At 35.7% G+C, this 72,089-nt stretch overlaps 1 protein-coding gene across 2 annotated transcripts; it reads right to left on the reverse strand.

Moving 5' to 3' along the window:
• Nucleotides 1-5,582: 5,582 nt before the first annotated feature.
• Nucleotides 5,583-39,251, reverse strand: LOC131167777 (probable methyltransferase PMT7). 2 transcript variants are annotated; one of them, XM_058126658.1, is made up of 7 exons: nt 38,858-39,251; nt 38,078-38,489; nt 31,802-32,091; nt 26,800-27,183; nt 23,912-24,158; nt 23,666-23,804; nt 5,583-6,068 (listed from the first exon to the last, which is right to left on the reverse strand). In XM_058126658.1, exons 1-7 carry the CDS (start codon nt 39,015-39,017, stop codon nt 5,910-5,912), a joined length of 1,791 nt encoding a protein of 596 aa, XP_057982641.1. In that variant the 5' UTR covers nt 39,018-39,251; the 3' UTR covers nt 5,583-5,909. The 2 variants fall into 2 exon arrangements, with proteins under 2 accessions (XP_057982641.1, XP_057982642.1); XM_058126659.1 differs by lacking the exon at nt 38,858-39,251 and adding an exon at nt 38,561-38,623 and having other exon boundaries at nt 38,078-38,449.
• Nucleotides 39,252-72,089: the final 32,838 nt, after the last annotated feature.

Here is a 72,089-nt window from a genome sequence, read left to right on the forward strand (position 1 = left end):
TATTAGAGAGAGTCCTTAAGATTTTTGAAATGTTAGGGGTGTCTTTTTATCAAACCTCAAGCAAGTTAATATCCTTTGCTTTAATTTTTTTTTAGAATGTATTTTATATCATTTGATATCACTATTAATATTAGGCAAATGGAGGAAAAAGTACTTTAATGCCTATATATAAAAACAAACGAGATATTTAAAATTATAATAACTATGGCGAAATTAAATTTATGAGTCCTACAATAGAACTATGAAAAGGGTATTTGAACAAAGGTTAATGCTAGAAACGAGTGTCTCAAAAAATTAGTTTGGTATTATGCCTAAAAGATCAATGGAAAAACTTAGGAAAAAAAAAAAAGATAGACTTACGTATATTTTTGTTGACTTAAAGAAGTGTATGATAAGGTATCTAAGGGAGTTTTATGGTGGGTCTTAGGAAAAAAAAATACGTATGTAGTAGGTATGTTGTCATTAAGGATATGTATGATGGAATAACGACTAGTGTTAGAATTACAAGTAAAGAGATTAGGGAATTTCCAATTACAACAGGTGTACATCAAGCATTTGCTTTCAGCCCTTATATTTTTGCTCTAATGATAAATGAACTTATTAAGAATATCTAAAATGAGGTTCCATAGTCTATGTTATTCGCAGATAATATTATCTTGATTGATGAAATTAAGGGTGGAGTAGAATTTGAGTAAAATTATGGACAAAACCTTTAGAATCTAAAGATTTTAGAATTAGTAGAAATAAGACAGAATATATTAACTGTATTTCCTTCATAGTAGGAGGAAAATTAGAAAAATAAAAAATAAAGTTAAACTTGATAGTCAAGAAATCAATAACACTAATAGATTTTGATACCTTGGATCTATTATGCAAACTGAAGAAAAAATTGAAGAAAATGTAATGCATAGATTTAAAGCATATTATGTAAAATAGAAAAGGTACTTCAAGTTCTTTTTGTGTAGTACTCTTAAATTTAAAAGAAAAATTATATGGGACAAATATAACACTAGTTATGCTATATGGATTAAAATGTTGGGAGACTAACATACAACATATTTAAAAAGTAAAAGTTTCCCAGATGAGATTAATACCAAGGTTGATGATTGGTATAATATTAAAAGTTAAACTAAGAAATAAACATATTTATGGTAAGTTAAGTGTAACTCCTATAAAAGATAAAGGATATATGACTTAGATGGTTTGGACATCTACAACATACACTAAATAGTGTATTATTGAGTAAGAATGAGCTAGTTATTTTAAGCGGTAATAAAAGAGATAGAGGTAAACCAAAAATAACTAAAGATGAGATAATGAGTAAGAATTTAATAACCTTAAATTTGTTGAAAAAATTTGACCATAATAACGTAAATTGAGGGAAAAAGATCCATGTAACCACCCCACCTAGTGGCTTGATCTTTTGTTGTTGTTCTTTCTCTTGTTGTTTAAAATTATAAATAAAAATGAGATATTAAAACTACTAATTTATTTGGTTAGTATTTTAAATATTAAAATAAATTAATAAAAACTTAATTTAAGATATGCTCAATTTTATTGTTGAATTAAATAATAATAAAAACATAATTATAATAATAAAGATGTAAAAAAATTTAACAAAAAATTATTATAAGAAACTAATTATAATTAGTTTATCAATATATTTTAAACTTAATTTTTTAGTACTAAAAGAATGACCTTGTTGCACACAACAATTGAAAAAAAAAAACTTATATTAATTTTTCCACATTTATTTTTTAGAAATTCTAGGGATATTCTATTTTGGTTATGTTTTAATTCACATATTATTTTATTTTTGTTTTAAATAAAAATAGTGTATAGTAAATTATTTGCTTTATAAAAGTCAATTCTAAATATTAACGCAATACATTACCACAATAATTGAAAACTATATCAATTATGCAAAAAAACTGACAATAAAAAAGAGAAAACAAGTAGTACAAATAAATATATTGTCATATCTATTTCTTCATCATATAGAAACAAAAAACACAAATGATACTACACATCCCCTTACAATAAAAAAATTTAAAAAGTAATTTTTACGAATTAGTGCAAAACAAAATTAGACAAATAAAAGAAAACTTTTTTAAACCCAAAAAATCATATACAAAATTAAACATATTTTTTAGAAGATATATAGTTTTACCTTTGCCCACACAAATGGTAATAGAAGAGTAAAGAAGTGTTATTTAGAAACAATAGAAGAGTAAAGAAGTGTTATTTAGAAACAATCATGAATTCCAATTCTTGGGACTTACAATTTAAGTCTCCTTCCATTTGGGTTGTACAAAAATTATCGAAAAATTGAAAACTAGACCGAAATCACAAGCAGCTCGATTTTTCGGCATTCAAATTCAGTTTCTGTCTTAGAAAATATAAATCTTTTATTTCAGTTTTCAAAATATAACCCAACCGAAAAATCAAAAAAAATCAATTTAAATTTAATTTATATATATATACACATATATATATATATATAATTACTTAATTAATATGTTAATACATGATTGGTCCATTTAATATTTAAAAATCAAAATGATCAATAGATTTTCAACAACCCTGGTGAAAAATAATTGTTGAATATTTAGAAAATCGGTTAAAAATCGAAAAAACCATAACCAAACCGCCAAATATTCGGTTCTCTAAGGGATAATAAATTCAATTCGGTTTCGATTTCGATTTGGGAAGACTAAAAACCGCAAGGTTTAGTTTGATTTTCGATTTGACCCATAACCCAACTGTAATAAACCAATTACACCCCTACTTCCCGGATGATTCAATATGCACATGTTTTGATCATATCTCCTTCCTAAACCTATGATTCCTTGCCATTTCTTCTAATTTTCCATACTTAAATTTTTAGGCTCTAAATCTATATCAATAATTATCTAAACAATACGTGATGTGGCTAAATAATGAAATTAATAATGCAATATATAAAATGGAAAAATAATAATTAAAAAGACAATAAATTAATGCAAATAATAATGTATTAACAAACATAGAAGTCATCAATGTCTTTACTAATAATGCAATAAACTATTTTTACACAATCTGTCAACATGCAAATACTCAGCAACTCCAAACTCCTAAAAAAACATACAAGGAATCGCATCATTTTTCAAAATTTATCCAAGTAATTATCTTAAGACATTAAGGTCAATATTTCTTTTCCTTCTTTGGCACTCTGTCAGCAGTTTAGAAGGAGACTAAAATGGTTTTGGCTTAATAGTATAGGCACTAACTTATGATTTCACTCAAATAAAAAAATAGAAATGTCAAGTAACAATTACCTTTAGAAGTAAAAGAAATTTTGCCCAACTCCTAAAACAAATTAAAGTTGTTTTTTAAGAATATGAATTTCAAGCATGGTATTTCAAATTATGTATGACACCGAAATTAATTCAATATCATATTTAACTAATCCCTACAAAATACACAATCTAAATTGGCAAATATGAATAAGAGTAATTTACTACATGTGTGAGCATAGATTTCACATCTTGAATTTGAATTTGGATAAATTTGAATAAAGTTCAATACAATTTTACATCACATCTTTTCTAAATTCAATACGATTCCAAATTCAAAACCTATCCAAACATTGGAAAAACGTACTTTAACATGACTATCAATTGGCTCCATTAAAATAAATATCGTCACAACAAAAAAACGACACGAGTCAAATTTACAAAAAAATTCGATACCATGGTCATTATAGTAATTCAATATATTTATTAATAACTTCTGTTAACCACCAAATCAACTTCTGTAAAGTTAAACCAAGACCTTAGAACACGGCCCAGATTCATTGTCACTGTAAAAAGCAAAAGTACGCTTATGTTCAACTAGCTTCATTCATATAAAATTTTCTTTACAGCTGTCTGCCAATAATAAAACATACGTTCATTGATTCTAGAGTAACTTTTTTTCAGTGTCTACCAAAAACAAAACACAATGTTCTACTGAAGTAAACGAACTTGTTTGGATTGGGACTGACTGTTTAATCACACATTTATTTCACAAGCTAAAGGAAACTAATCCTGGCAAAGATAAAATGAGGAATTTAATTTGCACTAATGTATGACAAAACGAAAACATTGAACAAGATAAAAAGGAAGGGTCCCTTAGCCCACAATGCACATGGACTAGAGCTAGTCTACCAAGCCCACAGGACAAGACCCTTTGTGCGTAATCTCATCCTGTCCCTTTTAAATGACTTCAAAAAATACAGCAGCCAATACAAATTCATGCCATTCAGTCGAATCCAGTCCTAGTGTCCTACAAAACCCGATTCTATAAAACAATCACACCTTAACAATCTCTAGGTACCCAAAACAAGACTTATTTTTTGCCCTGATAACTCATTTTCCTTATTTTGAAGTTAATTTCCCTCGGAAAGAAGAAATTTAAAAATAAAATACCCGAAGGGACGATACATTGTTTTATTTATTTATTCATTTATTTATACATCAGAATGACTTAAGTGTCATAATTATATCAATTGCCATCGGAAGGGACTACAAACACGACTCAGCATGCAGGTCAGCAGCTGCCTAGCCCAAAACACAAACAGATAGTTCTTAAACATCATTCTTCCCATAAAGCTCAACCTTATCGCTTTTGCATCTCATTCAGCTCAACAAATCTCTATACTATACCCTTCGAATATTTCGTCTAAGACATGCATTCTACCTCAAAACAATTCACCAGCCAATGTAAGCAAAGCACGTTCAATTTTCCAAGTAAATTCAATGAGAAAAAATAGAAATTAGGGCAAAAATTAAGCCAGAGGCCTTGTACTGTGGTCATTTGGGTTTGGCTTTGTGGTCCATAAAACAGCTGAGTTCTGAACATCGGTCAGTCTAGTAGAGAAGATTCAAGGTGTTGCGATTTGGTGGCCCAAAATGCTCAAATTTTATGACACAAAGAGGAAATAAATAGACACAAGAAAACCCTTCTGCATATGGATCAGTGGGTTGAAGTTCTGATGCTTAAACACCCTTCAGCCTTCTACTTCTAATCAAACTTCCTATCAATCCTCAAGAAATAGCAACAAACGTATTTTCTAATTTTTAAAAATTCAATAATGCTTTGAAAAAAATATTTAACTGTAATTAGATAAAATGCTCAAATTTAGAGATATGGTTTGGATTTGATTATCACTGTCTAATACTATACACAAATGCCCGGATTGTGTAAAACATTTCGTAGACAAAAATATCCTAATATTTTTAAAATAACATAAAACATTCCTTACAACTAGAACTCTGAACCTAAGTCCCTATTGATAACTAGACACAACACAGCATTCCTTCCCTTCAAGTCTCTAACGAGTAATGCCCCACCCTTTAAATCAAGAGCAGAAGAGTCCTTGCAATCATAAAACAATGATGATGATGATGATGATGATTGCAACAAGTTGTTCCCTCTAACAATCATGATGACATTATAATTAAAAATCATGCAACTTTCTCAGCTTCATAATTTCACTCACAAAAATTGTTAAATTAATTCTGCATAATGAGGACCATTATTGATACAAGCAAAAAAAGCAGTAAAAGAATGATTCTTTCATTTGTTTGAACTATTGCGCTGTTAACCAGTTACAGTATTGTCACTTGAACCATAGAGAAACAAAATTTCCTGTAACCTGCTGACAGGTAAAAGAATGGATTTATGTCGGCAAAACCCATCTCTTAAACATATACAAGTGAACTGCTTGGTGCAATGAATGAATTGAAAACACATATAACCGGGCTTCATTCTACAAGTTCATTAAGCATATGCACAAACAGGAAAAAAAAGGTCAAGACTCATGATACAAGCAACATTAACAGCTTGAAATAAAAACCTGAGACAACAGAACTTTGCACTGGTATGCCTCAGATGATTGCCCAGAATTTCTTTCTACAAATTAGCATAGGCTCCAAATTCTTTTGTACATTTTCCAGCGAATGAGATTCAACCTCCCAAAGATATTTTGGAGCAAGGTTTCTGATTCGGGATATAATAGATTCATTATCTCTAATAATTATAAACCCCTGCAGATAAATATATTCAATAAAATTGTTATTTGAACATATACCACGCAAACCTCAAAATACAAAATATATGTATGCATGCATGGGTGCATACATGTGTGTGTGTGTGTGTGTGCGCGCGCGTCATTAACTGACACACTTAAGACATGAGCTGAGATGATTGACTTCCAAGTCAAGAGATCCTCAGTTCAATCAAAATTATAGAACTTCTGATAATATTGTTAAGTGCACAAGATCAAACAAGCATCCAATTTATGTACTTGGTGATTACCAACACTATAACATGCCATGTAGAGCTGGAATATCTTCTCCAGCCGTTCAACATGGCATGGGCGCACTGATATAAAAAAATTTTGAAAAATATGAAATAGTGAGGACTGAGGACCACGTAGAGTGTGCTTCTCTATGTGGATATGATGCACGCCCATATGTGTAGCTAGGATTGAGCTTATTGTTTCATGCTAAAATTACAAGAAATAAAAAATAATTAAGGTATAACTAGAATCACACAAATTACTACCAGAGTAAACATGATTAGAGAATATAAGGGGCCATTTTGTATTACTATTAAAAATTATGAAACGAACAAAATAAAATAAAAACAGAAACTAAAAATCAAAAGCCAGCAAACCTATTTGGTTAATATTCCTAAACAACTAAAACAAATTAAAAACTTGTTAAAGAAATGCTCATTTTCATCCTTGAATCAAATAACAATTAAAAATTTTAATTAAAATAATATAAGTACAAATTAATACATGTTAAAAATACTATAATAAAAATAAAAATTATATAATTATCTTAATTAATTATTATGATTCATAATTCACTTTACAATAACAATCTTATTATACATGACAATTGAGAAATAGTAAAAATGTTTCGTAAATGGATTCTATTATTTTTTAAAAATTTATGAAAATTTTTATTTTAATTATATTTTTAATTCATATGATCCTTTTATTTTTATTTTAATTAAAAAGTATATATAAAATAAATGATTTAATCCAAAAAAGTTAACAACAGGTTGTCAAAACATCTTAAAGCAATTAAAAATCTAGTTTTTTATTTCTTTTACGATGAATTAATCTTGGAATAGTTGTCATCCAATGGAGCAGTGTATAGAAAAAAAAACTGAATTGCATGGAACAACTCTATTATGAACAGTCCAACCCAGATTCACAGTTCAGAAAAGAGTTTCTTCTCTGGAAGAAATAAAAATATACTGGATTTCTAAATAAAAAAGCACCCTCGATGAATGAATTTGGGTTGTTGACCAATATAACCCAACGCGATCCAATTTGGAGTGAACAAGGTGCAGAAATTTTCTTGCCAAATGCTAGGACTCAAACCTGAGCACCTTAATTTATTCAAAATGGGAAACAAACACATTCTTAAACTTCCATTCAGTCTATCAATCCATAAATATTTTCTCAAGATAGCAGAAATTGATCATATCACTCACACACAAATAATTATATCTATCTCATTCAGAGTTAAGCTGGCCTCACACCCACTTGATTATGGCATGCTTGCAGCCTAAATATAATTAAAACACAGCTGTTGTTTATTAAACTTTACATATGCTAGCCTAAAATCATGCACCGACTTCTTCCTTCAACTTAGAAAGCCCCAAAACATGGACATCACTTAATGTTGCTTAATAGATGATCAACTATTAATCAACCATGAGATCCTATCCTAAGCTCAACCAAAGGTCAATAACTTCAAATGACTTGTATAACTAACAAACGCATTTTACAGAAAAATCAATCCAAAACACAGACACACACACACACTGTTCAAACACCTAGACACTTCTAGGCATCTATGTTTGTTTGCACATGTGAACACATGCACAGCCATGCATGCACTTGCAATTGGTAAGACAGACAGGAGAGGACAGTCAGGGAATATTTTGAAAAATAGAATGCAAAAAATTCCAGACTGGCATGTTTAATGTGGTACTGTAAATGCTCTAAATTGCAATATTTTAGGGTCTATTTGTACAGGCAAGACATATTGATGAAAAAGCATAGTTTTTTTGGATAATAAAAGAAGGTATATTAGATAGAGAAAAAGAAATTACAACGAAAGCGGACACAAGAATTCTACCCCATAAAAATAAAATAAAAATAAAATGAAATGAAAAAAAATTAAAAAATTAAAAATTAAACATGGAACCCCCTCTTCAATCCTTTTCCTTTATAATTCACCAAACACTTTAAGTTAGCTAACTCCCTTGGAACCTTTTAGCCCTGTTTTTACACATCACAACGCACTTCATTTCCCCCTGAACACTTCAAGTTAACTAACTCCCTTGGGACCGTTTTTAGCTCTGTTTTTACACCCATCACAATGCACTTCATTTCCCCCAGGATCACAAAACTTAAAATCCAATTTATCCATGAGATCTTGAACTTCTAAATCCTTCCTTGAAATCTCATCCACTAGTGTTGGTAAAATACTGTTCTTGTGCTGCATCTCATTAATCAAATCATCATTTTCAGGTATAGAGACCCCATCTAATCCTTCTAAAGGGGATGGATGTACATATAATATGTCCCCTAAAATGTCACTGGAATCAGAAACATATCCACATTGTTCCCAAATTTCATCCAACAGTAAACCCTGCCACAATCAAACACACTAAGATCATTGCTTTCATTATCTAATAAATCCCCCCATTTCATTACCTTCTTTCCTTTGCTAACCCTATGACAAGAATTTCCAGTCTTTTTCTTAGCATTTATGTCTGCCACAATACCTAACTCTCCTTCTAATTTCCTCTTTAAAATATTTGGCACAACCTCACCAGAGTGTTTTCTCTTTTCTTCAAACAATTTTTTTCATTTCCGCATCCATATGCACAATCTTCCAATGAGTATAAACCTTGGGACCGTTAGATCCCTTTGCCTTAATGTCTTAAGGCATCAGATAACCTACTCAAAACACCATCACCTTTATAAACCTTGCTGCATCATCCTCTTGCCCTTCTGCAAAACCAGAGTCTTCAGCCACTTTAACACTTTTAATTATTTGTTTATTGTCATCGAGAAATTTTTCTGAAATCGAGCTGCCAGTTTCCTATAATTGCTCCATGATATGATTTGTTCCACTTGAATCCTGGGGAACTAGAAAGAGATTTTGGCCTTCGTTTACAGATGGGTGACAATCCTTCTTCCCTAAATTCTCCACCAGCTATTGGGGCTTGAAAATTGGGCATCTTGGGCCTGCCCATTATGATTTGTCGAATCCTCCTTTCCCTTAGGCTGGCTATCCAAAAAAGGGCCCTGAAATCTTTAGCCTGCCCCTTTATGAATGGCCAGATCGTCCTTTCCCTTAGACTGGCCATCTGTATAGGGTCCTGCAAATTATGGTCCTGTTTGATTAATAAGCTCATTTTGTATAAAAATGAGGCCACGCCTATTTCCATTAACTTGCCAAAGTCCAATACAATAACCAATCAAAGCAGCCCAGATTTTTTATCTTCATCTTCTCCTATCATAACCCTAGCCACTTCAATTGGAACTGCACCATCATACAACCCTTGCCACCATTGCAGTATCAGCACATCCGACTACCTGAGCAATATGAACATGCGCTTTTGGCCAGACATCTTCTGGCATCGGCCTGCAATCTTTGTGTTGAGCTCAGCCCCACATTGAATGCACATATCATCTATCCCATTCGCAGCATCCTGCTTTCCTTGTTGGAACTTGCTTTTACAGCCATCTCCTTCGCCTGCCTTCCCTTTCATCACCGTTTGACTCCCCAATCTGCGCTTTGAAGGCCTACTAAACACGTAGAACATCTTACCATTCCGACCCAACCCAAACTCCAAAAACTTGCCATTCTAGTCCACTTAATTGACATCCAAAACAGCATATTCCTCATTCGAACCTTTCGAGAACCCCTAACCAACTGAACAAAATTTGGAAGCCATTGGCAAACCAGAGAACTGCCTCTTTCAAAAGTTTAATCCATCTATTCTGAGCAGGCTTTTTCTTGAGCACAAACAGAAACTGAATATCTCTCCCCTTGTCCAATCTCAAATCAAAGGTCTTCCTTTCGATCTGAATCATGAACTTTGACATCACCTGCTATATTTGAAGCCATAGAGAGAGAGAGAGGGAGGGAGGGAGACTGGGGCCCCGGGGGGGGGGGGGGGGGGGGGGAAGTCGTTTCGCACAGGAGAGGAAAGAAATAGCTAGGACTCAAAAGCTTCTTCTTGAAATTGAAATAAATGGATCGTTAAAAAGTATAATGGCACTGGTATATTTAAGAAGTGATGTAGAGTATTTCAAAATCTAGGAGTTATAATTTGGTGTAGATAAGTAATGGGTCAAAATATTATAATGCAGTAATGCTCTACTTATATAATAGAAAATCTATGGCATATGGATGGTTGATTTGAAACTTTGGATTGCTAGATTTAAAACTTGCAATGTGAACATCTCTATGTGATGACTCTTTGTTTAAACTCCTCAATATTCCACAGGATCAAATTCTAGTTTCATACTAGCTAAGCACTCTAGTACACCACACCAGTTCGATTTGTTTCTGCACCTCTCAAACATCAATGGTAACAAGTTAAAGAACATTCCACTCCTCATAGACCAGCTTCAACTCTGCAAATTCTTCTATAGCTGATTTATTTTCACAACTCAAAGAAATCTATATAGAGATAATACACCAATGTCAAATTACTCGTAACTAGTAAACCAACGAAATCCCATATCTCCGTAGAGTTCCATAACAAACAAAATATGCACTTACGCAATAATTTTGATGATTCTAAAAGTTGATTAAACCTGCCTGTCTAATGCATGGTTAGTTTTTATGTTCTTGACTTCATTTATTTTGTGCTTGAAATTAATTGAGTTGATCTTAGAGGAATGAATTTGTTGAAATATTGCATAGTGACATTTATTCAAATTAGAACTAATTCTTTTGAATGCACAAAATATTAAACATAATTCATGGATAGTAAGTAACTTCAAATGATTATACCTTTATTTTATTTTATTTTATTTCTTGATAGCAAAAGAATATTTCGATAATAGGAAGAGAATTTACACATGGGAGATCGAGACATCTCCCAGACAAGGCCTGGAACGATCCAGAAAAAGCAACTAATAAATACCAAAAAATAAAAGATCAACCTGCCAAAATGTTCCTCCAATCTCTATGTAACTAGTCCAAACTAATTCCTCTGAAAAAACCCAAACCAACACACATAGTGAGGCCAAACACTGAATTTTATCCCAAACCAGCACCCAATTTAATTTCTTCCCATTGAATATCTTAGCAATTACGCTCCAACCATGCCTGCCATAAAACTGCAAGTGTTCCACACTTCCATAGGACTGCCTTATCCTTTCTCCTACCAAAGCCTATGAAAGAAATAGCTAACAATTCACCAATCAAAGAAGGGCAAACCCAGCAATCTCTAGAAATACCAAAAACCATATTCAAAATCCTCCAAGAAAATTTCACAGTGCAAAAGAAGATGAGAAGCCATCTCAAAATTTTTGTAACAGAGCATACATACATCGGGAGAGAGAGCCTTCAAAGGTCTCCTAATTTGCAGCAAATTATTACTATTTTTCATTGAGCATGACCAACAAAGTGAAAGCCTTAATTTTTGGAGTCTTAGCCTTCCAGATAAATTGATAGAGAGGGAAAGAAGAATTGGAGTGAGTCAGGAATTCAAAAAATGATTTACAAGAAAACATTCCTGATTGATTTGAAGACCAAGACCAAACATCCCTCACCAAAGAAAGATTACTCCCATTCAATAGAGATAACAAAGAAGACAACTCCATTAACTCCCTATCATTAAGAGGTCTCCTAAAATGGAGATTCCAGGAAACCAATGGGCTACTCAAATCCCTACGAAAGAAATATATAGCTCTATTTTGCTCAGAGCTCAGATGAAAAATATGAGGAAATTAAGTGGATAAGGATGCATTCACAGTAGTCAAAGGCACCCTTGAGACACACCTAGGTGCAAGGCACACTGAGGTGATGAGGCTTGTGCCTCACAGGGGTTGAGGCAAGGAACCTTTAAGAGGCACAGTGAGGCACACCTCACAAATGTTCAGATTGTACTTTATTTTTTTCTTCTCTTATAATCTGCTCTGCTGCTGGTCAGTTTTCTACCTCTTCTTCTGAACTGCTCTGTGCCACCTCATTAATGTTCCTTTTTTTTTTCCTTTTTATTTGGAAAATGAGCTGTTTTTTTTCCTGGAAGCATTTCTTTTTCTCAGCATTTCTGCTTCTGTAATCTGGAATTTCCCGCATAAGTCAGTCCTGCACTGCTGCTGCTTTTGCTGTTTTATTTTTTATATTTTTTTTTTTAACTTTCCTGTTGCTTATTGCTGCTTCTATTTTGTGGAACTTATGGCATGAACATCACTTTGTTTTTATATCCTAGTATTGAGTATTTTGATATTTTAAAGTTCAGATATTATTTTTAATGTGTTTACAATCAAGAATCCATTATGTAGGGTATTTTACAGACAATTTTATTAAATGTGTGCCTCACCTCCATAAGGCGTGCACATTCGCCTCACACCTAGGCTCTAGATACCCTTTGCACCACAACGAACCTTGCACCTTTGACTACTATGGATGCATTACCAGCCAAGGTTCTTTCCAAAAATAGATCCGAGAGCCCCTCCCCACCTCAAATTTAGTGTAAGGGATGAAAGAAGGATAAATCAAAGAAATGGACCTCCATGGACAACCCAAAGAACATCTTAAACTAACATTGGTATCCAACCCATTCTCATCCAACCCAAACTTCTTATTACTCTATGCCTAGGTGTCACGGTCCGACTATTTTCACACCCTTGTGAAGGGCCGTGCGGCGCTAGCTAAAGCACTCTTGTTTAACAAGCCAGCCTATCGTTTACCAACATCCATCCACGAAACACTTTCATTAGCATCAAATAGCAGCGGAAACAGTAATCAATTCATGAAAGTCATGGCAAGCAAGCAGTAAACATTGAAGCAAACGTAATTCATTAACAACACCTCCGTTGACATGGTGTCTTTAGCGAGGGAGGCAAGTAGGCTAAACACGTTGACAATAGCTAGTGAGTTTTACAATGACTGATGAACACTCACCCTCCCCTAAAGAGATTTTTCTGTAATTATCATCCTAGCACTAGGAAACATCAAAGTGACCGAGGAGTCATACTGCCTTATTTGGCATACAAAGACTCTACTAGCATAAAATAACCCTACACTAGTATTTACATGATGGAAATCCATCTCAAGCACACGAGATAAGCGGTCACAGGCAAGCATAATGCCCTGAACAAGCTTAGCTCGTGACATTCTCCCCCACTTATGTGGTCGACGTCCTCTTAGACTTTGGCGGTAGGTACAACGGTTGACTATCTTCCGTAGAAATCCAGCTAATTTCTTTGTCATCAAGGCATTTCCACTTCACTAAAAATTTCTGCCGCTTCTTCCTTGAGGATATGAACTTTCTATCTGCAAGGATCTCTTCAACTTCACGTCTGTCAGGTTGCACTATCTTCAACTCTGCTCTGTTCGGCTGAATTTTGCTCAGGTCATTGGTGTTGGCGTTGAACGGCTTGAGGCAGCTGACATGAAACTGCGGTCTTCTCCCCTGTTCTACCCACTTCTTCATCTGCTTAGAAGCTTTCTCGAAATTGGCTCGGGCAAACTCTACATTCTGTCTCCATTCTCTGGTGAAGATGTACACCCTAGGACTCTTTCGTCTGTACGGCTCACCCACTGTGTGAGGTAACAGCAGCAGCTAGCCTGTATCAAGCTCAAAAAGGCTCTTGTTGGTTGTTGAGCGCCTTTGGGCATTGCCACAGAACGGGGCCACATCAAGTAGTTGCACGCCATTCTTCTGGTTATCGTTGACAAAATGGCACAAGTACTCATCTAGTAGCTCTCTGAATCTTTTCATCCGTCCGTCTGTCTGTCGGTGAGAACTCGAAAAGATGTAAAGATGTGACCTGAATATCCTGAAAAACTCTGCCAAGAAGTTGTCAGTGAACATTAAATCTCGGTCACAAATAATAACTTGGGGAACACCCCAATGTTTCACAACAGTCACAAGGAACAATTGTGTCATCTCCTCTGCCGAACAATACTTTGGTGCAGCCCTGAAAGTATCATGCTTCTTCCGCTCCCCCTTGTCTTGTTGGAAAGTGAGACAAGTTTTGGTATAATCAACCACATCATCCCGCGTGTGCGGCCAATAATACCTCCCCAGTAGTCCTGTCATTGGAGTCATTCTCTGCGAATACCCCTCAACGAACTTCCTGCAGTATCCAGTAAGGCCAAGAAAGGAACGCAACTCCTTCACTGTCGTGGGGATCTTCCCTTCTTAAGTCATCCTTACCTTCTCCATACCCCTCCGGATACGACCTTATTCAACCATATGACCAAGGAATTTGTTGCTCCACTGAGCGAAAGAGCACTTCTCTTTCTTCACATCCAGACCATTTCCCCTCAGCCTATAGAACACCTTCCATGGATGCTCTTCATGTTTCCTCTAAAACAACACCGATGCTCCCAATGATGTTTTGGAAGGGCGAACACATCTCGCTTTCAATTCATCAAGCTGTTTCCCCAACTCTACTATCTCAAGAGGTGCAATCCGACATGGCCCTTTAGCAGGTGGTTTCACTCCTGATAACAACTCAATCTCATGCTCCACAGTCCGTCGTGAAGGCAAATTGTGAGGCATCTTATTCAGCAACACCTCCTTATCCTCATCCAACACCACTTGGATGGTCGTAGGCTCTAGCTCTTGGCCTACTTCTTTGTCTACCACCGCCGTGGCTAGACGTGTCTGCTCACCCTAACCCAATCCTTCATTGAGTTGTATGGCTAAAAAGGACTTCCCGTCATCTCTTTTCGTTGCAACGACTTGCACCATCCACGAGTGATCTCCCATCAGACACAAGGAACCAGCAGAAGCATCAGCACTGCCCTCGTCCCCCTTAGGAACTTCATTCCTAGAATGACTGGAAAGTCATCCAATGGCACCGCTGTGAAATTCGCATGACCTTCCCACTATCCAAGCTTTACAGTCACTTGTTTGGCTACTCCCAGAGTAGGTTGGGCTATAGAGTTAACTGCTTTCATGTGTCTTGTATCCTTCTCTAAGGATAAGTTGAGTCTCCATGCTTCCAACTACGAAACAAAATTATAAGTAGCTCCCGTATCCACTATAGCGCGAGTACTCTTCCCATTTATCCTCAAGTCCACAAACATTAACCTTTTTACTCGTGTAACTTTCGGTGTTTTTGCCTGCTTTTCCAATGCGCTCACCAGCCGCACTGAACCCACCCTCGGAGCATTATCCTCTTCCTCCTCGCTTTCCAACTCTTTTCCCGAAGTGGAAGCTTGTAAGGCATTCAGTAATCTTTTGTGTTAACACTCACTCACTTTGTGAGACCCGCCACACAAGTACCACAAAATTTTACTCTTTCTCTTTCCATTGGGTGTGTTGAACCATTGAGACGACGAAGCTTCCTTTGAGGTTGATGATTTAGAGTCGGCTCCCCCACTCTAGGGTTTGCCTTTCTTGAAAGACTTTCCACTGTTTCCCTTTCCGTCAAACCATTTGGACGAAGTGGTATCATCACCAGCGTAGTCAGTCAAGTGTTCTGCAGCAGCTTGTGCAGTTGACAAGTCTTGAACCATTTGCCTCTGAAGTTCAATTCTTGACCACGGTTTCATCCCCTCAAGAAAATAGAACAACTTGTCCTTCTTCGACATATCCCGAATATTCAACATTAAAGCAAAAAATTGTTTCACATATTCCCTGATTGACCCTGTATGCTTGAGATCTCTCAGTTTTCTCCTTACATTATACTCAACATTCTCAGGAAAGAATTGGGCCTTGAGCTCTCTTTTCAAGTCTACCCAATTATTGAATACACAGCTTCCATTTTCAACCTCTTGGTACTTGGTACGCCACCACAGTTTGGCATCACCAACCAAGTACATGGTCGCAGTATTCACCTTTGTCTGTTCTGAGGTCATCCTCACAACACGAAAGTACTGCTCCACATCAAACAAGAAGTTCTCTAACTCCTTGGCATCTCGAGCACCCCCATACGTCCTGGGTTCTGGTACCTTGGTCTTGCTAACTCCTGGAGTGTTGGAGTTCCCCATAGCAAGAACCATCAGATTCACCTTTGCATCCAGATCAGCCATCCGCGACTGCAAAGTTTCAACTGTGTGGCGAAAGTCCTCTGACATGTCGCCTATCAAACCTGTTTGATGTTTTTGTGATCCCATCACTTCATCAACAAGTTCTCTCATCTGGGCCACCTCCGCAGCCATAGTATTGGTTGTTGTCTCAACCTGTGCTTCCAGCACGTTGATCCTCTCAGCATTGTTTGGTGTCATGATCCAACAACGAAGGCAATCGAATTCACATAGCAACTCAACCTTGGGCTTTGACCAAGTGTCACCGACTTAGCTCTAATACCAAATGTCACGGTCCAACTATTTTCACACCCTTGTGAAGGGTCGTGCGGCGCTAGCTAAAGCACTCTTGTTTAACTAGTCAGCCTATCGTTTCCCAACATCCATCCACGAAACACTTTCATTAGCATTCGATCAAATAGCAGCGGAAACGGTAATCAATTCATGAAAGTCGTGGCAAGCAAGCAGTAAACATTGAAGCAAACGTAATTCATTAACAACACCTCCATTGACATGGTGTGTTTAGCAAGGGAGGCAAGTAGGCTAAACACGTTGACAATAGCTAGTAAGTTTTACAATGACTGATGAACACTCACCCTCTCCTAAAAAGGTTTTTCTGTAATTATCATCCTGGCACTAGGAAACATCAAAGTGACCGAGGAGTCATACTGCCTTATTTGGCATACAAAGACTCTACTAGCAGAAAATAACCCTACACTAGTATTTACATGATGGAAACTCATCCCAAGCACACGAGATAAGCGGTCACAGGCAAGCATAATGCCCTGAACAAGCTTAACTTGTGACAAACGATTATCTAGAGGGAAATGCCATAGCCATTTAGCTAAAAGAGCCATGTTTTTACTTTTTAGACATCAACTTCCCTACACCCAACCCTCCCTCCTTTTTTGACCTAGAAACCTCACCCCAGCTAACTAAGTTATCCCTATGATCCCCACCAGGCCACAGAAAGTCTCTGATGATTATACCTTGATCCAGCTCCAGTTTTTGAAAATTAGTAACTATTGGGTGCTTATACATTTGCCACTCCTTGACCTATATTTATTTTGATCTCAAGGAATAAGCGATTTTTTTTAAACCTTAGTCAATAACTAAGAATCCCAACGATTGATTAGTTCCCTCCCTCCCTCTCCCTTACATTCTGTTACATTCATCTTCCTCCGCTTCTTCTTTACCTTAAAAGGCCTCCCAATCTAAAATCAATTGTTAGTCCCCCCAAAAAATAAATAAGTAAATAAATCATCAAGGGATCTATGAAAATTAAAGTCCCAAGAAATCTCATACCACATAGAAATATGGAAGGAAGAAATAATTCCATATGCAAAGAGTACAGCCCATATAAACAAGGAAAGGAAGTCAATGTGCAACATTGCCTACCCAAATGTCTTTCCAAAACTGAATACAATTCCCATTACCGGCAATGTTGTAGCCCAACTTAGCATCCGACCCGGTATCCCACATGCCAAATTTACTTATAATAACTTCATGCCAAAGGGAATTTTTTACCTCTAAGGGAAATTGCCAAAGCCATTTACCCATTAAAGCAACATTTTTAAACACCAACTTCCAAAAACCCAAGCCCCCCTCCTTTTTAAAAACCTACAAACAATCCCTCATCCAACCAAATGTTCCCTATTCTCCCCCACCTAAGACCAAAAAATATTTCTCATGACTAAATATTTCTACCTACTCCCAGAGGAATTTTAAAAACAAAGAAGATATAAATAAAGATGCTAGGGAGACAGGCCCGAATAAGGGTGATCCCCCCACCTAAAGACAATTAAGCACCCTTCCAACCATCTAACCTCTTGGACACCTTCTCACAGCCGGTCAAGGTTAACACCCAAAGGCTCTTCTAGTTATGCTAATGGCCAACCTAAAATACCATTCCTGGCTAAAGAAAACAACTTAGAATATCTAGATTCACTTAATCTATACAAGCTAACCTATAAGAACCCAAACCGTGACATATGGATTAATTATGTAAAAGAAGGGTAAATTGGTAAATTGAGCAGAGTTCGTCAACGAGGCCAGGGTTCGTCGACGAAATCCCTTCTGTTCTCGTCGACGAAATTCAGAGGCTCGTCGACGAGGAGAAGCCGAGAGATTTCTAGAAACCGGAAATCTCAGGCTCGTCGACGAGGTCACCGTCTCATCGACGAGGAGTCTTCAGTGGCTCGTTGAAGAGGGCGCCATTTCGTCAACGAGGGTGGCCGGGTCAAAGGTGCTATAAATATCCAAGTGAGTTGCTTCCAAACTAAGTTAGCTTAGTATCCTCTCCCTCTCTCTCTAGAACTCATCCTTCTCTCTCTCTCTCTCTAGATTTCTTGTCGTTCATCGTCCGATTCGATAATCCGACGTTATTGTGAGGATCAGGGAAGGATTCTCTGCGCTTCTAGCAGATCGGAATCTCGTTTCGTGCAGTTTAGAGTTTCAGGCCAAAATTGAGGTAAGGCTCGGTTTTCCTTTCTGATTCGAAATATGTGTAGTAGAATGAGTTGTAAGCATGTATTGTACTATGGTTTGTAGGTTTTGGAGTCTCGGTTCGTAGTTTTGGGGACCGTCAAGTTCATAGTTGGAATTCGGGTTAAAGTAAGGGGATTCAGTTTATATCAGTTATTTTTGAAATCGGGATCAATAAGCTTGTAGGTTACGATCGTATGTATGTTTTGGTAACTTATTTGGGAAAATCTATTGGGTAAAAATATGGGATTTTTGGGTTACAGTTTTCGGGAAAAGTGGAGATTTCAAGTATTATCTCTGCTTTGTTTGGAAAACCATTTGTTTTATTTAAATTATATTATTGAGATGACTGTTATCCATATTTGTATAAAACTGTATACTTGAATTAGAAAATGATATGATTTGCCGTAAACCAAATAAGTGTGGAATGTATGGTTGTATGTAATTGTTCCAGGTAATTTGTAAAACGGCTATGTGGCGGCTAATTAATTACCGTATACTGATGAGTATAGAAACATGAGTTTCAAAATGATTCCAGGTTTTGTGAAATCGGCTAGGGGCGGCTAATTACCGTACGCCGAAACAGCTATGTTGCGGCTAATTACCGTACGCTGCGTCATGTACCGGTGTCAAAACCGTGGGCGAGAGTATCTGGCTCTATATCCGAGAATGTGAAATATCACCTGTGTATCTCGACTACTCACCGAGGGGTGTGAGCTACACTGTATGGCAATGTAATCGCTGTGAAGCTTCGAGTTTCATGGAGTAGTTGCGTATTAGTGTGAGCTGCACCATATTGGCAACGTAATCGCTGTGAAGCTTCGGGTTTCATAGGGTAGTTGCATATTAGTGTGACAACACTGACCGTATGTTTGGGTATCGTATGTACTGGAATGGATTTGTGAAAATACTAGAACTGTATGGAAATGTTTTGAACTGTATCGTATTGTATGGTGTTATGATTTACATAAAATAACACTGGTATACTACACACTAATATAATCTGCTTTCTTCCTTACTTAGAGGTGTCTCACCCCAAATATACGTACAAATGTTTTCAAGTCCTTCAGGTAGCTGTATTTAGCATCCTAGCATTTGGAAGCGGGGGTGTCATTAGCTGCGGTTAGTGCCTGTTTAGGTACGAATTTTTGTAACTGGGTTGTCGTGATGGTTTTTGCAGACACTCAGGGAATGTTTTGTAATTATAGGAATGTATATCCTAACTTGTATAGACTCTGGTATGGTACTGTAGATGTATAGAAAGGCCGCGTTCTGCTGTGTATTTGATGAGTATGGATGTGTATGTTTATGTTTTAAGGGCATCCGTGTACCCCATGGGATTGGACCCTCATATGGTATTGTATTATGTATGTTTGTTTTAATTGATACAAAGACAGGTTAGGTTACTATATTCACACCTAGGACCCATACGCGGGTTCGGGGCGTGACATAACCACTCTCCCTCAAATTTATTTTCAAAGAAGAACCCCTCTCAAACAATTGTAAAATAGTAAGCATATTAAAAAAAGACACCTTATGATCTTCTAGAGAAAACAAAAACAAAAAAATGTTGTCAATCACAAACTAAAGATGAGACAACACAATCCCTTCAATCCCCCACCATGATCCCCTCTCATTAATCCTATATCTACAGCCCTAAAACCAAAAAACAAACAAAAAAGGAGAAAGTGGAACCCCTAGCCTAACCCCACTCAAAGCCCTAAACCACAACTTATGTTCTCCATTCGTAATGGCTAAAAAAAGGCATATGACGAACACCCCTTCATCCATCCCCACCACCTTTCCCCAAACCCTCCTTCCTGACAATGATTCATCTAGAATATACCAACTAACTTGGTCATAAGTCTTCTCAAAATCCACTTTAAATGCAACCCCTCTTTCCTTCTCCAAACATCCTCAACAACCTCATTAGCTTCTGAAATAGCATCCACAATGTTGACTTTTTGAATCCTATTTCTGTTTTGATGCTGATAAAACACCAGTATCTTATGTGTTTAAGTATGTGAACAGGTCAAAATTTCAGCACACATAAGATAAAGGAATTTGGAAGCCAGAAGAAAAACCAAGATTATATGTATCTGGCGCATTCCATGAACGAGCAAAGAAGAAGAAGAAAATTCTTTCAATTGTAAATGCATTTTTATTTTGATTGGTCTGTAATATAATGCATGGCATGCACAATGTGGATGATAAGCTCAAACAACCATAGACTGACCCTAGGGACCAGCACTTTTCACAGATACACTTTTCTTAAATTAACTAATTGGTTTGGGTCAAAGATTAAAACTAAAACGAAGTTTACAAAAACTTCGACCGTAGGGAACCGGATAAGAACCATAGCTGACCTTAGGGGCAAAATTGGAATTTCACTTGCCTCGGTCGACCGACCGACCATCGCAAGGTCATTTAACCTCAGTCGACCGAAAGTCAAAATCTCGGTCGACCGAACCCAACTATTATATTCAACTCAGTCGACTGAACCATTCAGAGGTCAACAGTTTGACCAAGGTTCAGTAGACCAAACATTTTTGAACGTATCTTCAACAGTCGACTAAACTGGCACGTGTCTGACACCCAACTGTTCGGCCGACCGAACTTCTAGTTCATTTATGATTGAGTCAACTGAACCATATGAATAGCAGACCGAATTTCGAATATAGTCGATTGAACCTCGAACGTTTTCAAAACCATCTTAATTCAGTCGACTATATTTGTAGTTCAAAAGTTACTTGATCGACCGCACTTATCAATTGGGTCGACCGAACTTAAAATATAGTCAATCGAAACTCTCAAGTTGCCATATTTTTAACCGCAGTAAATCAGGGTTAATTTTCATCAAACTCAATTAAAAGAATTTCAAAATACCCTTGATGCCCCCAACAGTTATATCTATTCCCAACTCTATATATACCCCCTTATTTATCATAATTAAAGAGAGATTAGCATATAGATTAGTAAATCTTCTCTGAAAATTTTATTGAGCTAAATCTTTCATACTCCTACCCTTTTTACAAATATATTGCCAAAAAACTCTTTCTTATACTCATTTGATCATACATCTTTAGAAAGAGCATATCTTCCTCACCTTCTTCATTTGCATATTGATTGCATTTCGAAGCTAGGTTGAGTGTTATTCTTTTGTGAGAATATTTCATACTACTCAAAAGCTTATCTCTCTCCTATACTTGCATTTGTTGTGTGTTGCTTTTTGGAGAGTAGCTTAAAGTTTTTCCCATTGTATTTTATTTATAAATATTAGATTGGGAAAAACTCTTCATTGGCTTAAAAACTTGCATCCTTATTGCAAGATTCATAAGCTTGATTTGCGTTTTGATAAAATCATTTTTAGCAAACTTAAACCCTAATATCCATTGTGCTTGATACTAGAAAAATATTTTTGAGATATTTGTTTAGGGTTCTAGAGATGCTTTGAACACTCATATTGCAAATATATTATCTTGAAATCAAAGGTCTCACTCTCACATATACATATTGACACACATATTGTTGAGAGTTAACACATCGGTTAACGAAATCTCACTTGAACTTAATATCTTATCATTCGTGAGTGCATTAATTACATTGTGCATATAGTGATACATATCTGCTTAGTGTAAGAAGCATACTTGTTTGTACGAAAATTTTCATATATGTTGTATTCCTGACGTATGGTCGGAAGAGGGAGACTTGCCCTGTGAAAAGTCCCGGACTGGTTCAGACCCGGTTAAGAGAACTAGGTGCACCATCCTGTAAGGTGTTGTATTAGGTGCCGCTCTACCCGTTAAGCGAGTCATAGTAGAATCCTCTTACTTGTGTGCTTGAGGCGGGGACGTAGGCAGTATTGACCGAACCCCGATAACATATCTAGTGCAACTTTTATTTTTCTGCACTTTCAATTTCAGCACATGTATATTTTATGTTTGATTTATTATATGCAGTACATATGTTTGATTGTTTGAATATTTGATTGGGTTTATGATTATTTAGAAAGATCCTAAGCTTGTGTAATACTGTTTATGGAATTTAAATTGACCTACGAGAAAAGTTTTAAATACCCAATTCATCTCCCCTCTTGGGAATACACCAATTCCAATACACAATATGCCTACCTCCCACAAAGGCACGTTGAGCCTCAGAAATAGTGTCACCTATCACAGAAACACAACCTCTACCAGAATCTTAAAAATAGTATTATAGACACGGGTAACTAGATTAACAGGCTGACAATCTGCCACTGTAATGGACCTATTCTTCTTTAGCAGTAAAGTGAATAAGATAATATTCTTACCCAGTATCCCATCAAAATACATATCATTAAAAACCATCATTATATCCCCCCAAAGACATCCCGACAATCCTGAAAGAATTCTATATTAAACCCATTTGGACCAGCACCTTATCCCTATCCATCCCAAACACAACCACCTTCACCTCATTCTACTCAAATATTAGGCAAAGCAATTAATATAAATAAGTAGTAATTACATATGCAAATGCATAAAGACTCCAGATATTTTCACAATTAAAGCCCAAACACAAGTGTTTTGATTCTCCTTTTGCACCCCAATCAGAAGTTTGGACAGGAGATATTCAGCATTTGAATATAGGACCATCGACTTTACTGCTTGAGTTCTCCCAGTGTGAACCAAAAATTTCTTACCTTTAATTAGCTCAAGGTAGCAACAATGTCATTATTAATAAAAAACAAAATAAAAGGAGAATAATGTTCTTATGCTAAGTGAAGATTATTTTGTGCATGGTTTTTGAGGTAATCACATCAAACCAAGTTATGAATTTAACGAATTAAGCAAGTTAACTTCAAATTGCTCAGTTGTATACCAGCAATAAACTTGAGTCTATCAAAAAATCAAGATACCTACCTGAGGTCGTAGAATACGGTCCATCTCCAGCAAAATATCTTCCAGAAAGCAACCTTCTGCAAGGTTACTATAGTGGGAGAATAAATGGTCAGCATGCAGCAAGTCATATGAGCGTGGGTATGTTGAGAATGGCTCACACCTAAAAGTAAAACATAGCCCGTCAACAGTCAAAATTAGAAAGATTTCCATATCTTGGAAAGATTACATGCAAAATTGCCAATGAAAAGTGCCAACTATAGATCTTACCAGTCATGAAAAGCACCTATCAAACCCCGGTCATAAATAGCAGACAGGGTATTATTCATGCTCGCAGGAACCACATTCATCACCCAAACGGGCAAGGTATTCAATGCTACAGCAAACCCACCACAGAAAGCATTCATGTCCATTACATTTCGTATATCTGCCTTACTGATATTCATAAGTTTCCAGTAATGACGAACTTGATCCCGCCAAAAGATTGAATCAGAAACAAATTTCTCTTGGTTGACACCTGTCATGAATATGTATATAAATAAATATATATATATATATATGTATATTATAAACAAAAAACTATGTTAAATTAAGAGCAAAACGAATACACAAATGATGAGGCACCTCCAGAAAAAAGAACCAAAAAATGAAAAACATAAAAACTAATTGATGTGCATCCCATCAATCTTCAAAAGTCTATCAAAGAAATTACTCTAAAAATGTCATTCTTCATCTAAAACAATGCCAAGAACATCAGCCTACTCCACAAGTAATCAACAAAAGAACCCTGGAAATTCTAGCATTGTGTTCCAACCAAATGCACCAACTCACTGCAAACAAAGCACTTCTTCTCATTGCCTTCCTCTCCTTCCTTTATCCAAAATCCTTAACAGAGATAACACATGCTCTCCAAATATGAAGGGCAAAACTTATTGTTCTCCAAAAACACCAAACAACTTACTCCAAACTTCTCCAAAAAGAATAAAAAGCAGCAATGCAAAAACAAGTGAGGGGCAGTTCACCAATCTTATAGCAAAGCAAACACAAATCAGGAGACAGCTTCATTTGGCCTTCTTTTTTTAAGATCATTATTAATTTTTTCTAGGGTTGTAATCCACATAAAATCCTTGATTTTGAAGGGAATTGTAGATTTCCAAGTACAGGAGAAGTAACTGAGGAAAAATATGAAGAATATGTGTTATATGAGAACAATACAACTCACATGTCAGAAGAATCCAACACGGATGATCTATAATCCCACCCACTAAATAAATGAAGAATTTGAGGACTCAATAAAAGAATAAGATGCTAGTTTCCCTCTCATTCAAGTTTCAAATAACATAATAGTGTAGAAAGGCAAATCCCCTTGACAAAGGAAACAATCAATAATACAAGCATCAGGGGCCATAAAGATGGCGAGAACTCCGAAAAGTGAAAAATAAATAAATAAATGAATTATATATATGAACAGCCTTCCCAACCAAACAATCTTTACAAAACTGAACCCTCAAGCAACTACGAACTTTATACCTCATCTTGAGCGAAAACATATTCAAGAGGTGAGAAACAAATTTTCAAGGACTAGCATCGCTAACATTCACCCTAGCTTTAACAGCCACCTTTCTGTTCAAGGCCCATACTTGCCCCACATTGAGTTATGCCACAAGGAATCAGATTATAAAGGAAACTGCCATAACTACTTCCCTACCAATGAGAGGTTTTTAGATACCAAATTGCCAGACCACCCCATCCTCACTCTTAGACCTACCAATAGTCTCCCATAACCAGATGATAACTCTCACTAATGCCCGCACTCGACCATAAAAATCTTTCATCATCTTCCCATACAGAAAGGCTATATGCACAACTGAACTTGGACAAAATAATACAAAGTAAGAAAAGAAATACATCCTCAAATCAAAGTAAGCCAATCCCCTACCCTATGGTAAAATAGGAGCTCCCTCTTCCATTCTAACCTCTTCGAAACTTTCTTAACCACCAAATCCCAACATTTCATGCAATTAGGATTACCACCCAACTGACCCAAGGGAACAGCTAAATGCTTAAGAGGCCAATCTAGAATACTGCACCCCACCACCAACGCAAAATGCAAAAGAACACAAGTCTTTATCCCTGGATGGCTGTTTCTTGTGTTTTGATAGCTCAGGATATGCTTTGCATCTTCTTTTGTGTTTCCTTTTCTCTTGGGTAATCTGGAATAAATTATTTGCTGTTTTTGGATAGTTGGGTTTGCCCAGATTCAGTGGAGAAACTACTACATATCTCTTTTACAGGTTTTCGGAAGAGTGGTGATGCTTTAGTTTGGCTGACTTGTGGCATCCATGCAGTTTTGTGGGGAATTAGTATGGAGAGGGATGCTCCTATCTTTACTGGAATGAGGAATCCGGTACTTCGCTTCAAGAGAGGACTCTGTACTCAGCTTCTCTCTGATATTTTGCAGCTGGCGGTTTTACAAGGGTGCCTTTCTCAGTTTTGTGGGGAATTAGTATGGAGAGGGATGCTCCTATCTTTACTGGAATGAGGAATCCGGTACTTTGCTTCAGGAGAGGACTCTGTACTCAGCTTCTCTCTGATATTTTGCAGCTGGCAGTTTTAGAAGGGTGCCTTTCTCAGATTCTTCAAAGAGATTGGAAGGCAGCTTTGTTTTGATTGTTTTCAAGTCTATTTTATTCTCTTCTTTTTATAGGAGGATTTTTTCTCCTCTTTGTATACTCTTTCCTCTTTAATGAATACATCTTCTTTTTCTATCAAATAATAATAATAAGTCCTAAACTAATGCTGATAATTGCGGGGTCGCCCCAAGTATAAAATACCCTCAAAACTCCAAAGAATTGGGATGCTAACAAACATAAAGGTTGGTTTCACGAAAACCAATGTTCTGTTTCAAATCACAAATCGTTAAGATGTAAAATTATTAAGTACCATTATATTGCACAGATTGGATGCTGAATTGCTATGTGCATTTTCAATTTTATGCTTGCAGACAAGTGGCAGAAACATGCAGATTAGACCAAACAAAAAAAAAATTTTAAATGTTCTTTTTTAAAAGGTACCATAAAATAGATAACTGGTGAAGCAGAAAGAAGCAAGAACAAGAAAGTAAACCGCCTACGTTCACAAAAAGATAGCAGACATACCAACACCACTGAGACTCTCCGAATATACTGAAAGACGTTCAGGCCTTGGAGGGAGTTTCTGAGAATCAGATTGAACACCATTGAGCCTAATACAGTTCCTCAGGGGCCTTTTCCATGATGGGCTAGAATCAGCCACCACATCACATATATTTAAGACCTTCTGCTCTGAGTTGTACTGGAGGCAAGACTGATTAGCTTGTTTAATCCAAATTGCAGTCTGAACTCTGCGTGCAATCAGTTTCCAGCACATTGCCGAAGTTAGATTCACCAACTTATCCCAAATCATGGGGTAATTCTTATCCTTTCTATAAGCAGGTGGAGCCGAATAGACAAAATACCCATTATGTCGCAAAAGTCGATCCACTTCTTTGAGTAAAATGCCATCTGCAAAATACATCATCAGCAGCAGGAGATGCAGCATCATAGGCTAACTTCAACAGAAGAACAAAAAAGGCATGCAAAAAAATCAGCGACGTCTGAAAACCATTAAAGAACAAGGTCTTCACAAGATCAAGCACTGTCATACTACTCATTAGGAAAGCCCCAAAGGGGAAGCCATCCATGTACGCTAGGCATATAAAAGATCAAAATGTTCCAAAGAAAATGCAATCAACAGAATTTATGAAAATATGCAAGGTTGAACAATACAAGCATAGCAAAAATTATAAGCATAAGGAATAACATGCTCAAATATTCAATCTCTGATTCTCTATAACTACCATGTCAAAAGCAGAAAGGTTTAGGGTGTCAAGGCAGGGTGTCACAGTGCTACGTTCTTGTATCAATGACACATGTCAAACGGCTCGTTAGGCAACCTTGGAACTAACTTTGATTAACATGGATTCAATTATGGAGATGTCATATGACACATTCTGAATGCCACTTTGATATTGTGGTGGATCCGAACAATTATCATAGTGCCATTCTCAGGCCGTAATGTATGATCATTAGAACCATGGATGGTTACTCATACATGAATGAGAATGTGGCTAAAAGACTTCACTCTATCCAAATTGGGACCACCTCCCTAATATCCTCACGTGGTGTCTTCATCCCACCAATCGGACTACCGAGGGACATTGATCCTTTGTAGGTCTTGACTTCTATAGTGTACGGTGTCACCTTAGCTCCACGAGTGGGATGTGAGTGAAAAATGCTCTAACACAAGGATCGTGCTATGGGACTTAGTAACAATCTCAATTGGAACAAGGCTTGTCATGCCATTATACTTCACCACTAAATTGGGCATTGCAGTGTTTCCATGGATGAGGATGAGTAATGCTAAAGAGGACTTGGTGTAGTCATGTCGTTAAACAAGCATGACTCCAGCAAATCATAGGCAAATTAGGGCAAGGATAAATCTTGTAGCCTTGGAATTCAGTTGCCACATGACAGTTGGTATCAAAGCGAATTTCTCCTTTGTGAACTGAAACGAGATTGATACTATTGGCATCAACCCTCTCATGAGAATTAGATGTGTGACATTGGGTGGAGGGAGGATCAATGTACCCTTGAGTGGGTGTTAGTCACTTTTTCCCCTCTTGTCGTGTGACTTTTGGCATGTGAGTTTGGATGGCAACCCGTTGAGATTTGTGGTGTCCTCATTCCATAGGCAGAGGTGATATTTTTTTTATCTAATGGAAGGGGACGGATGCGGGAGTTTTGCCAAAAAGTGGCTTTCACTAAGCTTGGGAAGTTCGAACTCCATAAAGAGAGATAGGATTTTTTATTTTATGAGAAGGAAAGAGTTATGAAAGCCCTTGGGCAAGATAATTCTCGAGTCACATGACTGCGACACTGTTTGGGTCATAGTGGTGAACCCTGTGGGGTGCAAATTCAAAAGGAACCATGAATGTTGCATAAAGGACTTCATTCAAAACCTAAGTGGTCTTTATGGCTTGAGTTTTGGTAGGAATGCTATTGAATGTCATGTTTCCAAGGGGGCACTTGTGACATGTTAGCTGAAAGGCCTTTTGTGTTTGCTGTCATTGTGCAAGCCTGGCGCAACTTGGCCAGAGGACAATTCGTTTAGAGTGTTCAAAAATTGAGTTTGAGCTTGGGAAAACCAAATAGCAGTGGTATCAGAAAATTATCCATGACAAACGATGGTTAAAACAAGATTGTCATAAGGCAATAGAAATTACAATATTGAGCACCTACTCCAGGATAAGGATTGAATGCCAAATGACAAAAGACTAGAAACGATAATGAGCACTTATGCTAGAGGTGGAAGCTAAACTATTGAACCTTAAGGATTTGCAGATGGAACTCAAGCAAATATCTAAGGGTTGTGTAAACAAAACGATCCACTTTTGTATTGTGTGGTTCAAAAGGATATTGGGTATACTTTAGGAAATTTGTGGGTGAGAAACCCAAAGTCACAACATTAGTCACATTCTAAGATACTACAGGGTGTGGACTCATCTTTGGAGTGGAATGTTGGAAATGAGCCTTGAAATAGTATTAGGTGTCAAAATCATGTATACCGGTGATGAAAATGTGAGACGTAAAATAGTGAAGCCTTAGGTATAATATCCCTTTGGGAAATGGGACATAGGATGAACTTCTTCACAGACAACAAGAATCAGTATCAACCTCCAAGTTGTGGGTGTTTGAGAAGGATATCAAAGATAGATTTTAAGAAAGGAAACACAACCAAAATGTCAATTCAAGTATGAAGTTTCATCAGGCGGTAGTGCTGTGGGTTTCAACTGATTTCAATATCAAGGTTGACTCTACAAAGGACTTATCTTAAACCTCCTACACCCTTGCAAAGGAGTTTGGGTTCTGAAGGATAAGGACAAAATACAAATCCATATCAAGGATTAGTATGGTGGAGTTCTAGGAGGAATATTTTCTATCTTTGAAACTTGTGGTATTAAGGAAGGTGGATGTCTAGAAAGTTTGAGGGACTTGCAATTCCATCCAAGAATCAAAGATTAGAGCATGGTTTTTACAGGAAGATGATATCAATTTAGGTCTGAGTTTGGAATAGGACTTTGTGTTCAGTACATTGCAGAAACAGAGACAAGTTTGAGTGCTACAAAGGGATGGGTCACAAGAGCTCGTCTGTTCCTAGAATTCTTACCTAGGGATTGAGGAAGTTTTAGCAACAAACAATGTGCATTTTAATCAATGATAACATTGATAAGATAGAGTGGGGGAAGATGTCATGGTGCTATGTTCTTGTGTCCGCGACACATGTCAAATGGCTTGTTGGCAACCCTAGAATGAACTTTGGTTAACATGGATTTGATTACACAGATGTCATAGGATGCATTCTGAATGTCATTATGAAATATTGGTAGATCCCGACAATTATAATGGTAGCATTCTCAAGCTGTGATGTATGATCATTAGACCCCCCACGGATGGTTACTCATATGTGAGCAAGAATTAGACGCAAAGACTTTACTTTATCTAGGTGAGTGGACTAAATCTGCTAGTATCCTCTTGGGTACTAAGTGAGCACCTTGAGGAGCGGTCAAGGGTAGGCTCTTGACATCTTCAAGGGGTAACAACTATTTGAAGAGTGAAGTCGACATCACTCTCAACTCAGATGTAGGGACTTACAACCATGTTGGCCCTTGGGAATATCTATTTGTACTACCGAGGGACGTTGAGCCTTGTAAATCACGACTTGAGTAGTATATAATGACAGTTGCCTGAGCTCCTGGTGACTGAGGCTTTATACGAGGATGTGCTGTGGGGATGAGAGTGACCCTCCATGTCTATGGAATGCAACTTCAACACCCTTACTAATTGAGTCATGGTTTCTCAATGACAACTTACTAATTGAGTCATGGATTCTCAATGACAACCTCGATTGGAACAACAGCTGTCATGCTGTTGGGCTTGACCATGAAACAGGCACTGCAGTGTTTCTATGAATGAGGATGAGTACAGCCAAACATGACTTAGTGTAGCCTTGTCACCGTACGGGTGTGACTCTCACATCATAGGCAGATTAAGGCAAGCGTGATTCCATGTAAACTTGGAATTCTACAGCCCATGACACACAGCAACACTAGTGAACAAGAAGATATCAAGCCCTTCAAACTAAACAGCAAAATTAACACGCTCTAGCACAACGTGACCATAAGAATACGTGCTGGTCCATACCAAGACACAATTTCCATTGAACAAATATGCCGGAACTCCCATGAGCAAACTAGTGTTACAAAAAACCAATAATGAAAAAATGTACTGATTGGGATTTAAACGGTTCAATAATTTGGAATTACACTACATAACATTTAACGCTATCAACGATCCTACCCTACTACACTAATTTATGAGAAAAACCAGTTGTTATTGATACTAATAACATTCTTCTGATTACAAGGAACCTGGCCCATAAATGTCCAGTAAACCCCAGCCCAGACCAGCTCACAAGAACTGTGAACTAGGTGATGCCAAGGATGCTCAAACTGATGACAATGCTTCCTGAGGCACTGACAGGACCATTCATCTGCTCCTGTGAAGGCATATTAATTAATTATTTCCAATCATCAGTTGCAAATACATAAAAAGAGGCGGAGAGGTATTCAGGTTCACCACTCAGAATACATGAAAATCAGGTGGCACCATATTTTTAAAGTTAATTTCATCTCCTATTTGCAACATTTGACTGGGAAGGCAGTGGAATACTTGCATGCCAGTGTCATCTTCTTCTTCTTTTTCTTTTTTTTTTTATGGAACAACTCATAAAATCATGCAAATATCGACTCTTCAAGGTACATTTTTTTATTTTCTCTTGATTTTTTTTAATTGGTAAATTTTCATAATAAGTTGGCAACATGTTTTATCACAAATCTCTATAAGTCATCTTAAAAGACAATGAACAATAAAAATGTATTGTTTAATACGTAAGATGTGATGGCAGGATAATAATTTCAATAAGAAAATCTTATATACTACAAAACTTGACATTGTATAACATTCAATATTCCCATACCATATAGAAACGCGATTATTTTTCCCTTTTGGGATGTAAACATACCATTCTCATGCCAATCAACACGGCACCTTGAACAATGAACCATTTCAAAGGACCTAGAGGGGTATGGTAGTTGCTTTGTAGCTAATGCAGAAATCATTGCACCAATTCCACGCTCTAAAGCAAACTGAATTTGATTTTCGTGACCATCTTTGGGAGCAAAGGACATTGTTTGTATATCTAGGGGAAGTAAATATGCTGCAAAGCTAGCAACCCCACAACCAACATCTAGAACTTGAACAACACCTGCAGAACGTAGATCACCTGTCTCATTAGTTGTCATGTTTCCTAACCTGCATTCACAAACAAAATTTCCAAAACAATGATAATTTTGAAAAGATAATTATCATGGATATAAAGATTTTGAGAAAAGGAAAAAAAAAAAAAAAAAACGACACAACCAATCTAAGTCTTGAATAGCAAGGTGAGACATTACTTGACCCAGATGACGGAATAGAGAGACCCAAATTTCAATTTCAAAAGCTTAACTGGCATTGAACTATACCAACAAGATGATGCAACAAAGGATTACACTAAAATCATTTTTATAGACAAACCTTTTTCTCCTAAGTATGACAGGACAAGAAAGAACTAAGATGGAGAATTTTCCATCCTAGCTGAACTCACAACCATTCTGCCAGCCAATTGACCCATAGCATGGGTTGCCTTTTTGGAGGATCTAGTGATAAAAAAAAAAAAAAAGAATGCTACGAAAGAAATATGAGACTTCCAGATGTCGATTTCCACAAAATCTTATCAGCCAGCGACACAAACACATGCTCTCAATTAACATGAAATGTGTAAAGGGTCCACGAGTAAAGTATAAAAAGAAGACAACTTGAAATTCCAATCTAAAAATAATAAAATATAATAACTTCATAAATTAATAATCTGGATTTAATAAGTCATGGGATCTCTTGATTTGGTGCAAATCACCGTAGAAAATCCTCAACTTCATCACTATTACGAAATTTGTGGGCATCCTCAATTCCAAGAATAGCAAATCCCAAATTGAATGGGATCCTCAAATTATTGCAACAAGAAAATCACCTATGATTCTCCACAATCTTCTATAAATAGAATATGAAAATTTTCTATTCTCAATGTTTGGAAACTTTATATTAACAAAGCATTTTTTCTAGGGATTTTGATCTGATTGTAGAGGATCAAAATCCCAGGATGTAGAAATTGTATATATACCTCCATTTTCTTAATGAAATATGTGTAGTTTTCTTTCCCATAAGAAAAAAATAAACTTTTCGTTATATTTTTTCATGGTATCAAAGCCAAGTTGTTCTATATTGTGAACACTGAATTATTTTGTTTTCATATCCTACGGTAAAGAGCAAAACAAAGATTTCTACCAAAATCATGAGTAAAAAACCACCTCATTATCATTTGAGCAATTTTGATAGACCAATTGACTTGTTGGTGTCTCATCCACTAAAGGGGACCAACTATTCAACATGGAGTAGAGTTGTTGTCAATGCTCTGCGATCAAAACACAAACTGGTATTTGTGAATGAAAAATTACCAAAACCAGAAGAAAGAGATTCGAAAAAGGACGACTGGCTAACTTGCAATGCTATGGTGGTTGCATGGTTGTTAAACTCACTCAATGAGAAGTTACATAATAGTGTTGCATACCATGAGACTGCTTATGACATCTGGAGAGATCTAGAAGACAGGTTTTCATAAGGACGTGGGCCTCATATTCAAGAACTGAAAAGAGAAATCTTCAACACTAAACAAGGTGAGTTGACAATATCAGCTTACTACACAAAAATTAAGGGACTTTGGGATTAACTTGATAGTTTTTCCAAGTCTCATGGACAAGGATGTGCAAGTTGTACGTGTGGCATCTTGGTTAGGGAAAAAGAAGAAGAGAAACTACACCAGTTTCTAATGGGGTTGAATGATTCCTATGGTGTGGTTACTGTGGTAAGATCAAACATTCTCTGTAAAGATCCATTACCATCCTTAACAATTTCTTATTCTTTATTAAGTTCAGAAGAGGTGACGACAGTAAGGCCAATTATGGAGGCAACAGCTTTCAAAGTTTATGCTGAGGAAAAGAATTGGGATCCAAACAAAAGATCAAAGTGTGAACACTATAAGAAGATAGGTCACACAAAAGAGAATTGTTTTGAGATTGTTGGGTATCCTCCAAATTGGCAAGGGAAGAAAAAGAACTTTCAAGCAAAGACATCCATTAATACAGCAGTGACAAAAACTAAAGGAAAGGAGGTAGATCCTCAACAACAAGCAAGCCAACAACAAATTATTCTTAACCCATATAGGTTATCACAAACTCAATTTGATCAGTTGATGACCATACTCAGCGGAGAGAAACAAGGAACACCTACCGTCAACTTTGTTGGTAAAATTTCTTGTTCTCAAAATTGGATTTTGGACAGCGGAGCATCTGACCATGTTGTATCAGATTCAAAGCTATTAAAATGCAAAAATTCAATAAAATCTATTTCACAAGTTACGCTACCTGAAGTAAGAAAGTCACAAGTTGATTGTGTTGGAAATATCCAACTAAATCAAAATATTGTGCTGAAGGATGTTCTTTTCTTACCAAAGTTCACCTGCAATTTAGCATCAATTAGTAGAATTACCCGAGATTTAAAGTGTTCTGTAACATTATTCCCAAACGGATGTATTTTGCAGGACCTTAGCACCAAAGGGTGATTGGAGCGGGTAGAATGAAAGGGGAGCTCTACTATTTTGAAGAGGAAAATCAGATTAGTGCAAATGCCGTGAGATTGAAGAATCAACCAGAATTGTTACACAGGAGGTTGGGACAATATCCCATTTTCTAAATTAAAAAGTTTATTTGATGTTTCAATTGAAAATAAAAACATTTCCCCATGTGATGCATGTCACAGGGCTAGACAAACTCAATTGTCATTTCTTATTAGTAGAAATGAATCAAGAAATTATTTAAATTAATCCATGTTGATACTTGGGGACCTTATGAAACTAGCACACATTCTGGGGCTCACTATTTTTTCACTATTGTTGATGATTGTTTAAGAGGTACTTGGGTTCACTAAATGAAAAATAAAAGTGAAGCCTCATTTCGATTTGAACAATTTTTGAAAATGGTGGAAACTCAATTCGGGGTACAGGTGAAATCAGTTCAGTTAGGTAATGCCCAAGAGATTGTGTATGGGAATTTCAAGAAACTCATTTTAAACAAAGGAATCATACACCAAACCAGCTATCCGCACACACCGCAACAAAATGGAGTGGTGGAAAGAAAGCACTGATACCTATTGGAGGCTGCAAGAGCACTCCAATTTCAAGCTAATCTACCCTTAAGATATTGGGGAGAATGCGTAATGACAGCAGCACATTTGATAAATCTTCTTCCCACACCAATACTTAATGGAAAAACCCCACATCAGATTTTGTTTAAAGAAAAAGCCTCACATGATCATCTCAAGGAATTTGGATGTTTGTGTTATGTTTATGTTAAACATAAGCCATATGATAAGTTTGCTGTAAGATCTAAAAAGTGTGTATTTCTAGGATATATCTCAGGAAAAAAGGGCTACAGGGTAATGGAACTCAATACTATAAAGTTTTTTGAATCCCGAGATGTCATATTTTATGAGGATTCATTTCCATTTAAAAATTTACAGCCTTTGAAAAGTGTACCGGTGCAACCATTGCCGACTGTGATTGAACCTGAAGAGTCAACACATACTCAAAACCAATTTGGAGATGTAGGAGACTCAATCAGGTTAGAGGAAAATGAAGAAACAGAAGAAAAAGGTATGGAAGAATCTGATCTTGAAATAGAAAATGAGGCAGTTTAAAGAGAAATGATAGTTGAGAACTCAAGACCACAAAGGGAAAGGAGGATGCCACAAAAATTTGAAGATTATGTAATGACATGTAAGAAGACCATAGACCCCCATACCAAGAATACCACTCAAACCAACTGATTGCATGAAATTGATGTTGAACCAGATACCTATGAAGATGCTATCGGAAAACGAGTGTTGAAGAGGCAATGAATCAAGAGTTGAAAGCTCCCCATTCAAATAATACCTAAATTCTAGTTCCCTCACCAAAAGGGAAAAAGGCAATTGGAAGCAAATGGGTATTAAAGATTAAACGAAGAGCAAACGGAATGATTGAGAGGTACAAAGCATGGCTTGTTGCAAAAGGATATAGCCAAGTAGAGGGGGTTGACTATAATGAAACCTTTGCTCCCGTGGCTAAATTCACCACAGCTCAGTGCTTGTTGGCTATCTCTGCAATTAAAGGATGGGAACTGCACCAAATGCATGTTGACAATGCATTTTTACACAGAGAACTTGATGAGGAAGTATTTATGAAAGCTCCTCAAGGTATGAAAGTCCCTAATAATTCACTAGTATGTAAGTTGCACAAGTCCTTGTTTGGACTCAAACAAGCACCACGACTGTGGTTTGGGAAACTCTCCACTTCTCTTCTCAACTATGGGTTTAAGAAAAGTCCATGGGATCACTCAGTATTCACACTTTCAGATGGGGATGGTTTCTTGGTAGTATTAATCTATGTGGATAATCTTACACTTCCTGGGAACGATAGAGATAAATGTGCTCAAAGAAATATTTTCATACTTGTTTCAAAATAAAGGACCTGGGACCCTTGCATTATTTCTTGCGGTTAGAAGTTAGAAAAAGTCAAGATGGAATTTATGTAAATCAACAAAAATATGCAAGAGATATTCTAAGGGAAGCAGATCTGGACGATGCAAAGGTAGCACAGACACCTATTCCACAAAAACATAATCTATCGAGTGAGATAGGAGATCTATTTGAACATGTGATTACATATCGAAGACTTGTGGGGAGACTCATCTATTTGACAATGACCTGACCAGACATCTCAGAAGTTGTACAAGTTTTAAGCCAATTCATGCAGGCGCCGAGAGTTCCTCATCTTGCTATGGCAAAGAGATTGGTTTGCTATATCAAGAAATCCCCTTAACAGGGCCTTTTCCTTTCCAGTATGAACTCGCTTAACTTGAAGGCATACTGTGATTCAAATTGGGCTACTTGCCCAACTACGTGGCGTTTAGTTTCAGGAATTCTTATCTTTTTAGGAGACACTCCTATTAGTTGGAAATCAAAGAAGCAACAAATAGTATCTCAATCATCAGTCGAAGCCGAATATCGAGCAATGGCATTGACAACTACAGAACTGGTATGGCTACACAATGTCTCAAAAGACTCGTCTTTCTTTATTAAAGAACCCATTCCATTATTCTGCGATAACAAATAAGCCATACACATTGCATCAAACCCATTATTCCATGAGCGAACTAAGTATTTGAGTTGGATTGTCACTTTATTAGAGACCACGTCCAACGAAAGCTCTTGGCTCTCAGTTTTGTTCCCTCACACAATCAGCTTGCAAATTTGTTGACCAAGGGGCTTAGTGTATAAACGTTCAACTCATTGCTTGCTCGTATTGGAACTCACTCTTCATTGACTTGAGGGAGGCACAAGGTAGATACCCATAACATTGATGGCAAGCTCGGTGGAGTCTGAAAAATACACCAGCTTGAGGGAGGCTATTACAAAATTTTTGGGCATTCTCAATTCCACGAACAGCAAATCCCAAATTGAATGGGATCCTCAAATTATTGCAACAAGAAAATCGCCTATGATTCTCCACAATCTTCTGTAAATGGAATCTGAAAAATTTTCTATTCTCAATATTTGGAAACTTTTCTATTAACAAAGAATTTTTTCTAGGGATTTCGATTGTAGATGTAAACATCACAGGATATAGAAATTGTATATATACCTCCGTTTTCTTAATGAAAGATGTGTAATTTTCTTTTCTATAAGGAAAAAATTAACTTTTTGTTATATTTTTTCAATCACCATCACTTTCGATGGGCAATCATGCCTATGCATTTTCTACTCTTCTCTATTAAGTGAGTCAATTGGCCAACAACTGATAGCAAAAGTCTAATAAAAAAAAATGTAATTTTAGAAGCAAAACTAAACATGGAACCAAAAATATTGATTTCATAAGGGTGGTGATTTGATAAAAATAACAATAAAATATGCAAACAAAGATGGAAAATCATAAAATTCTATTTGACAAGAAAAATTGTAAAGAAAATCACACAAGTAGCTACTTCAGATGGAGTAGTAAGAAAGACCCTAACTTTGTTCTCAAGAGCATGGTAAATACGCATCATAAAATGCTTATTGCAACCAACTTTGAACGGTAATATGTATTAACTGAGAAAAATAAGTATACCTCTGAATGTACTCAGGAGCTCCATGCTTGAAATGAGTACCACCACCTGGGAACCACCATAGCTGATTCTTCTCATGCACCCAATTTTGTCCTCCTTTGACTTCAGCAAGATGTGTATGATTCACATTGCTTCGCCACACATAATCCCTACTAGTTGGCCATTTTATTGGTATCTTATAGTCTTCCGGTGGTGGCACCAAGCAAAACAAACGCTTTTCAGGTGGAGGGCAATGCCCCTCCAGTTCTTCTCGTTTCGAAAAATCTAAATTCGGAAGATCCTTTATATAAGAAAGATTATAGCAAGGGATGTATTCATTGAACAGCAACGGACATACATCAATCCCTGCTTCCGGGATCAACAGTGGTGTTTTCCTATAAATGAGAGCAACTTTGTTTGTAAATGATGAAAAACCTGCAAGTATAAGAGAGAGATCTGTATGATTCTCAGGAATTAAAAGGTTGGCAAACCAAAGTGTTCTCTACCATAGAAACAGAGCTAACAGTTTCCTCTCCATTGTTAAGCTGCTTATAACTTGTAATAGTGTAATTTCCTACCATAGGAACGGGTTCAACAGTTTCGTCTCTATTCTAAAACATACAGACCGAACTTGGAAAACATAAAGGGAGTGAAAGGAAAACGAGAAAGAACTCAGTCAGACACTCATAGAGAACCGAGTCTGTTATTCTGACCGTCAGACATGTGTAAAAAATGTGTGTGTGTGTGTGTGTGTGTGTGTGTGTGTGTGTGTGTGTGAGAGAGAGAGAGAGAGAGAGAGGTACCAGGAGAGGAAGAATTGGAGGAAAGCTGAGAAACATAAATGGAGGAATTGCTGCCAAAGAGAGTCCCTGTGTAGAATGAGCCGGCCATTACCAGCAGAGCTACCAATATCAACTGCCCCGATTTCGAATCAAACGCCGAGGACAACGCAAATCCCGCCATTCCCCCCTCCCCCCACCTTTCCCTGCTTCAGTTGGAGCAATTGCTTCTTATCTGTGGTATGATCTTCTCTCGAAAGATCAGAACAACAGAATCAACATTGCAGAGATCTCGGGTTTCCAAGAACAAAGAAGAAACAAATTGGCGAAGAAGAAAAAGAAAATGAAGAAAGAGCAGAGCCGGCTCGGCTCTCAGATTTTGCTGCTTTGCGATTGCGACTGAGGCACGTGACTTGCGGCATTTATAAATCTCTTGTTTCACCTTTTTGCCTAGATTTCTTTCCTTTTTTCTTTTATTTTTTTTGGCTAAGCACTAAATTTAAATCATTCTCAATTTGGTACCTAAAATTTTTATTTTTATTTGTTTGCTAATTTTTTGTTAATTTTATTTATCTCTTTGAAAATATTCTTTTGAGGATCGCTATTTCATTTTTAACATTTAATTTTTTTCAAATTTTCTCTTAATATTGCCACCTAAGTTTATTATTAAGTAAAATTAACTAACTATTTTAAAAATAATGACATTGCACAGATGTTACAACTTTACCCTTACATAATTGAGATAGTTTAGGTTATTAAAAAGTGCAATATAGTTTTAATATTATATTTGAGTGAGAATTTATTATTGCACTTGTATGTCAATTATTATTGGAATATATAGAGGATTGAGTATGGTAATAGAATATGTACATTTTATGTTGTGATGATTTTTTAAATTTATTATTTTTTTAGTGATGGTCATAGCAAATGGCAAGTTATTGAATGAGTAATATAATTATATATATGTTAATGAATATTTATCATCGATATTATTATACTTAACTTTATCTAAGGACCAAAAGTCAAGCACTCAAACTTCAAATAGAATTGAGCTTTTTGTATATGCGATTGAAAATGTATGCAACCCTACCAAAACTAACCTGACCCCACTTTTTCTTATTCAATTTTTGTTACTTCTAGAGAGAAAAAAAAAAAAAAACTAAATAGTAAATTTGAAAGTCAAACCTTGAAATGTGAATGAAATTGACAAAACTTAAAAGTTAACAATTAAGACATTATAAAATTTCAAGTTAGATCATTATCGACCCACAAGTATAACCATGGACCCATCATTGCACCACCAACCTGAGGTTGGTTCCTTCTCTATTAGACCAATGTTTTGGCCATGTTTGGGAATATTGCTTATAATTTTTTATTAGAATATTTTTTGCGCAAATTAGGATGTCATTCTCCTAGAAGTCTAATTTTTTGGAGGTTTTTTATAACTTCAGCTAGACTGAAGCATAAGTCTCTACAATATAATCAACTAAAAGAAATGTAATTAGAACGATAATCTATCCTTTTTATGATAAAGCACCGGCTCAATGCCAATTATTTTAAAATCTTGTGGAAGTATCGTTTAGAACTACTGCCAGCAGCCTATCTCATCTTCTTTTTCTTTCTTCTCTTTATTTTTTCAATGACATTAGACTTCTTAACTAAGTGGACTAGTATTGACTTTTATTCTTTTGTATTCGAATTTCCAACTACAAACATGTGATCTATTATAATACCATATATGAGTGTAAGGCAAAAATCCTTGCAAATTGACTTTAAAGCCACTTGTCGCCACCTTTGGCTAACATGTGGTCCTCTCTTCCCAGTTGGGTCAACCCTAGTTCATACCGATTAAGCTGCTTCGACTTTTCCGAACTGCCGATATATTTTATTTAATTTCAAAATTCATTTTTTAATTGATTTCTAATTTTTTAAAAATAGAAAAAAAATAGTAAAAAAATTCTAAAAAATTAGAAAAAAATTATCAAAAAAATGAATAAAAATTATTTGAGTTATTTTAACTCAAATAACAAAAAATGGAAAATAAAAATACCAAAAAAATGAGAAAAAGTCATTAAAATCCTAGAAAATTTTAGAAAAATGTTGAAAATTTCTAGAAAAATTCTATAAAATTTTGAAAAAAAATCTGGGAATATTTTAAAGACTCTTTTTTTTGCTCAAATTTGATGATTTTATTTGATTATTATCTATATTTTTATTTTTGTGTTTGTATGTGTTTCAATAATTTAATAAAGGGTAAAGAAATATTTCAAACCTCGCATATATTAGTTGTGAGTGGGGTTTATCTAATAAGATCCCTTCCTTTGAAAGTCTTATTAAACATTCCTAAATTACACTTTTATTTTTCATTTTCCCTTTAAATTTTTATTTATTTATTTTAAAGGATTTAATTAAAGATCATTATATTCAATTTAGGGATAATTCATAATTAATTAGGTACCATTCGTAGAACGGGTGTGTAGGGGGTGCTAGTACCTTTCCCTCGCATAACTGAACTCCCGATCCCAACTCTGGTAAATGCAGATCGAGACTACTGGTTCCTTGACTTAAGATTAATCTAAAGATCAATCAACAAGTGGTAATTAGGTGAACTAACCACACCTAGAAAAATAACAGGTTAGTGGCGACACCATCGAATTTTAATATTATTATTTCTCATCATTTCAAACTCATCTCCGGGACTTTGCGACAACTTGGCGACTCCGCTAGGGACCTAGAGAGTCGAACCATTAATTAATTATGAATTATCCCCAAATATGAATTTAATGGTCATTTTTATTAAACCATCATATTTTACTTTGATAATTGTTGCATACTTATGAATATTTTACTTGTATATATAACTCTTATATGCATATTGTGAGTGAATGATAAACATGTGCAAGGTCTGATGATATGATGAGATTAGAGGATAGGCTTTAAAAATTTATGTGAGCATACACATTTTCACGAGCCTCCTACTCGACTTCACCCTTTAGAAATAGATAGAGGTGTAGTACTGTTAGTTCCTATGAGACAGGATCTTTGGGGGCACGCAAACCACTCTGCTCATTTTGTACTTTGTTCAAGCCCATTGGATAAGGATATGGGACATTATGAGAATCTATTGTTGATAGGGAATAGAGCTTGAACCACACATATCTGACTCTAGCTTCCTCCCTTAGAATAGAGCCTTGGAGAAAACCTGTAAGTGATAAGTCCACCTGGGGTTGGGACAGCAGCTTCATCTTTCTTCACGTGATTTAGTCTAGTCTTTTGTTGTGTCTATTTGAGTTCCCTAGTGTTGTTTCCCATGTTCTACATTCATCTTAGATATACACACCACTTAGTCAAAATTCTGGAAAACCCCAAATCACCCTATGGACAGCTTACTACTGGTATATAATGAAGAAGAACTAGAGGTTCAACATTATTTTGGAGTCCAACAGAGTCATTAGAAAAGTAGTTGAATTGAATTGAAAGAATTGAGGTGGTTAAGGAAGGAATTGAGGGGAAATCTGGTCAAGTTGGTGCCTCAATCAAATTTAACCTCACAAATCTCCAACCATTGTGTCCTCAAGTAGTTCCCAGCCTCAATTTCAGACTGGAATGGAAGTTTAACGAAATAATATGGCTACAAGAAAAGTTAAGGCTGCATGAAAAATTTCTTAGCTAAAGAAAAATCTATCAGGAGCTGAATTGAATGCTCAGCAGATGGGATAATTATTAGGATCCAACAAAGGAAACAAATGTATTTGTAAGTCAAGGATGACAATGTGATTCCTAAATTGCATGATATACATCAAAAGCTGGGTTGGTTTGGATATTTTCATTTCGTGATAGGGTTTTCTTAGAATTTTGGCAAAGTGATTTTTTTAGGTTACATTGCATAAGCATTCATGCATTTCATGCATGGTCATGCATACATAGGCATTGTCCATGGGTCCTTGCTCACATTCCAGTTGCCTCCAAAATCAAGGTGTCAAAATAGCAGAGCCAAAAATATAACAGAATCTTGGGGTTCCAGCATTAAGCAAAGCAAAGCAATATCCGTGCATCCTTATAATACTAGACAAAGGGTCAGAATCATGGGTGAACATTTGGAAAATCGCATGAGGAGACTTGAGCAAAGTCATAAGGAGATTAGTTAGGATGTACGATAGATTAATATCCGCACATCCTTATAATACTAGACAAAGGGTCAGAATCATGGGTGAACATTTGGAAAATCACATGAGGAGACTTAAGCAAAGTCATAAGGAGATTAGTTAGGATGTATGGTAGATTAAGGATCAAATGAATAAGTTTATGGAAATGCTTACAATTGTAAATAAGGGGGAAGTTGTGCAATCTCTAGAACCTGTGATTGAAAAAACTCCTTTATTTCCACCAAGATTCACACTAGTCAGTGGACATTCTTCATCACAACCAGTAAATGTAGGCTTGAGGCCAAGTTTATACCCATTCGCACCAGTGGCACTTGTCTTGTGCTTCTAACCAACAGGGAATACATAGGTGCTGCCAAATATAGTTCCTGAATAAAGGGGAATAGTCAAGGAAACAATTAAAAAACATACCCCTAGCTTGGAGGTGAACCGTAGGTATAAAGTATTAGGGGAGCTCTTACGAGCCGTGGAGGGTACAAATGCGTTTGTATCAATGGACGTATTCGACCTGTGTTTAGTGCCTAATGTGATTCTACCCCTGAATTTCAAAGTCCATGAAAACAAAGGTATAGTCCCAAGAGGGGGTGAATTGGGTTTTAAGATTTTCTTTTAATTCCTTTGGTGAAAACTTAACCTTTTGTTGATAATGCACAACAACTTAATTCTTTTTATTCAATCCACAACAAACATTCAATCAAACAAATTAACTAAGCCAATCAATCATTAAACATTCAATCAAGATATACTTTGCAACTTAATAGAAATTCTCAACTTTTTCAACTTGTGTGCAGCCCTATTTATATAAATTTGAATCAAGCCCTGTATATATGAAATTTGTCTCTCAATTTGATATCCAATACAACATCCAATCACTCTTTCCAAACACTTAGACCTTAAATAAACTTTAAGTTAAAGAGTCTTGAGGTGTTGAATCAATCAACGTACTACTTTATAGTTTTCGCAAAAGATTGATCAACTAACGTGCTCCCTTTCAGTTTTCGCAATCCCAAAAACAAATTAAATTTAAGTTTATTTAATATCTAATCCACGTAGTGTATATGATTTAGATATTTAAAATATCCACGTAGTTTTATATGTGCTAAAAATAAAAAAAGTAAGGGAAAAAGAGAATGAGATCGGGATTTTTACGAGGTTCGGCTTATTCCCAGCCTACGTCCTCACCTTTGGCAAACCACCAAAGGATTCACTAAATCAGTTCCTTTGCCGGGTGGAACAACACCGTTACACACTCCTTTAGTAGGCTAGAGCCCACCTCTCCAAGTTATATCTCCACACTCAGTCACTCCTTCAATTAGGCTAGACCCGACTCTCTAAGCGATATCCCCACGCTTAGCCAACAATACAAACACCTTGGAACGTCAAAGAACTACAAGAAACACAAGATACAAGTTGCGTACAAGTATACTCTCACAAAGAGTAGATTAGTACAATTTCAAAACTATATACTTCAATGTAATTCAATATAAAGAAATTGAAGCTCGATTGAATTAAATCACCGAATTTATCTTCCTTGGACTGAAAGATTCAGACTTTGAAGACACAAATTCGGAGTTAGGATCAGCAGCAATTCAGTAGTGAAAGTAGGATGAACACAAGAGAGATTGAGAGCTTTGAGAGTTCTTGATTGCTGGAAAATTTCTTGGTTAAATAAAATCATTGTAGTTTGGGGCTATTTATAGATGTTTAAAAGATAATTTCTTGCCTCCCAAGTTTACTTGAAGTAAACATCAAGTTTTCAAAAAGAGTATAGTCCAAGAAATCCATTTAAAAAATCTTCCCGTTGAGTTTTTAAAAGTCTGTTCGAGTGGCAGTCTGTAGTGACCCGAAGAAATTATAATATTTAAATAATAAAGAGGGAGGAAAAGGAAATTTAAAAAGGGGACATAGCAAGCACGTTCATCAATGACGCGGTATATTGGGCTCGTCGACGAGTGTGCTCTTCGTCAACGAGAAAATACCGAGAGGGGGTTTGGGGTGATTTTGAATTTCGTTGACGAGGCAAAATTTTTGTCATGGAGTTGTCTTCATGACCTCGTCGATGAAGGCCAATGTATAAATAGGCTTAAACTCCATTTTTGGCTGAAATTTTCAACGCAGAACATTCCTTCTCTCTCCTTTTCGGTTCTCCTTCCTTCTCTCTCAATTTATGGGTCCGTCTGCTGCCAGATTGACGATCCGAAGCCACCATGACACTCTTAGGGAAGTTCTCTGCATATCTGCTGAAGTGGATCGTCGGTGGCTTCGAGTTCGAAATTCATCTTAGATTCCGGGTAAGGCCTTCTACTTAGTATTTGACTTTTTGACAGATGTAGAAAGCGTAGTGCGCATAGAAATACTGAAATTTAATTTTGAGAAATATCATTTTCAGGGTGTTGAACGGGGACCATGCGGGTGCAGGACTGTTTTCTTATGAGCTTGTCAGGAACCAGGTAAGGGGATAAACTAAACTAGTTGTTTTATGAAAATTATTAGTATAATTTTATAACATTTGATTTTGGGAAAATAAATGTATATATATATATATATATATATGCATTATGTTGGGAAATACTACTGAAAATGATAATATGTTTTGATTATACAAAATACCCATTTTGTGTGGCATGAGTAGATTTTATGATGAATTACTGTTTTTTAAGAATATGATAATGATATGAAATTGTTTTAAATAATGAAAAACCAGCGTATGGGGTGAGAGTTTTACATAATTTGTTGGCGTACGGGCTGAGCTATTTATATGATTTTCCGGCATACGGGCCGAGTTATGTATATGAATTAATGGCGTACGGGCCGAGCTATGGATATGTTTTACCAGTGTACAGGCCGAGTTATGGATATGATTTGCTGGCGTACAGGTTGAGTTATGGTAAAATATGAAATGCCGGTGTACAGGCCGATGATTTTCATGATGCATATGTAAGAACCCTATGGATCAATTATGTAAAAAAAGGGTAAATTGGTAAATTGAGCAGAATTTGTCGACGAGGCCATAGTTCATCGATGAAGTCCCTTCTGTTCTCGTCGACGAAATTCAGAGGCTCGTCGACGAGGAGAAGCCAAGAGATTTCGAGAAATCAGGGATCTCAGGCTCGTCGACGAGGCCACCGCTTTGTTGACGAAGGCAATGGCAGACTCGTCGATGAGGACGCCAATTCGTCGACGAGGGCGGCTGAGTCAAGAGTTATAAATATCAGTTTCCATTGCTTCTAAGCTAAGTAATCTCAAAATATCCTCTCTCTCTCTCTCTCTCTAGAACTTGAAGAACTCTCTCTTTATAGTTTTCTTCACCGTCCGTCGCTTGATTTGTAAATCCAACGTTATTGCGAGGATGAGGGAAGGATTCTCTACATTTCTAGCGGATTGAAATCTCGTTTTGAGCGTTTTCGGGTTTCGGGCTAAAATCGAGGTAAGGCTCGATTTTCGTTTCTGATTCAGAATATGTGTAGTAGTATGGATTGTAAGCATGTATTGTACCGTGGTTTGTAGGTTTTGAAGTCTCGGTTTGTAGTTTTGGGGACCTTAGAGCTCGTAGTTGAAATTCGGGTTAAGGTAAGGGGATTCAGTTTATATCAGTTTATTTTCGAAATTAGGATCGGTAAACTTATAGGCTACGATCGCATGTATGTTTTGGTAACTTATTTGGGAAAATCTATCGAGCAAAATACAAGATTTTTGGATTACAGTTTTTAGGAAAATTTGGGGAGTTCGGGTATCATCTTTACTTTGTTTGGAAAATTGTCTATTTTGCTTAAATTGTATTATTGAGATGACTATTATCCATATTTGTATAAAACTGTATACTTGAATTGGAAACGATATGATTTTCTGTAAACCAAATAAGTGTGGTATGTATGGTTGTATGTAATTGTTTCAGGTATTTTGTAAAATAGTTATGTGGCGGCTAATTATCGTTCGCTGATATGTATAGGAGTGTGAACTCCAAAATGATTCCAGGTTTTGTGAAATCGGCTAATAGCGGCTAATTACCGTACACCGAAACATCTATGTGGTGGCTAATTACTGTACGTTGCACCATGTACCGGTGTGAAAATCGTGGGCGAGAGTGTCCAGTTCTATATCTGAGGGTGTGAAATATCACTACGTATCTCGACTAGTCATCGAGGGGTGTGAGCTACACTGTATCGGCAATGTAATCACTGTGAAGTTTCGGGTTTCATGGAGTAGTTGCGTGTTAGCAATGTAATCGCTGTGAAACTTAGGATTCATGGAGTAGTTGCGTACTAGTGTGAGCTACATCGTATTGGCAATGTAATCGTTGTGAAACTTTGGGTTTCATAGTGTAGTTGCGTATTAGTCTGACGACACTGACCATATGTTTTGGGTATAGTATGTACTGGAATGAGTTTGTGAAAATACTGGAACTGTATGAAAATGTTTTCAAACTATATCGTATTGTATAGTGTTATGTTTTGCATAAAATAACACTGGTATGCCACACACTAATACAACCTGCTTTCCTCCATACTGAATGATGTCTCACCCCGAATGTACGTACAATGTTTTTCAAGTCCATCAGGTAGCCGTATTTAGCATCCTAGCAATCAGAAGCGAGGGTGTCTTTAGCTGCTATTAGTACCTGATTAGGTACGGGATTTTGTAACCGATTTTTCGTGATGGTTTTTTGTAGACACCTAGAGTATGTACGGTATTTATGGGATTGTATACCTTAGTATTGTATGGGTTTGTGTATCCTAATTTTGTACCGACTCTGGTATGGTATGTTATATAGATAGGTGAAGCATTTTCCGCTGCGTAATTGATGAGTACGGATGTATATGTGCATGTGTATAGGGCATCCGTGTACCCCACGGGGTTGGACCCTCTTTTGGTATTGTATCATGTATGTTTTAATTGATACAGAGACAAGTTAGGTTACTATAATCACACCTGGAACCCATCTGCGGGTTCGGGTGTGACAGTATATATATATATGCAAAATGATATGATGATATTGATTTGGCAATTAATAGTATAAAATACCCATGTATCACAGTTTCATTATATGTTATATGTTATCACAACCTGGTTGACTTGGTTTAGTCAAGCACTTGCACGATACCACTGTTATGTGTTCGTGATCATCACGATATTGTATTAACGCTGCTGTATGGAGTAGCGTGAGGACAGATAGTTGATGTGGTTTTAAGAAGTGTGAGCGCCCCTGGTGCGAACCAAGTCTGGTAGACCCATCGGACTTACAAAATGTACTTTTGACTTGGCAGTGGTCGACCAATCATTGTTAGGTCCCGCCTTCGGGCCACACAACCCAGTCATGTGGGGGTAATACATGACAACAGTCAGCTAACCTACCATGGTTGTTTTAATTATTACTATTATATGAGATGAATTATGTTTATGAAAATACAGTATGTTCTGTCATGCTATGATGATATATGTTTTCCTAGATATGACATAACAGTTTACTAAATATGTTTATGTATGGTTTATGTACAACACGGAAAACTCATGTTGCCACAAACTAGTATTAGTTTATTTCCCTTATTGAGAGGTGTCTCACCCCTAATTATATGATCATTTTAAGAGCCCTTAATAGGAGAGCGGATAAAGCCCCACTGAAATAGATACAACTGACCTACCCTTTTTGAAGGGTAAGTATTTTGTTAGGGCCAGTTAGATTTGGTGAGAAGTGGTTTTAGGACACTTTTTGGGATGTGTATATAAATGTAATAAATGCAGTAACTCTGGTACTAAGGTGGATGGTATTATGTATATAGTGATTATGATTTTTTGTTTCCTACTGCATAAGCTTATGTATTATATCTCTGTTGTATCCCTGATACCCACGAGTTTAGGTTGATTATGATCAGCTAAGCTTGTCATGTTGATTTTATTATATTATGGAAAAAAAATGTGAAAATTAAGCAAGTCATTACACAGTCACCTGCCATGACCTGGCAGTCGCTTGCCATAATCAAAACTATATATCCAGAAGGTTGGCAGTCGCTTAGCTTGACCACCCAAGCGCCTAACAGGGTTCAGATAGTCGCCTAGGACCCTACTGCCTCCCAAGTTTAATTCCCTTTATTTTTTGCAGTCTACTGCCTATATATGGCAGTCGTCTGGCTCTTAGAAAATCCCTTTTTCACTTTGAAAACTTTCTTCCTTTCTTGAGACCTTTATCATTTTAATTTAAAACATATTTTAAGGTCTTTCAAAAATATGTTTCTTAGTTTCTTTTTATTTATAAGAGCTTCAATTCAATTTATATTGAGGTTTACATGAAGTACTTACATAGAGACATCTTTAAAACTCTAAACTTTTGATCTTCATGTAAATCCTTGCTTTGAGTCCATCTTTTCTTCAAGCTTTCAATGTACTTTAGGCTTTTAGCAAGTTCACTTTAATATGCACTGTTCTCATAATCTTCAAGCTCTATTAAATCATCTTTGAATCCATTCCTTAAGCTTCATATGATCATCCTTATTTGAAGTATAAGCTTTCATGAATTCTTTAACCTTGCATTCATCATTGAGTCCTGAAAAAACATCACTAAACAAAGCATGTTAAGTTCTACTAGTTTATTAGCATCAAAACAGGATGTTAAACCTTGTAAGGCCAATAGTCCAGGATTTTGAGAAGTTCAGTGGGTCTAAGGGTCCAATAACTCATCTGAAGATGTATTGTCAAAAAATGGTTGCATAGTTCGATAATGATAAGATGTTAATTCATTGCTTTCAGGATAGCTTGACTGGGGCAACCATGAGATGGTATATCCAACATGATCGAGCAAATATTTGCACCTGGAAGGATCTAACTCATGCTTTTATTACCCAGTACAGGTACGTGATTGAGATAGCTCTAGACAGGTTGACTTTGCAAAATATGGAGAAGAAGATGAGTGAATCATTTAAAGAATATGGTTATCGATGAAGAGAAATGGCAACACATGTTTATCCTCCAATTAAGGATAGGGAAGTAATTTCTTTATTTGTTAATACCCTCAAAGATCTATATTTTGGCCATTTATCCGGAGCACTCCCTAAAAATTTGTAGATTTGGTAATCACTAGAGAAAGAATTGAAGGACCATGTAAAATGGAAGTATTGGGCATGAAGCTGTGAAGGAAAGAATGGACAAAAACAAAGATGGAGAATTGCAAGCAATACAAGGTTATCCTTATGGAGGAGGTAATGCTAGATAGGAAAGAATGCTCATTTAATATAATTTCATGCTGGGTTAAAAGATTGACTGGTTGTCAACTTCAGTAGTGGATCAATCCGATATAGAAGTGGATTAAATAAATGACATGTGCTTAAGTACCAAGTGGTGATAAAATCAATGAAATCATAGGGATGTTATGAATTCTTTGACTTTTTTCAATAAGAGAGGAATACACCCCATAAAATATTTTTGTTTAGATAATTTTGAATTTCAATGAAATAAAATGCATTTCAGTCTCATCTCATTACATCATCCTTGGTCTATCACCTTTTTTCCAAATTTTGTCTAGTTTTGCTTGTGTTTCATGTAGGAATACAAGAAATGGTTTTGCTAGTACAAAAGACCTAAAGCCAATAATTGGTTTTGAGAATCCAATCAATGGGGCAAACAAAAAAAAAATAATAAACAAAAAATATAAAAGTGAAAAAAGAAGAGAAAAAAAATGGAAAAAAAAAAAAAAAAACCCCTTGTGATTGGTGCTTAGTAGGGATCCCACTCCAAGAGTGCGTTCTTGATAATTTTAAAAGGATGAACTAGTCTGAAAGAAGATTCTAACAATCCACAAAGGTTCTTGCAAGAAATGGATTTCAAATTATGAAGAGTTTTATCAGGAGAAGTAGATGGAGAGAACCTATCACATTCTATCATACTTCACTTGGTGACATGTGTGCCCTTTTTATGGAATCAATGAGCAAGGTTCCTTGACTTTTTATTCTAAATTGTGGCCAGTGTCTTATGAGTATAATGATTGTGTTCTGATCAAATGATAGTATACCTAAAAGAACCAAACAATGCATTGACTTACCACTTAATAACTCATTTAAGCTTGAATTAGAACCAACTTTTTTCCATAAAACCTGTTACTAAATATTTAACCTAGGTTTGGGTCCCCTAGAGTCTAGCAATTCATTTGAGGCAATGATTATTGCCAAAAGGATGGCGGGCCATCTTTCTACTACCTAGAGGAAAATTAAATAAGAAATCCATTGCTAGCCCGTAAAAATAAATTTTTATTTCTTGAATACACCATCAAAGGATCATCCCCACACTAGGGTGATTTCAAGAAGATTAATATAGAACCCCAAGTGGATCTCAAATAAAAAGGGGAACCAAAATCCCTTTAAAAAAAAGGAAAAAAAAAACAGAGAAAATGATTAGGGACATACTTCATTGGTGATCCTTGACAAATACTAACCAGACAAAATTCATGACTTTAAGCCTTCTTAAATGTTTTCCTTCTTTAGCCTATACCCTCAACCTACATTATGGTTCAAAATGAAAGTCCTAACCAGATTAGTATGTATCAGTACCTCAAATGAATTATTAAACTCATTAGAGTTTAAACTACGTTTTGACCTTATCCTAATAAGTTACATAGGCAACTTGTTCATAGAACAAGTTCGGTTATCCTTTTGCACCACTAGGGACATAAATGTCATTTTGGGGAGGATTTTTGAGCCTTAATTTCCCTATTCTTCTAGAAACATGTATCCTTAGCCTACGTTTCGTCTCGTGTCTTAAAGTTCACCCTGAGATTGGAATACTAATCAAAATTTTCGATAAGACACTGATTGTAATTCAGGATGAAAAAGTTGGAATGGGCTATGGAACACAAATTAAAAAGGAACGATTGAAAATTGACATCAAATTTACAGTGGAATAGTGATGAAGGGGATGCAGCAGAGGGGTAGTATCAATTCCACTTTTTCCCGTAAGGAAAGCAAGTAAGGGTATATATATATAAAGCAAGTCTTGGGTGAAAAAAATTTTAAAAAAAAATCAGAGGTGTTTGCCAATTGATTTGATTTTCTAAGTTAACATCCAGGCTACACGACATTAGAGTACTGGTAAAGCCACTTCTTGTTAAACAAACATAGAAACTAGGTAAATAGACAAGTTTAAGCATTTCATTCGTATTCCTAATGAGATTGTATTATCTGATTGCATACTTATTCATTTAACTTCAAAATAATTTAAGCATTAAGAGTGCAGTCCTTAAGGGGATGCCATTGCCAGGAAAATTCGATGAAGCAATGGTTATTCAACATTCTTGAGATGAATATGTCCAGTTGAATAACTTAGTCACAAGTAGACCGGGCAGATGACATGCCAAGTTGTGAGAAGACAAAATCCAAGGGCACTCACATTAGACAATGCAAGTGGTATTTTCCACTCAAAATAATTGTTTCTTGAATAGGGGCATCGTTGGCAAAACATGGAATTTTTTTCCCCCAAAAATTGGAATTTGAAAAATTCTAAACAAAATTGAAGATTAGGTTCAGAATCTTTCTTATTGATTGGAAAGGCGTTGGCATACCTGAAGAAAGAAGTCATGCATCTTCATGCATTGCATGCATAGCATCAATAGTGATAGGCAATCCACAAGTATTTTGTAAAGATCATTGCAAGAGTAAAGTTAGGATGTGTCCTTATGTCATGCATCATCATGTTCATATCATACAAAATTCCTACCTAAATTTCATAAATTGTATTCATTCCACTTTTCACCCCTTCAATTGGAATGGTTTGCATTCTAGTTAGGATATTTGGGGCATTAGTACCCAAAACCAAGTAGTCGCTTCCAAGTTATTATGTCTACTTTGGATTTTTGAGACATTAATTAGTTCCCAAATCCAAGTAGCTATTTCAAGTTGTTCTGTTTACTTCGGATATTTGGGGCATTAGTTCCCAAATCCGAGTAGTCACTTTCACATTATTTTGTCTACTTTGGATATTTGGGGCATTAGTTCCCAGATCCGAGTAGTCACTTCCAAATTGTTTTGTCTACTTCGGATATTTGGGACATTAGTTCCCAAATCTAAGCAATCCCTTCCAAGTTGTACCGACTATTTAGAATATTTGAGATATTAGTTCCCAAATCTGAGTAGTCCCTTCCAAGTTGTTTCAACTACCTCAAAAAATTTGAGTAGTCGCATCCAAGTTGTTTTGACTATCTCGGCAACCCGAATGGTCGCATCCAAATTGTTTTAACTATCTCAAAAAATTTGAGTAGTCACATCTAAGTTGTTTTGACTACCTCAGAAAATTTCAATAATCACATTCAAGTTGTTTTGGCTATCTCATAAAATCTTAGCAGTTGCATCCAAGTTGTCTTGACTATCTCGGCAATCCAAGTAGTCGCATCCAAATTGTTTTGACTATCTCAGCAATTCGAGTAGTCGCATCCAAGTTGTTTTGACTACTTTAGAAAATCCAAGTAATCACTTCCAAGTTATTTTGACTATCTCAAAAAATCTAAGTAATCGCAGCCAAATTGTTTTGGCTATCTCAACAATTCGAGTAGTGGCATTCAAGTTGTTTTGACTATCTCAACAATCCGAGTAGTCGCATCTAAGTTGTTTTGACTATCTCGACAATCTGATTAGTCGCATCTAAGTTGTTTTGACTACTTCATAAAATATGAGTAGTTGCATCCAATTTGTTTTGACAATCTCGACAATTCGAGTAGTGGTATCCAAGTTATTTTGACTATTTCGATAATCCGAGTAGTCACAGCCAAGTTGTTTTGATTATCTCAGCAGTCCGAGTAGTCGCATCCAAGTTGCTTTGATTATTTCATAGGCATATGGCATTAGTTCCCAAATCTGAGCAATTGTTATCAAAATTGTAATCTACCTTAGTGGTACATGACATAGTTCCCAAACCCATGGTAGTGATCTTTCCATTAACTAGGACACTTTGGACCTTACTTTATAAGTTTGTTGAGTTGACTTGGAATTCACACATCCTTGTAAATGTATACATTTTTCTTTTGTTGGGATTTTGTTATATAAGGCTCAGTTCAAAATTCGTGTCTTTTATCTTTATAGATTTGTTACTTTAAGAACCCAAGAGACAAATCTTCCTATCATCCTAAGTAACAAACCTATAAAGATAGGCAGTTGTAGACATCCTATTTTGTCCGGGGCTTATATAACAAAAATTGGGCAATTTTTTTTTCTATAAAATGAGAAAATACAAGAAAATAAAAATTGCAGGTAAATTGAAATTTTTTACATTGAAAATAAAAAACAGAAAAAGGAAAAAATGATGTAATAAAAAAAGAAAGAAAGAAAGCCAAATTCTCCAATTCCATGCTGACACTTGCACAGATGCACAAAAGAATAACAATTAGGAAATCAAAAATAAAAACTAATTGATATGATTGATCACTTTAAATTAGATAATAAATTTGATTAACCAATTTGTTTTAAGTTTGATTGATCAATCAAATTTAATCCAAATAGCTTCTCTTAGAACTATAAATAAGGGTCTTCTAAGGGTGAAAAGGACACAGAGATAGTCATACAAACAATTGAGAGTGAGAGCCAAAAAATTGAAAGTTTAAGAGACTTGTGAATTTGGAGAAGAATTGAGGAAAGTGTAGAATTCAAAGGAGCTTGGATAAAGGCTACAATGTTAGAATTCATAACTAAAGGAGTTGTAAGGAAGAGTTGCAGAATGTGAGGCTTGAAGATTGACAAGTAAAGGGCTAGAATCAGAGAAGCAGTAGAGGATTGGTATCAAGCTTAAAGATTGGGGGAGTTTGAAGACAAAGGTGGGTTCCTTTAATTTTAATTGCAAAAATTTAAATTCAATTTTTTTGTAATTTTAGTGCAAGTAAGAATATTAATTCAAATTGATTATTTATCTGGATCCAAGATTTGGATCAAATACCCATACCTGACTACCCGAGTGTTGACTTTTTGAGTCCTATCTCGTTTTGATTATGACAAATACAAAGTATCTTACCTGTACATTGAGTTTTTGAGTAGGATTATCACTTTGCATGCATGGATGGTAAGGATTACATAGAAGTCATGAGGAGCTAAAATTCAACACCATTTGGTGTATGGCATGGCAATATGTAGTACAAAAGAAATGAAGACAAAATTTGTTAAGTGTAATTGCATTAATTTTTGGGGTCTGTAATTATATGGTCTGCAATAATTGCATCTCATGCATGATAAGGACTTAATGCTCAAAGACCATAGACTGACCATAGGAGCCAAAAGTAAATTTACAAAGACTTTGGTCGACCTTCGATCGACCGACATTGGATTTTTTGGCTTAAATTCAAAGACCATAGATTGACCATTAAGTACTAAAACCCTTAAATTAAAATGCTATAACTCATACACAAAGGGTTGACAATTTTTTGAGACAAAAACAAGGCCAAAATTCACTTTTTCAAAGGCCTTGGTCGACCAGCCTTACTAGGCTTAAAACGCCTCAGCCGATCAAACACCTTGGTCAACCGGCCTCTTGGAGTTATAAATGCCTCGGTAGACCAACTAGACTAGAAGTCAAACATTTGACTTGCCTCGGCCGTCCGACCCAAAATTGAACGTACCACCCATGGTCGATTGACCATTGATGGTGACGTTTCCAACCTGCCATGACCGACCGAACTAATACTTCAAATGAGCCTCAGCTGACCAACGTTGTTCACTCGGCAGACCGGCCTTGAGCCGTAGTCGACCAAACCTATGAAGGTTTTGAATTGCCTTGACTCAGCCGACTGGTCACCTTCCATAGTCAACCAAACCCCCAAATTTTTTGAATATTCTGTGAGAGGTCAGCCAACTATACCTCTCAGGTTCAACTTTTTTAATTGCGGTAATTAGGGGTTATTGGGGTTAAATTTTTAATTAAACATTTTCAAAATTCCCAATATGTCCCCAACGGTCATATTTTGAGGAAAATCTATATATACCCCATCATTTGGCCTAATTAGTAACAAGATTAGCATCTTGATTAGCACAAAATTCTCCGAAAATCTTTTGGCTATTTTTTTTATCCTATTCATATACTTGCTAGCACATATTTCTTATATTCTTTTGTGCAAATCCTTTAGGAGAGTTTTTGATTCTCAATCTTTACTTGCACATTGTTGCATTTAGAAGATTAATTGATTCTTATTGAAGATTCATATACTTGTTTTCAAAATCTTTACTCTCACATTTGATTTTAAAAATCTTTTGAGAGTAAACCTTAAAGTTCTTCCCACATTTTTTATTGATACATATTTTGTTCTTGGGAAAAACTTTGCATAGCTTGAGTGTCTTTGCATATTGATTGCAAGACTCAAAGGCTTCATTTTTTATTATTGAAAAATAATTTTTGAAGCTAATCTTCATTGCCACCTATTATTCATTGTTGAAAAACATTTGGGGTAGATATTGTTTTGTGCTTTGAAATCCTTGATATTTACTTTAAGTGCATTATATTTTATAGATCAAGGATCTTATTCAGAAGCATCTCTCACATTGTTTTATATAACATATTTGATTGAGAGATAAAACACTGAATCTCTACTGATCATTATTTCTCTATCATACTAGAGTGCATTGATCGTATTTGTGCTTTAAATTTGTACATCATCTGCTTAGTGCTAGAAGCATCTCTTTGTAGTTATTTATGTTATATTGCTGACGTGTGGTTGGAAGAGGGAGACTAGCCCTGTAAAAACTCCCGGATTGCTTAGACTCGATTAAGAATGCATCGGATAGGCTCAGACCCGGTTAGGTGAGCTAAGGTAGCACCGCCTCGTAAGGTGTGGTTGTACGTTGGGGTCAGCCCTGTAATGTGACCTGGGGTATTCCCTTACCCAGTAAGGAAAGAGTGTTGTAAATGGTGACGCTCCACCCGTAAGTGAGCAAAGGTAGTGGAATCTTCTTACTTGTTAGCTTGAAGCGGGGATGTAGGCAGAATTGGCAGAACCCCGATATCATATTGTGTGTCTTTCTCTCTTTCCATACACTATTTTATTTTCCGCACTTTGATTTACGCATTTGAATGTTTATATTTTAATTACTGGGAATGTTTGAGAAATACTGAGATTGCTTTAATTGCTTTTTTCTTCTATTAGTTTAATATTGTAGAGTAATTGGTATTTACTTAAACAAACCTTAGGTTGCGAATTACTGATTGTGGATTTGAACCTAACCTAGGTGAAAAGTTTTTAAAATTTTCAATTCATCCTCTCTTGGGAATACACCAATTCTAAGACCGAGATTCAACCCAAATCTGGGTCAACTTGACCTGAATCTTAATCATTTGATCTAAAGACCCAAGACCCAGGTCCAATTTGTACTTGGGTCCATTCACTATTGACCTTTGACCATAGCCCACAATCCCATTCAATTAGACCCAAAACCTAATTGGGCCTAGAACAGCTCAACCCAATCAAGTTAAATTAAATCCAGAACCCAATTGGGTCTGAGACAGTTCAACTTATTTAAATCAGGCTTTAGCCCAAAATGGAAGGGGCCCAATTTAAACTTAACCTAGCAACCTAAATCTTAACCTGAAACTTAACCTAAGTTAGTCCTAGGTCAACTAATTTTGTTTGGATCTTAGGAAAATGCGGGAAAGTTCAAGAAAATTCATGATAATTACATAATAAGGAGAAAGAAAAAGGGATGGGTATTCATCTTTTATAGATTTGTTGATCTTCACTCTTGCTATTGAATTGGAACCTGCAAGAAAATCAGAGAGGGAGTTAGAAAGAACAAAAAAAAGGGAATGTCTTCATGTGAGAAAGAGAGATCTAAGAGAGAAAGCAAAGCGAGAGAGAAAAGAAAGGAAGAAGAAATAAATAAAGAGAGAGAAGTAGAATTACATAAGAAAGAGAGATTTGAGAGAGAAAACAGAGCGAGAGAGAAAAGAAAAAGAAAACAGAAGAGAAAAGAGAGAGAAATGTAGAGAGGTATACGGGGAGAAAGAGAGAGAAAGAAAAAAGAAAGGAGAGAGGAAGAGCAGAAAGAGAGAAAAGGAAAAGAAGTAGAAGGAGAAAGGAGAGAGAGAGAAAAGAAAGCTTTTATATGTGTGTTAGTGAGACACATGTCACTGTTCATACGGTGACATGTGGTATAACCAGGGTTGCGTCTTTGGAAGGTGACGTGACACAATCCCGACCATCCAATCTATGTTTTCTATAGGTAGTAAGATTACTCCACATCAACCTCTAGCTAACTTGTGACCCTCTCTTCCTAGACGGGTGAACCCCAATTCAAATCGGTTGAACCCATTTAACTTTTGTGAACCATCAGTTTATTTATTTAATTTCAAAAATAAAATTTTTTAATTGATTTATACTTTTTTAAAAATAGAAAATAGTAAAAAAAATGAAAAAAAAAATGAAAAAAATCTGAAACAAAATATTTAAAAATTAGAAAAATAAGTAAAACTTATATAAGTTATTTTAACTCAAATAATAATAAAAATGTGAAATAAAAGTACCAAAAAATGAGGAAAAGTCTTTAAAAATCATAGAAAATTTTAGAAAAATGTGGGAAAATTTTCAAAAAAAATTCTATAAAATTTTAGAAAAATCTGAGAATATTTAAAGACTATTTTTTCTCAAATTTTATGATTTTATTTGATCATTATCTATATTTTATTTTTGTGTGTGTGCGTCTCTGTAGTGATCCCAAATAATAATAATAATAATAATAATAATAATAATAATAATAATAATTAATATTATTATTAATTTAATAATATAATATAATATAATAATATACTAATATAATATAAATTTAATAATATAATATTATATATATATATATGATATTTCTTAAAGCTTAGCTTCACGAAGATTCAAAATACCCTCCTTCACGGATTGCCTCTCTCTCTCTCTCTCTCTCTCCTCACCATCTCTTTCTTCTCAATTTCTTCCCTAATTTTCAGCCGATTGAAGAACATAAAATATCCCTGGATTCTATTTTCGGCCACCAACATTTTAACCGGAATGGATTTGTGAATAAGGCGTCGTAGGCACCACTCTTGGGATAAGGTAAGGAGAATAACTTATGTCAGTTATTTTAGAAATTCATCCTATTAAATCATGATATGTGATTACTAGAATATTGTATTTAGTTTTCTGAGTAATTTTATGGGTATGAAAATTATGGTTTATTTATTTAATGGGTATTTGGGGAAAACCCGGTATTATGAGTTTGAGAATACCCTAGAAAAGGTTATATATTATTTTTCAGCAACATCTATATTTTTCTTGGGTAAATATTATATTAAGAATCATTACTCAAATTGTGCGGCATGAGAAATGACTATACGATTACAATTAGAATATTTTATGATGATATACAACAGATTATGATTTTATAATGAGTACAGGAAATATTATGTATATGATTTTATACTGATTTCAGAATGATACGAATATGATGAAAATAAGATGGATTTTGTATGGTAGTTTTATGTAGAAATATGAGACGACAAATTTATGCTATGTTATGAAATGACGACTTCAAGCCGAGAATGATATGTTATGCTGATTTTATACCATGACAACATATGACGGTTTTTATATTGATACGATATAATTATTATGAAATGATGATTATGAAATAAGATTATGTTTACAAATATGTTACATAAATTGTATTATATGATATTAGAATGCTAATGAAGTAATTATGTTATGAGTAGGGTGTCGTAACTAGCTAGTAAGATCAGACAGTGTAATCCTGTAATAACCCAAAAAAAAAAAGTAGAATAATAATAATGGTCATTTAGTTAGTGTCAAAATGAAAGCATTTCTCTGTTAGGATCATTGATTCCATGTTTGATGCCTAAGAAAGACCTTGTCTAAACGAGTGCTTAGAGACCATTGCAGTTCAGTCGCTCCCTAGAGGTCAGTCTGGTCAAAATGGAATTTCATAGGATAAAACAGGATAGACACTGTTTGTATACGTAAATAAGTACATAAAATAATGTTTTTACTGACATAATTTGAAGAAATATAAGATAAAATAATAATAATATAGGTATTCTATGTGGGGCCCACAAGACCGTGTGGGGCCCACATGAGTCCTGAAGCCGTGTGGGGGTCCACATGAGTCTCGAAGTTGTGTAGGGCTCATAAAATCGTATGAAGACTATGAGAGTTGCGTAGGATCCACTCGGGTCTTGAAGTTGTGTGGGACCCACAAGACCATATAGGGCTCACATGAGTTTTCGAAATTCGAATTTAATTTAAAAAAAAAACTAAAACATGGCTTAAAAAATAATAATAATAATAATAATGATTTAAAAAAATAAAAAAATAATTAATTAATTAAGTAATTAATTAAAAATTAAATGGGAGTGGTGGCAAACACTGCCACATGATCTTCATCCCTATCACATACTTAACTCATACCTAGCCTATCCCTTGCCCATTCTTTAATTTTAAAAAAAATTATAATTTCACCCCTCTCCCCGCACCTTTACAAATTTCACTTCTTCCCCAAAATTTTCCAATAAATAGGAATCTCTCAACCTTCATTTTTCACAGAAAATTTCAAAGGAAGAAAATGATTAGTGAGTGAAAGAATTAGTGGTGGAGAGAGAATTTTTGAGTAAGTTCTCACTCACCCACTCTTTCCGATCTCATTTCTTAGAGATAGTTATTGTGTTCGTAGCACGAGGTAAAAGAAGAGGTAAGTAAATTTGATTATATTAGTTTTTTATTAAAATTTATACCCGAATTCATTTTTAAGTAAATTTGATTATGTTAGATTTTTATTTAAAATTCATACCCGAGTTTATTTGTAGGTAAATTTTGATTATGTTAGTTAGTCTCATAAAATTCTTTTGAGTTTATTTTTACGCATATTTAATTATACTAGTTTTATTTTTAATATACTTGCATTTATTTTTTAATTAAGAAATGTTCTAAACTCCTCGGGTATTTTACATCATTAATTTTATTAAGAAAATATTTTTAATACAAAAATTGTGTGGCATGAGTTTATTTATACATTACATATTTCATGAAAATATGAGTAAAGATTACATTAGTTGATTTTTTTACGTTGCGTATTTCACAAAAATATGAGTAAAACTGAGATTTTCATGATATTATTTTAATTGTACAAAATATATAATAAAAATATTTTAAAACCCATTATGGCAAAGAAAGTTCAAAGTTACAAATGCTCGGTACTGCAACTTAAAGTTTAGATGGATCAGAGTGCACCCACACTGTTTACAGAGTTGTTATTTATGTTAGTGGATTTCTCCCGAGTGCACACCTGGTTTTGAACCAGGACTTAATAAGGAAAATCTCACTTAATGTTTACGTACATTGATTTAGTTTGGTCGGCCAGCCAGCTAAGTCCAGTTTTTGGACCGCACAACCCAGTCATGGAGGTAAACATGACTTACGACAAACAGGCTTTAGGGTGGTTTTTACAATATATGTTTATACATATTTAATTACGTGTATAGAGTTATTGATGATTTGAAGGAAAAATATATGTTTATGTGAAAAGGGTCATTCTTGTACCTAAATGACGATCTAAAGGAAACATATAAGGAAAAGTATATATATGTAAATAATTAAATATTTTTACAGTTTTAAAGTTAAAAGTTTAATTTAACAGTTATAATATATGATTATAAAATTTTACTGTTGTAGTTGATGACAAAATTTTTATGCAAAAATTTTTAAATTTATATTTATTTTAGAATCAGTTTTGAAGTTATAGTATTAAATATTATTTTACGAAATTTTAAAACTCATTTTGGTCACACACTAATAATAATCTTATTTACTTACTGAGTGTCGTCTCACCCCAATCATATTTTTACATTTCAAATAACTATGAAGGACATATCGGAAATCAGACATAGCAAGCATGCGGGTGGGAATAGAATAGAAAAATAAAACTTAATTAAAAATATTAGTATGATGCCAAATATTTATGCTTATTTAATTTTTCTTCTTTTGAAATAAATGATTGTAATATGGATAATTAGCGCTCTGGTTTAATAATAATTGAGTTTATTTACTTCCGCTGTAAATCAATGGTAAAAAGTAAATATTCCAAACCGTTCGGGTTGGGGTATTACATTTGGTATCAGAGTAATAGGTTATAGGTTCTGTAGACGTTAAGAAATAATTTTACCAGAGCATATGCATAACCATGATGTGGGTAAGATCGGGTAAATTAGGACATTTTTCTTTTGCCTATAACTTTGATTAAACTTTAAAGATAAGGTTATGATTTTAAAATAACTCTAGTCCTTTCCCTTAGAATGGACCCGAAGAACAACAACGTAAGTGTGGAAGAAAACGAGAATAATGTGGGGATTTGCCATGGAGAAGACATCAATGCTACTACGGTGTTGCGTGATATGACACAAGTCATGGCAAAACTTCTGCGGAATTCCAAAGAACGGAATGGTCCACCAATCCATGAAGGTTGTACGGTGGAACAGTTCAATCAAATGCACCCTCCGACTTTTGAGGGAAACGCTGATCCAATTGTTGCAGAAGATTGGAAGGAACAAATCCAACAATCCTTACATGTGAGCATTTTAAGGAAGTCTTCTTTGAACTATTTTTCCCCAAAACCACCAGAGATGCTAAGGCTAGGGAATTTTTGGAGTTGAAACAGGGAAATATGAACGTACAACAATATGCAGCAAAATTCATTGAATTATCCCGTTTTACATCATATTTGGTTCCGGACGAATCAAAGAAAGTTCGAAAATTTGAAGAAGGCTTGAACTCAAGGATTTATGAAATGGTAACAGTATTTGAGTTCGAAGACTTCTCCAATTTGGTAAACAAAGCAACGAAGGTAGAAGAAAGTCTACAAAGGAGTGCGGAAATATCCGACCAGAGAAAGAGGCCCATGCCACAAGGTTTCACTTTGGTAGGAATTAAGGACCTTGGAAAAGGAGCAACAACAAGAATGTGGGGCAAAGGCAAACAGTGAGAAATCCAAATAATGCACAAAGAACCCCTTGTCCAAAATGCAACAAACTACATGGGGGTGAGTGTCGAGCTGGATTAGGGGTCTGTTATCGGTGCGGTAAACTTAGTCACATGCAACGAGAATGCTTACAAAATAAATCCTACAACCCAAATCAACAAAGAGGAGGCAACCAGGCACCTCGAAACAACAATCAACAGAACATCACTCAGGCGCGTGTCTATGCCCTCACTCCAGGAGATGCAAAAAATGCTAATGATGTGGTGACAGGTATTATTCTCATATTCTCCAAGAAAGCAGTAGTATTATTTGATTCTGGAGCCACACACTCTTTTATATCTACAGCTTATGTTAATATATGTGGGGTAGAGACTCAGCCATTAGAAACTGAGTTATCTATGGCTACACCAACTAGAACCTTGGTAGTATATAGAAAAATACTTAAAGGTTACCTAATTTGTGTTGAGGAAAGAATACTACCGTCTAACTTGGTAGTATTTAGTATGCATGGGTTTGATGTAATTGTTGGAATGGACTAGCTAGCTTCTAGCTATACTAGTATAAATTGCTATAATAAGGAGGTGGTGTTTAGATCTCCCGGAGAGCAAAAATACAAGTTCAATGGAACTCATGTATGCCTTTTACCACAAATATTGTCGGCTATCCAAGCAAAGAGATTACTCTTGAATGGATGTCAGGGGTACTTAGCATGCGTGGTGGATGCACCAAGGGAAGAATTAAAACTTGAGGATATCCCCATAGTAAGAAAATCTCGGATGTATTCCTTGAGGATTTACCTGGGCTACCCCCTAAACGCGAAATTGAGTTTGCTATTGACCTACTACCAAGGATGACACCGATATCCAAAGCTCCATACAAAATGGCACCGGTAGAATTGAAAGAACTGAAGGAACAATTACAAGAGTTTCTGGACAAAGGATTCATCAGACCCAGCGTGTCACTATGGGGAGCACCGGTACTATTCGTTAAAATAAAGACGGGTTGATGAGAATGTGTATTGATTATCGGGAGATAAATAAAGTAACAATTAAGAACAAGTACTCAATACCTCACATAGATGACTTGTTTGATCAACTCCAAGGAACACAAGTTTTCTCTAAAATTGACCTCCGATCAGGGTACCATCAAGTGAAAATCAAATCAGAAGATGTTCCAAAGACTGCATTCTGAACTAGATATGATCACTATGAATTCTTAGTCATGCCATTTGGACTGACCAATGCTCCTACTGCATTCATAGACCTTATGAACAGGGTCTTTCATGAATATCAAGATCAATTTGTGGTGGTCTTCATTGATGATATTTTGATTTATTTAAAAAGCCCCCAGGAACATGAGAACCATTTGAGGCTAGTACTCAAAGTATTAAGAGAAAAGACACTCAATGCCAAACTTACGAAATGTGAGTTTTGGCTAGAAAGAGTTGCATTCTTAGGGCACTGATATCTAAGGATGATATTTTTGTGGACCCAAGTAAAATAGAGGCAGTATTAGATTGGGCAAGACCGAAGAATATTCATGAAATCAGGAGTTTCTTAAGTTTGGCAGGATATTATCGCCAATTTGGGGAAGGGTTTTCTAAAATATCTGGTCCTCTGACGAGATTGACAAGAAAGAATGTGAAGTATGAGTGGACTGATGAATGTGAGCAAAGCTTTCAAGAATTAAAGCAACAACTCATCACTACCCCGGTGCTGACAATTCCATCAGAAGCAGATGGTTTTATGATTTACAGTGATGCATCTCAGAAAAGGCTCGGGTGTGTATTAATGCAACAGGGGAAGGTCATTGCATATGCTTCTCAACAACTCAAGGAGTACGAGAAGAATTATCCAACACACGATTTGGAACTGGCAGCTGTGGTATTCGCACTAAAGATCTGGAGACACTATCTCTATGGTGAAAGGTGTGAGATTTTCATAGACTATAAAAGTCTCAAATACTTTTTCATGCAAAAGGAATTAAACATGAGACAAAGAGGATAGTTAGAATTAATCAAAGATTATGATTGCACCATCAACTATCACCCGGGAAAAGCCAACGTGGTAGCAGATGCATTAAGTTAAAAGTCAATGAATGCGTCAGTCTCGGCAATGGTGACCCAACATCAAATTATGATGGACCTGGAAAGATTTGGTGTGGAAATAGCGGAAGGAAATCATCAAGTTCTCATTGCTAATCTGGTAATCCAACAGACCTTACCAGAAAAGATTAAGGCTACACAGATGGAAGATGCAGAGGTAGTGAAGATTATGGGTAATGTGACGCCCTGAAACCCGCCAAGTGGGGCCTGGGTGCCACATGTTCCAATCACCTGCATCTGATACCATAATTAACATGCACGCAGCGGAACATAAATAAATAACCTCAAATAAATACCAAAGTTCTATATAACAACCCAAAAACGAACACTACAACATCCAGATATCCATATCCACAACTAGCATTTAAAACATAACCCATTACAAATATATATATACCAGTATCTCACAATACCCCAAAAAAAACCCACCAAATACAATCCCAGCCTAGGCCTTCAAACCCGGTCTCCATAAGAACTTGAAAAATTATTAATCCACTAGGGTGAGACACTTCTCAGTAAGGGTGGAATAAATTATGATAGTGTGTGACAAATGAGTTTTAATATTTACATATCAAAATAAATTGCTTCTCACATAATATCAATAACAACTGAGAAAATGTACCATTAATAACATTCCCGACATCTAATGTCACACACACATCCAATATGCATAAGTACATAATTTTTATGCAAGCGGAAGTCCTCAAGGATAGGGAAGATTACCCGCCCATACAAGTAGCTTCTCTCTACTCTGGTATTAAAAACAACCTACCAGAGCACTCACCTTACTCAGTAAGCCCTCAGGTGAAGAATTACCTCGCCGCCAGTATACACATCTTTATTATTTTAAAGGCGAAAGTTTCCGAGGATCAGTATGTCTACTTGCCCATACAAGTAGCATCCCTTTGCACTGATACTAAGAAATTACCTAGCAGAGCACTCACCTTTCTTAGCAAGCCCCTAGTGGTATGTTTACCTCGCCGTATGCACACATATGCATTCATAATATGCTATACCATTATTTTTATGCTATAATTAAATTCACATGCGCACAACACATCCACATAGAAATCATGCAACTTAAACTTCGTCTTCTAATGTCCTCAATACGTGGCCCACACAGAACAACTACGTACATATCAATACGTGGCCCACATAGACACTTACGTACTTCTTATCTACATATGGCCCATACAAGCACCACTACCCACATAGGATACATAACATGGCCCACACAGACGTCATTATCCACACAAGATATAACGTGACCCACACAGGCACCACTACCCATATAGGGTACATAACATGACCCACACATGCGCCATTATCCACACAGGATATAATGTGGCCCATACAGGCACCACTCCAGCTTCCGCAACACGTGGCCCACACAGGCACCACTATTCACCAGTATCCAATCCCCATAACCTACCCGTCATACATCAGTAGAACAAGCTCCTCGATTTGCCAATGTCCTACCAAATATAAATGACAATATGACAAGCTCCTCGACCTGCCAACGTCATTTCATTATTTATATCAAGGCAATATAACAACCTCCTCATGCCAATGTTATATTGAGATGCATACAAATAACCACATCAATTAATTCACACAGACGCATCAATGCATTTCCACATAGGAATCCAATAGATCAATTCATTTCCCATACAGTATTCCAACAGATCAATACATTTCCACACAGGAGTCAAACATAACAATTCATTCATCATATCATAATCATTCCAAACATCCCCACATACAAACCCAAATGCCACAGTAATTCATATTCTATTTATTAGGAAAAATTGTTCTCATGTCACACGGTTTTAATATCATAAGCAATTATCCCCAAATATAACCTTAAACCAAAATCATCATTTTTCCAGTACTCAAGTTGTTCTAAAAAAATCATATAAATAAATAATAAATTTCATATACTCGTAAATAATTAGTTCACCTTAATAAAATACTGATATAATTTTATTCCCCCTTACCTGATTTCCTGAACCACGCCTGTAGGGCTCGCAAAATTATACCCGCAGTGCTCACCCGAACCCTGATTCAATCAAATCAACCCCAATAAAATATTATTTTAATTTTTCCTAATTTATAATAATTAAATACCAATTAATTTCTAAAGAACCCATTTATCCTAGTTTTGTGGCTATTCCTACAACGACCCCACGAGAAATCCGCTCCACTAAATTTGTAGAGAATCATCCCTAGATTCTCGTGGGGTGTTCGATCGTCCATTTGACTTAAAATTTAAGAAAAATTGAGATAAGAATGAGAATTTGGCCTACCCTAGGAGATATGCCTACGTTACTCTTACGACAAATCCACTTCGGTAGATATGTCGGTGGCAGAGAATGGAGTTCGGTGGTATTTTTGAATTTTCAATTGGGCGAAAATCGGCCGCGAAATCGTAGAAAGGAGGAGTGGAGAACGTGAGTTGAAAAGAGTTTTTTTTTTTCTTTCTTTCTCTTCTTTCTTCCTTCTGCCGCGTGAAGCTTTTTTTTTTTTTTTTATTCTTTCCTTTCCTGCTTTGTTAAAAACTTAACCATTAAGTTTCCTTTTTTTTTTTTTCTTTCCTTTATCCATTACCTTTCCTTTTATATATACTTTTATGTATATATATACTTACATATATACATATATATATATATATCCAAAATTCTCAAATTTCTTAATTTAATTAATTTTATTAATAGTAATAATTAATTAATAATAATAAATTTTGTTTAATTAATTTTTTAAATTTTTTATTATTATTATTATTATTATTATTATTATTTTTTTTTGGTCGTTCCAGGTAAGGTACAGAGTGGACTGAAGGGAGACTTTAACATCTCTGACGATGGACTTTTGAGATTCCAAACTAGATTGTGTGTGCCCAATGACAAAGATATCAAAAGAACAATTTTGGAAGAAGCCCATCGATCTCTTTATACAGTGCATTCGGGAAGCACAAAGATGTATCGGGAGTTGAGAGAGTCTTTTTGGTGGAATAACATGAAGAGAGAGATTGCACAATTTGTGGAACAATGTCTTACTTGTTAGCAAGTAAATGCTGAGCATTAGAGACCAGCAGAACCATTGCAACCACTCCACATTCCTGAGTGGAAATGGGAGCACATTTCCATAGATTTTGTAATTGGGCTACCTCCAGCACTCCATGGACCAGAATGCCATCTGGGTGGTTGTTGATCGTCTAACGAAGACCGCTCACTTTATTCCAATCAAAGTTAACTACTTTATGACCAAACTTGCAGAGTTATATGTTCAAGAGATAGTTAGGCTACATGGCGTGCCCGTGTCTGTCGTATCAGATCGAGATCCACGATTCACATCACAATTTTGGAAGAGTTTGCAAAGAGCCTTGGGATCGCGACTTACTTTCAGTACAACATTTCATCCTCAAACTGATGGACAATCAAAGAGAACCATTCAGATATTGGAGGATATGTTGAGAGCTTGTGTACTGGATTTCAAAGGAAGTTGGATTCAGTATCTGCCGTTAGTTGAGTTCGCCTATAACAATAGTTATCAGTCCAACATAAAAATGGCATCGTATGAAGCGTTATATGGTCGAAAGTTCCGATCCCCATTACATTGGGATGAGGTTGGCGAACGACGAATTTTAGGTCCCGAGATTATACAAAGGACCTCTGAGAAAATTAAGCTCATTTAGGACAAAATAAAACCGCTCAAAGTCAGCAAAGGAGCTGTGCAAATACTCGTCGGCGTGAGTTGGAGTTTGAAGTGGGGGATAATATATTTTTAAAAGTCGCTCCAATGAAAAGAATCATGAGGTTTGGGAAAAAGGGTAAACTAAGCCCCAAGTATATTGGACCATTCGAGGTATTGGAGAAGATTGGTCCAGTCGCTTACAAAATTGCCCTACCTCCTGCACTATCGAGAATTCATGATGTATTCCATGTCTCAATGTTAAAGAAGTAAGTTTCAGACCCTTCTCATGTGATAAGTTATGAGTTGTTAAAAGCTAGTGACACTCTATTATATGAAGAAGTACCAATCTAGATTTTAGACAAGAAGGATTAGGAGTTACGCACAAAGAAGATTTCATTGGTAAAAGTGCTCTGGCACAACCATGACATTGATGAAGCATCATGGGAACTAGAAGCAGAAATACTCACATCTTTTCGACGATAGCAGGATCAGATAAAAGCACAACATTATACAAGACACTCATTTAAATTTTTGTAAATTTTGAGGACGAAATTTTTGTAAGGAGGAGAGGATGTAATAACCAAAAAAAAAAAGAGTAGAATAATAATAATGGTCATTTAGTTAGTGTAAAAAAGAAAGTGTTTCTCTATTAGGATCCTTGATTCCATGTTTAATGCCTAAGAAAGACCTTGTCTAAGCAAGTGCTCAGAGACCATTGCGGCTCAATCGCTCCCTAGAGATCGGTCTGGTCAAAATTAAATTTCATAGGATAAAACAAGATAGATACTGTTTGTATACGTAAATAAGTACATAAAATAATGTTTTGACTAACATAATTTGTAAAAATATATGATAAAATAATAATATAGGTATTCTATGCGGGGCCCACAAGACCATGTGGGGCCCACATGAGTCCTGAAGTCATGTGAGAGTCCACATGAGTCTCGAAGTTGTGTAGGGCTCATAAAATCGTATGAAGACTATAGGAGTTACGTAGGACCCACTTGGGTCTCGAAGTTGTGTGGGGCTCACATGAGTTTTCGAAATTCGAATTTAATTCTTAAAAAAAAAAAATCCTAAAACATGGCTTAATAATAATAATAATAATAATAATGATAATAATTTAAAAAATTAATTAATTAATTAATTAAGTAATTAATTAATTAAAAATTAAATGAGAGTGGCGGCAAACACTCCTAGATGACCTCCATCCCTATCCCATACTCAACCTATACCTAGCCCATCCCTTGCCCATTCTTTAATTTTAAAAAAATTATAATTTCACCCCCCTCTCCATACTTTTACAAATTCCACTTCTTCCCCAAAATTTTCCTATAAATAGGAAGCCCTCAACCCTCATTTTTCACAAAAATTTTCAAAGGAAGAGAAATATTAGTGAGTGAAAGAATTAGTGGTGGAGAGAGAATTTTTGAGTAAGTTCTCACTCACCCACTCTTTCCGATCTCATTTCTTAGAGATAGTTATTGTGTTCGCAGCATGAGGTAAAAGAAGAGGTAAGTAAATTTGATTATAATAGTTTTTTATTAAAATTTATACCCGAATTCATTTTTAAGTAAATTTGATTATGTTAGATTTTTATTTAAAATCCATACCCGAGTTTATTTGTAAGTAAATTTCGATTATATTAGTTAGTTTCATAAATTATCTTGAGTTTATTTTTACGCATATTTAATTATACTAGTTTTATCTTTAATATACTTGCATTTATTTTTGAATTAAGAAATGTTCTAAACTCCTCGGGTATTTTATATCATTAATTTCTATTCAAAAAAATATTTTTAACACGAAAATTGTATAGCATGAGTTTATTTATACGTTGCATATTTTACGAAAAATATGAGTAAAGATTACATGGGTGAATTTTTTTACGTTGCGTATTTCACAAAAATATGAGTAAAAATGAGATTTTCATGATATTATTTTAATTGTACAATTATATAATAAAAATATTTTTAAAACCTCTTATGGCAAAGAAAGTTCAAAGTTACAGATGCTCGATACCGCAACTTAAACTTTAAATGGATCAGAGTGCACCCACACTGTTTACAGAGTGGTTATTTGTGTTAGTAGATTTCTCTTGAGTGCACACCTGGTTCGAGACCAGGACTTAATAAGGAAAATCTCACTTAATGTTTACGTACGTTAATTTAGTTTGGTTGGCCAGCCAGCTAAGTCTAGTCTTCAAACCGCACAATCCAGTCATGGGGGTAAACATGACTTACGACAAATAGGCCTAAAAGTGATTTTTACAATATATGTTTATACATATTTAATCACGTGTATAGAGTTATTGATGATTTGAAGGAAAAGTATATGTTTATGTGAAAATGGTCATTCTTGTGCCCAAATGACGATCTAAAGGAAACGTATAAGGAAAAAATATATATATATATATATATGTAAATAATTAAATATTTTTATAGTTTTAAAGTTAAAAGTTTAATTTAACAGTTATAGTATATGATTATAAAATTTTACTGTTGTAGTTGATGACAAAAGTTTTATGCCGAAAATTTTAAATTTATATTTATTTTAGAAGCAGTTTTGAAGTTATAGTATTGAATATTGTTTTACGAAATTTTAAAAGCTCATTTTGGCCACACTGATAATAATCTTATTTACTTACTGAGTGTCGTCTCACCCCAATCATATTTTTACATTTCAGATAACTCTGAAGGACATATCGGAAATCAAGCATAACAAGCATGCGGGTGGGAATAGAATAGAAAAATAAAACTTGATTAGAAATATTAGTATGATGCAAGATATTTATGCTTATGTAATTTTTCTTCTTTTGAAATAAATGATTGTAATATGGATAATTAACGCTCTAATTTAATAATAATTGAGTTTATTTACTTCCACTGTAAATGAATGGTAAAAAGTAAATATCCTAGACCCTTCAAGGTTGGGGTATTACAAATCCCCCTGTGTGCTGACCCGAGAAGTGTTGAGAAGAGTAGGATGGGCGGACTAGGTTGGGTGTATAGTCGACAGTGCTGCCACATTATTCAAAAAGTGTCGGTGTCGGAGCTGATTAGCCCCAAAGTTTTGAGAAGCGTAGGATACCCACTGTGTGTCGACTCAAGAAGTGTTGAGAAGAGTATGATGGGCAAACCAGGTTGGGTGGGCAATCGTGCGTAGTTATGTTATGTTTGACTTAGCCTGGTAGGTCAGCCATGACTAAGTCCCACCTTCGAGCCGCACAATTTGGTCATGTAGGGTTTGATACCGACCCGAGAAGTGTTGAGAAGAGTAGAATGGGCGGACCAGGTTAGGTGTATAGCCGACAATGCTGCCACACTATCCAGAAAGTGTCG

This window comes from Malania oleifera, chromosome 11 (assembly GCF_029873635.1).
Source record: "Malania oleifera isolate guangnan ecotype guangnan chromosome 11, ASM2987363v1, whole genome shotgun sequence".
Taxonomy (NCBI): domain Eukaryota; kingdom Viridiplantae; phylum Streptophyta; class Magnoliopsida; order Santalales; family Ximeniaceae; genus Malania; species Malania oleifera.

Bases quoted from the DNA above. Each gene is read 5' to 3' on its own strand.
- LOC131167777 (XM_058126658.1), bottom strand. From the start codon at position 39,017: ATGGCGGGATTTGCGTTGTCCTCGGCGTTTGATTCGAAATCGGGGCAG. The intron at 32,092-38,077 runs GTATACTTATTT...TTGTGAATGCAG, and splicing joins GCTCCTGAGTACATTCAGAG to GTTAGGAAACATGACAACTA. The intron at 23,805-23,911 runs GTAAGATCTATA...TTTTACTTTTAG, and splicing joins ATAGGTGCTTTTCATGACTG to GTGTGAGCCATTCTCAACAT.